This window comes from Pantherophis guttatus, chromosome 1 (genome assembly GCF_059756535.1).
Source record: "Pantherophis guttatus breed Tessera chromosome 1, ASM5975653v1, whole genome shotgun sequence".
Taxonomy (NCBI): domain Eukaryota; kingdom Metazoa; phylum Chordata; class Lepidosauria; order Squamata; family Colubridae; genus Pantherophis; species Pantherophis guttatus.
In genome coordinates this window covers 144,700,767-144,772,855 of record NC_142063.1, presented here as the reverse complement: position 1 = coordinate 144,772,855, position 72,089 = coordinate 144,700,767, and the positions used below count along the sequence as shown (strand labels likewise).

At 41.5% G+C, this 72,089-nt stretch overlaps 1 protein-coding gene across 2 annotated transcripts; it reads left to right on the top strand.

Moving 5' to 3' along the window:
- The first annotated feature begins 34,702 nt into the window (after positions 1-34,702).
- NR4A2 (nuclear receptor subfamily 4 group A member 2) lies at positions 34,703-45,863 on the top strand. Of its 2 annotated transcripts, none has more exons than XM_060687970.2 (8): positions 34,703-34,964; positions 36,725-36,846; positions 37,450-38,447; positions 40,022-40,151; positions 40,797-40,885; positions 42,223-42,425; positions 42,717-42,895; positions 43,957-45,863. In XM_060687970.2, the coding sequence occupies exons 3-8, from the start codon at positions 37,452-37,454 to the stop codon at positions 44,211-44,213; spliced, it is 1,854 nt and encodes a 617-aa protein (XP_060543953.1). In that variant the 5' UTR covers positions 34,703-34,964; positions 36,725-36,846; positions 37,450-37,451; the 3' UTR covers positions 44,214-45,863. The 2 variants fall into 2 exon arrangements, with proteins under 2 accessions (XP_060543953.1, XP_034281236.1); XM_034425345.3 differs by having other exon boundaries at positions 40,797-40,960.
- The last annotated feature ends 26,226 nt before the right edge of the window (positions 45,864-72,089 follow it).

Sequence of the window (72,089 nt, the reverse complement as noted above, 5' to 3'; positions counted from 1 at the left end):
CCCCACACACAAGCCTCAACAACAGCCTCCCAGCCAGCAGAGCCAGAAAAAAGAGATTGATCTTGAAAACTTAAAGGATTTTATTGTTCAGGCTTTGATGAGGCAAGATGAATATATGGATGAGAAGTTTAAAAAGTCTCAACAGGAAATTAAGCAGGAGATTAAAGAAATTAAAGAGGTGGTACAAGAAAAATATGACAAGGTGACCAAAAAATTAATGACAGTGGTGACTGGATTGTCAGATGCAGTTGTCCAAACTGATAAAAAAGTGGAGGAACTCAGATCAGAAGTGGATGTTAAAATGAAGGAGGCTGATTATAAAATTTTTAATGTTGACAATAAAATGCAAAGACTTGAAAATGAGATGACAATGATGCAATTCAGGTCTATGGAGTTTGCCATAAGGCTGAGAGGCTTAAAAGAGAATACTAGGGAAGACCTGAGAAGGATTTGCGCTGATGCTTTAGCTGTGATGTTAAAGATTAGTCCTGAAGAGATTTTTTGCAAAATGGATAAAGTGTACAGAGTGAATTCTTGGGTGGCCATAAAAAGACAACTGCCTAGAGATGTGGTGATATATTTTACAGATAGAAAAATAAGAAATGATATTTTGCAAAGGTTCTTTGTCTCTACTGTGCAAGTGGATGGAAAGGAAATTGGAGTTTATAAAGAGCTGCCACCTAAAATGTTAAAAGATAGGAAGGATTTTTGATTTTTAGTGAATGAATTAAAAAAACAACAAATTCCATTCAGGTGGGATGCTCCAACTGGCATAATATTGAGGTTCAAAGGAGAAATATACCGATTAAATACTGTTGAGAAGGCGGAAGAATTTTATTCTATTTTTTTCAAAACAAGTTCAACATCCCCACGTACATCCTCTGTGTTGGAGATAAAGGAGAGCGATAAGGAGAAGCAACTTGAGCAAGAGACTGAAGAGCAGTGTAAGCAGTTGGAACTGGAGGCAATGGAAATGCAGGGTGCCACAGGAGGATTTTTGGATGCGCCCCTGATAGATCTTCCTTTGGAAATTGTAACTGGACCACCTAAAAATACAAGAGAAGTGGCTTTGGACCTAGCTCGGATGTGTGAAGCCAAAGATTAGCGTATAACTCGAGCAGTTTCTAAGCAAATCAAAGAAAAACAGCAACAGGAAAGGACCAAGCCACAGCAACACAAGAAAGGAGTTAAGGGCAATACACAAGAATGTGAAGCCATGGGAGGAGCAAAGCCGAAGACTACCAACTTGGAAAGCCTTCAGCATATGTTCTTATCGCTTCGAGAAGATTCAGATGACAATTAAGTTTCTATCTTGGAATGTGAATGGATTAAACTCACCACAGAAAAGGAAGAAATTATTTAATTATTTGAGACAATTTAACAATGATATTATTTGTCTACAAGAAACTCATATCCGAACACAAGATCAAAAATACTTGATAAATTCAAGATTAGGAACACAATTTATAGCCTCGAATTTGGAAAAAAAGAATGGCATAGTGATTTACATAAATAAAAGACTGTCAGCTAAAATTATAGAAGCCGATGACTGTGGCAGGTTTATAGCAATTGAACTCTATACAGCAAATGGCCCAATTCTGGTGATTGGAATTTATGCTCCTAATCAACAAGAAAATTTTTATAAAACTTTGCATTCTAAAATATTGCAATGGGATTATAGATCTATTTTAATTATGGGAGATTGGAATGGAGTAATTGATCCTAAAATAGACAAAAAGAGTTTGGCAAAGTCAAGGATTAGATTACCACAGACTTTTTTTTGATATGAAAGAAGATTTGGAACTAAAAGATATTTGGAGAATACATAACCCAAAAGATTTGGATTTTACTTTTTTCTCAGATAGACACAGATCCTTCTCTAGGATTGATTTTATTTTACTATCATCTGATTTACTTGTAAAAACAAAAAGAACAAAGATTTTTCCAAGGATTTTAACTGACCATAGCCCGGTATGGATAGAAATTGAGATGGGAAAGAGTGAGAGAAGATCATGGAGAGTAAATGAAAATTTGTTTAGATATGAAAAGAATGTAACTGAACTTAAAAAGCAGATGAAAGATTTTTTTGAAATGAACCTGAACAAGGGTACCCCTATTGAAACTGTGTGGGATGTGAGTAAGGCATATATGAGAGGGGTACTCATTTATATGAATTCTAAACATAAATTAAACCGACAAAAGAAAAGATCTGAAATGGAAGCAGAAATAAAGAACAAAGAACAGTTACTTATAAAAAACCCAACAGATGAAAGAATACGAGGAGCCATAAAACTCCTGAAAGATCAATTTCATATGCTTATGGCGGAACAAACAGCAACAAATTTACAATTTGCGAAACATAATACATTTTGTAACGCTAATAAACTGGGCAGATGGTTGGCTTATACACTAAGGAAGCGGCAGAGTACATGGGTCATTGATAGTATTGAGAGTGGAGGGAAGGAAATTTCTCAACAAAAATTAATTAAAGAAGCTTTTTTAGATTATTATACCAAATTATATGCCAAAGATGATATACAGAATGGACTTATAGAGAAATATTTAGAAAAAAGAAGAGTTACAAAAATTTCTAGTGAACAAAAGGAGAGAATGAATCATCCTATAACAGCTGAGGAGATTATTGCCGCAATTAAACAATTGAAAACAGCTAAAGCCCAGGGACGGATGGTTTAACTGCGGTGTATTATAAAACTTTACAAGCAGAAATGATTGAACATCTTAAAGATCTATTTTGTAGTATACAACAAGGGGGCAAAATACCCCCTTCATGGAAAGCAGCTTATATTTCATTGATACCGAAAGAGCAAACAGGTCCTAAAAAACCTGAGAATTTTAGACCAATATCTCTTCTGAATAATGATTATAAAATATTTGCAAAAGTATTAGCCAACAGGTTAATGCCAGTTATTCAAGAGGTGATTCATTATGATCAAGCGGGATTTATAGAAGGCAGATATATGAAGGATAATGTAAGGCAAATTATAGATTTATTGGAATATCTTGAGAAGAATAAACAGATCCCTGCAGTGCTGGTGTTTTTGGATGCGGAGAAGGCCTTTGATAGAGTGGATTGGAACTTTTTACTAAAGACTTTAAGAAAAATGGACTTTGGGGATCAGTTTATACAGGCGGTTTTAGCAATTTATCAAGAACAAATGGCACAAATTATTATTAATGGAAGTTTGACTACAAATTTTAGTATTGAAAAAGGAACAAGACAAGGTTGTCCGTTATCCCCATTGTTATTTATTTTAACATTAAAAGTCTTGTTGAATACAATACGGGACTCAGATTCTTTAAATGACATAGTTATAAGGCATGAAGATTACAGGACTAGGGCATTTGCAGATGATCTGGTTGTTACCCTAACACAGCCGATGGAATCAATAATCCAGATGAAAGACATTATAGAAGAATATGGCATGGTATCAGGATTTAGACTGAACCAGGAAAAAACTAAGATGATAGTTAAAAATATGACACAAGATCGAAAGCAGGAACTTGAAAGAAAGGCAGGCTTTGAAATAGTATCAAAGGTTAAATATTTAGGAGTGCAAGTTGCAGATTCAAATATAAAATTGTTTCAAAATAATTATGAGGTGTTGTGGCGAGAGGTACAAAAAGACATGGAGACTTGGAAAAAGCTGCAGCTGTCTTTACTTGGAAGAATAGCAGCAGTTAAGATGAACGTTTTGCCAAGATTTCTTTTTTTGTTTCAAATGATTCTGGTGCTTAAAAGTGATAAACAACTGAGAGAATGACAAAGTGGAGTGAATAAGTTTGTATGGAATGAGAAAAAGCCGAGAGTTAAGCTGAAAATTATGCAAGATGTTCCAGAAAGGGGAGGCCTTAAACTTCCAAACCTACAATTATATTATGAAGCAGCAGCCTTGACGCAAGCAAGTGACTGGTTTGGAAGGATAAAGACTGGAATATTGAATATAGAAAGTTATGATCTTGAATTTGGTTGGCATGCATACTTATTTTATGAGAATAAAGTGGATAAAGTATTCAAAATCCACATACTTAGAAACTCTTTGATGAGAGTTTGGAAGAAGCACCGATTCAAATGGGATTATAAAATACCGTTATGGCTGGATCTTGGTCATATTATTATTATTATTATTTTATTATTATTTATTAAATTTCTATACCGCCCTTCTCCTGAAGGACTCAGGCCGGTGAACAGCCAGAAGATAAAACACAGGAAATACAAAATCTAAAATAAATTAAAACAAATTAAATAATTTAGGCTGAATTTTAAAATACCCCATAATTAAACAGATTAAAAATTTATGTTTAAAATTTAAATTTAAAAGAGGAGATGATTTAGGCCAGGCCAGCTTGATGAAATAAAAACATTTTAAGCGTGTGACGGAAGGTGCGAACATCCGGGATCCTCCATATCTCCGGGGGGAGCTCGTTCCAGATCGTAGGTGCCCCCACAGAGAAGGCTCTCCCCCTGGGGGCTGCCAGCTGACATTGTTTGGCCGACGGCACCCGGAGGAGTCCCTCTCTATGGGAGCGTACTGGCCGGTGGGAGGCTATTGGTGGTAGCAGGCGGTCCCGTAGATAACCAGGTCCTAAGCCATGGAACGCTTTAAAGGTAGTAACCAAAACCTTGAAGCGCACTCAGAAGACCACCGGGAGCCAGTGCAGCTCGCGCAGGAGAGGTGTTACATGGGAGCTCCATGTTGCTCCCATAACCACCCGCGTGGCCGCACTCTGCGCCAGTTGGAGCCTCCGAGTGCACCTCAAGGGGAGCCCCATGTAGAGAGCGTTACAATAGTCCAGACGAGAGGTGATGAGGGCATGAGTGACTGTGTGTAGGGAGTCCCGATCTAGAAAGGGACGCAACTGGCGGATCAGGCGAACCTGATGAAAAATCCTCCCGGTCACGGCCGTCAAGTGCTCTTCTAAAGACAGCCGTGAATCCAGGAGGACGCCCAAGTTGCGAGCCCTTTCCGTGGGGACCAATGATTCACCCCCAATAGTCAGCGATGGCACCAGCTGACTATATCGGGACGTCGGAAACCACAGCCACTCAGTCTTGGATGGGTTGAGCCTGAGCCTGTTCCTCCCCATCCAGATCCGTACGGCCTCCAGGCACCGGGACATCACTTCAAGGGCATCATTGGGGTGGTCCGGAGTGGAGATGTACAGCTGGGTGTCGTCAGCGTACTGGTGGTACTTCACCCCGAAACCACGGATGATCTCGCCCAGCAGCTTTACATAAATGTTGAACAAAAGGGGCGAGAGGACCGATCCCTGCGGCACCCCACATATGAGGGGCCTCGGGGTCGACCTCTGCCCCCCTGTCAACACAGACTGCGACCGGTCGGAGAGAAAGGAGGAGAACCACCGTAATACGGTGCCTCCCACCCCCAACTCTTCCAACCGGTGCAGCATGATACCATGGTCGATGGTATCAAAATATCATGTGGAATACAAATATAATGTCACTCGGGGGGTGGTGGTTATATAAAGAAGTTCTTTTTATGGATGGGGGCAGATGGCAACTAAAGATATTAGAAACACTGTTGGAAGAAGGGACTAATTTAACTTGGTTACAGTATAATCAACTTCAACTGAGATGGAAAGAGGACCAAAAAACTGGTATAATGATGCATGAAGAAGAATTGGTTAGACATATAAAAGAGAAAGGTCCAAAGCATATTAAGAGGGTTTATAATGTTTTGTTAGAAAGAGATTCGGAAAATGAATTGGTTAAAGATTGTATGATAAAGTGGGCGCAAAATTTTGCAGAGCCAGTGATGTTGGAAACATGGGAAAAAATATAGGTCCAGAATGTTAAATTTACACAGTCGCAGAATTTGAGGGAAAATTTTTATAAAATGTTTTATAGGTGGCATTTAGATCCTAAGAAATTGTCTTGCATGTATCCTAATGTTCAACCAAAATGTTGGAGATGTGATTGTTTAGATGCTACATATTATCATATATGGTGGACCTGCAAGAAAGTAAAGGCTTTTTGGATAAAAATTTGGTGGGTTATGCAAAATGTTTTGAAGAAAAAATTACAGTTTTCTCCACAATTGTTTTTATTGGGTATAGTTAAGAGTTTCACATTGGATGAAACAAAGTTGATATTGTATATGGTGACAGCAGCGAGATTAGTGATAGGTCAATATTGGAAAAATGATGTTATGCCTACTATTGAAGAATGGATTATGAAGGTGGTCAGTTTTGCAGAAATGGCGAAGATTTCAGCATATTTAAAAGATCGGACTCAAGAGACTTACGTATGGGAGTGGAAAAAGTGGATAGATTATGTGCAGAATAAATATCAAACTAGGAAATATCAGATAGCTTTTAACTGAATGTATTATATAGGGATAGAATAATTGAATTTTATGAAGATTTGAATAATATACAGGGGGTGGAGGGGTTCAAGTTTTATAAAATGTGATTTTGATTTGGATTATATTTTGAGGAAGTCATGGGGGGAGGGGAGTGTTAGGGAGGGTCAGGGAGGGTTTGGGGGGGGAAACTGGGGAGAAAATGTATTTGTAAAACTTTTTAAATAAATAATAATAATAATAAAAAAAGCCTGTGGCATCAGGGAAAAACTGAGCACCACTATTTTAAGACATAATTTTTAGTGCCATCGCTGCCTCTATATTGGAAGAAGATGGGGTTATCAGAGGTACTTTGCAAAGAGAATCATAAATGAGATGGATCTATTATTGGATGTAGTTTCTCTGAGCATGCTTGAACCCCTTCTATGACACATTAGTGGTCTCTGGCTACACTTGAGGAATTACTGCTATAAAGAGTGAAAAATTAAAAGGCTCACTGAAGATAACATTTTATTATTCTTTTATGGATTTTTTTTTAAAAGGGAAAAAGAATATCTCTGAAGGTTTTCCCATGAATAGAAACATGGCTGTAACAATCACATATAAAGAATCACTGTGATTGGGGTACTTATACAGATTTACATAGATTATAAAGCAGAGGTTTCTAGACAGTTAAATGATAATGTTTTTATAGCCTTTAATTTATAATCCCATGTGAGAAGGCAAAAACAGAACCTTACTTGGAAATCAACAATGTAGTCCAATTATAATAGATGATTAAACAGAATATTCCATATTTGATTGCAGATTGCTAAAATAAAATACACTGCTGTGCACTTTCTAAATAAAATATACAATTATTTATAGTGGGTTGGCATCATTTCTTAAACCATAAGCTCATTTTATTGAAGAACGAAATTACATATTATCTCCAGTACACCTTACAAAAATTAGTTCAGAGATGTGATGATTTGGGGAATGAAAACAAATCTTCACACAGTACTAAATAAATATGTATTAAATGTGCAAATGTTTAGTTACTATCTGAATTTAAATTAATATTTTCCTCTTGCTAACAGCCAGCCAATTTCTCCCCCAAATGTTTACAGTTTTACTAATTCAGCTACTTGATATTAATAGATTGGTATAAGGTAGTGGAGTAGATATTGAATATGAAGAGCAAAGTGGAGTTTTAATTAAGACAGAACTTTTGAAGAAAAGTTAATGCAAAATTAAGGGTAACACCTCTGTTGAACATCTTTTCAATCTTGGTTAGCTTCTATTTTTTACTCAGTGCAATTTCTTAAATTGTTAATTCTTAAATTAGTTCTGATTTTGTGACTTTTAACAGTACCTTCTTAACTGATGTTTCTTATTTTTTCAGCCAGCAAAAGTTACTTCTTTCATCTTCGCAACCTAATATCACTGCTACATTTTGTACAGGATTTAGTTGGCCACTGCAATTGATTTTTTAAAGGTTTCTATTTTGTTGCATTTGGACTGTTAGTTGAATTGCTGTCAGCATTTTTATCCTTGAGATCTGAGCCATTTGGAAACCATCATCACTCGACAGACCCTTGCAAAACAGTTTTCTCCTGGATCATTTCTTTTAGTTGTAGTTGTCACTCTATTTCCTTTATTTTATTTTTATTTTTTTTTTAAAAAAATTATTTTTTCCTTCTCTGGAGACTCAGGGCGGCTTACAATGCGTTAAGCAGGAAAATTGCATTTTTGTAACTTAACTTTGTATGTATTTTCTCTTATTGTTTTTAATATTTAATTATGGTTATTCTTGGTCCAAAGTTTGATTAAAACTATTTCATTTCTTCTTGTTGTTTTTTTCCAGAAACAACATATAAAAATTCTCTCTCTCTCCTTCTCCCCCTCCCATCTTTTGACAAACATTTATTCCTCATAACAGACTACACACAATCCACTAACTCACTACCCAAACTAAACACTATTCACTTGCACATCTTACAATTTCTTTATCTATTTCCCAACTAAATATCTAAATATGTCCATAGTAAACATTCAATCAATGTATACAAATTCTACTTACTGAGTAATGATTATTCAGGCTAGAATGCTGCTTCAATCACAAACAACTCTAATTTCTGCATATCCCAATTCAGCAAATGTATTAAACATTCAATAAGAAAATACAAATGTGAACACTATTTAAATCCTACTACACTAAGAAATAACATATCTAAGCCGGATAAAAATAACTTATTTCAGTAGGGATTCCCTACCACAAATCACTCTTTAAAGACTTCTTAAAATAGCTTAATGACTTTCCTCACTGATGGAAGACCTGAAGGGCCAGCCTGGGAACAGATCATCATGGTGAAGAACACTGTATGTGATTGCTAAGCATCAAGAGTGACTTGGCAGTACATAATCAATGACTTTCCTAAATACCAACAGGATCTAATCTCAGGAGAATGCCATTCCACAGAAAGGGAGCAGCTACATAAAAATCCTGTCTTCTTAGTTCTAAATAATATTCCTTTAGCTTTAGGACTCAAAGGGATCTCCCTTCTAGGTTTCATTGAATGGGCAGATATCATTAGAAAAAGGCAATTCTGATGATACCCAAGTCTTAACTATGTAGTGCTTTAAAGGTGACAATTAGCATCTTACACCCAGAAGCAAAAATACTGATGTCACATGGGTGAAACGGTACACTGTGTTTTCAGGGCAGCAAAGTTTTTCTAGGCTATAGCTACCACTTGATACTTAAGCAAGCACCTGTGAGTCCCAGAGGACACCCAAATGATAAACTAATGCAGTACAAAGTTCCCATAACCAAAAATGGAATATATCCTGCCTCAATTGTTTCCCAAATCAGAGCTATTCTTTGCTGGGATTGAGCCTGAGTCTGTTCCTTTCTGTCCAGACTGTCCCAGCCTCTGAGCAAGGGGATAGTATTTGACTGCATCTCCTGTTTGATTTGAAGGCCAGGTACACAACTGAATATATAAAAATGAATAGGGAAGGACTTGAAGGACCAGGTGAGAACAGATTCTCTTAGAGACAATCTATTCTTGTAGATGCTGACACCAACCTGATGGCACTCAATCAATCAATCAATCAAACAAACAAACAATCAATCAAACAAAAAAACACTTATCTTCTTCCCTTAGTAACAAGAGGCTCAGTTGAAGCCCTACCTGTTTAAATTAATATACATGAGAGAATGTGGGAGACTTTAAGCTAATTTGTTTTATACACAAATACAACAACCTAAAAGGCAATAATAGTAATTTATTAAATGCATATGCTGCCTGATTCCCAACAATTGTGGGTGGTTTACAAATTGTTTAAAAAAATAGCAAGAAACCAAGAAAACCCAGAACAAAAAAGGAGAAAGATGGCAGACATAACGAACCCTGATAGAAACAAAGAAGAAAAGGGGCCTTCAATTGTGTTTGCCAAAGGCCTGAGCAAGGAGCCAAGTTTTCATGCGCTTTTGAAACATGAGTAGAGTGAGACCTGTTCAAATCCCAGGGGGAACCATCATTCCAGAGGACAGAGGATTGCCTCAGAGAATGGGGGTTCAGATAAATGGTGTTGTTTAATCAAAGGAATATGGAATACCTAAGCACCCTGTTATTAAGACCAGCTGCCTGCAATTACTGCAGGTTCGAATCTCGCCAGGCTCAAGGTTGACTCAGCCTTCCATCCTTTCAAAGGTAGGTGAAATGAGGACCCAGATTGTGGGGGCAATAAACTGACTTTGTATAAATATACAAAAGGATGAAGGCTATTGCTTAACGCACTGTAAGCCGCCCTGAGTCTCCGGAGAAGGGCGGCATATAAATCAAATTAAAAAAACCAAACAAACCAGATTGGATCGGCTGGACAGATACTATGGGAATCCCTCAAGTAAGCAGCCCTATTCCCTATAAGTTGAAAGCACAATGCCAACCCTAAACAGAACATTCAAAAGAGCAAGGCTGATCCTATTCAGCAGATTCACACCTCTGACTCCTGGTTTTCTCTAATGTTCTACCAGAAACACATTAAGACAGATGTGAAGTTAATTGCACAAATTTAGTTAAGATCTCTAATTCCTAAAAGCTAAACAGCAACTGCACAGGATGTATATAGGGTTATTACCTCTATTTTCTCATGCTGCACTTCTAATGAAAATCCCACCTTTAAAGGTGATGTTCATTCCTCCAGTGCCTCTCTTGTACTTGATTTTTTTCTGTCTGGAGAATTTAGATGGCAGCATCTAGCTCCATGATGGTGAACCTTTGGCATGTGTGCCAGAGATGGCACACAGCGACCTCTCTGATGGCATGCAAGCCATCGCCCCAGTTCAGCTCTGCTGCGCATGCGCCTCCTGCCAGCCAGCTGGTTTTTGGGTCTCTGCCATGCATGCGTGGGGGGTGGGACACCTGCAGGGGGTACACGTGCATCCACAGGGGGCTGAGACGCATCTGTGGGGGGCCGCGTGTGCATGTGTGGGGGTGGAGCATGTGCAGGGGGCAGGGCACATGCAGGGGGCCAAGCGCGAATGTGTGGGGAGTGGGGCGCATGTACAGGGGCCGTGCACACATTGCATTTTGGGGGTTCTGGCACGCACACACATTTGTGCACACTCACTTTGGGCGCTCGGTCCGGAAAAGGTTAGCCATCACTGATCTAGCTGATCTTGGCTGATTTCAAAAGGACAGCAAGGTCAGACATGGTTAGTGCTTGGATGAGAAATCCCGGGGTTCTAGGCCAAACTGGGAAGTCAACAAATAAAGGCAGTAGCAAGCCACTTGTGTCTGTTGTCAAAGAAACCTACACGGTTATCTCCATAAAATCTCCAGGAATTGAGCTCTATCATTTTACTTACAAACAATAGCTGAGATTTCATGTACTCAGTGAACAGCACTTGCAAGAGCTGTGCAAACTTTCTGGAGGAAGCACTGAGGTGGCTGCTTCCTTCTAAAGGCTGGCATGACTGCAAGAGCCTTATAAAGCTGTCTGTGCGCATATATATTCCAGCAATCTTTTTTTTTCCTGCTGTGTCTTCATGATATTGTTTTTCCTTGATTCCAAGCCCACCCTAGAGGCAGCCTGAAATCATCCTTAACTTATGATTAAAAATTAGGTGTCCCCCCACCCCTTTATCCTGAATCATCACTTCTTTCTCTCCTGCTTCATGGCACAACACTCCCCATGCTTATCAACTTTAGTTTGGGCTGTTTTTGAATGTGGGTTTAGCTCTCTTCTGGAATAGAACAATTATCCGAAAAATTATCCACTGATATCAAAACTGTCAAAAACATACCTTTCTCCCATAATCCTAGCCATTTTATGGGGAAAGGTGGCTGGATGTTTTCCTGCTGGCTGATTAAAAGAAGGGAAATAAAACTGGATAAACCCAGCTATCCCTATCTTAAAATACCCCATACATTCTAAATATGGACAACACCATTTACAGGCATCTTTCCTTGGCAGGATCAAGATAACCAACCTTATACCATGCAGTACAGTTTTCCAATGACTCGAGAACTATTAAACAGCTCTTTAACCCAATCATGAGAAAGAACTCTATACTCATTAACAGCTCTTTTTGGTTTTGTACAATGGGAATCTATGTACAGTACTTCTAAAACTCTTTATTATCATGAACTTTAACTGGATGAAGTGGTACATCACATGGCAACAGTTTTTGAACCAAGGTACTTCAAATTGGACTTACATAACATGTCCAAAATATGGGGCCCATGATTCCTGAGGAAATGAAATTTGGGAAAGTTGTGGCTGCTTCGGTGCTACTAGCTGCTACTGCAGCGCTCACATGAACTTCATTTTCAGTGTTCCATGACAGTTTCCCAGCCAGTCTCACAATCCCTTGACTCTCTCCTCCACCTGGCAGCAGTCACTTACCTGCCTGCTAGCTTTGCTTGTAACTTTCTGCCAGCTTTCCACTGACTTTCTCCCTGAAATCTTCCCACAGGCAAAGTAAAGGGGAATGCAGCAGGAATTAGAGGGAGGGAGGGAGGGAGGGAAGGGACAGATAGGAGGAGGAAAAAAGAGAGGGAAGGACAGTAAGACAAGGGAAGGAAGAAAGGAAAGGGAAAGGAGGGAGTTTTCTGATGTTCCCTGCCAGCTTCCCACATGGAAATTTAATAGGGAAGCTGACAGGAACTTGGAATCTGCTCCTGCTCCCACTGCTTTTCTGCCCATCACCCATGGTCATTCTGTTTCTCTCTTTAGGTAAGGAAATATTGCTGAAACATTGACCCAATGGAGCACGGGTTGTCTATAGTTTTTAAATCTAAGTGCAAATCACACCAACCACCCTTGAACACTTTCTAATATGTTCAGAATTCAAGAGCAAAACACTCTTATAAGATCTGTGATGCTAGAAGATTAAATTTCAGTATGTCCAGTAAAAGAAGATGCCAAATCTCTGTAAGTAATGCAATTTTATTTTAACAGCAAATATTGTCACAAAGAGACAATTCTGATGACTGCAAGCATTAAACGATGTGTACAGCATTAAGCAAGAACTTCATTTTACATCTGCTATACTTCAGTTAAATGAGTTCTGGCTATTCAATATGAAGAAGCAGATGAATGATGATATGAAAATTGATTCTTATTTAATACTATTAGCAAAAACAAACATATTGCTCTTCAAACCAAAGAAGCTTAATAAATGAAAAAAATGAATGACACTAAATCAAAACTGAGTGTTATATTCATCAGTTAATTCGATAGAAGACCCAACAAAATTAGACTATATTGATACAATAAGCAAATGTGAACGCATTAGTTTCCTTATCGCAAAATTTCAATACTCAAGATCATTAGAAAGCAAAATCAAATCTCTTATTATTTTTACAATAACCAATTATAATTAGCCTATATTATTCAAACAAGAATCACATTATTTCTAATTAGGCTACTATTAACATACTGGAAGCTCAAACATGCTTACTAGTTTCATATCACATAATTTGGCACAGAAAGCAGAACAATCTCCAGATCAATATGATTTACATATTGCTAACTGATCCAAATCATAATCCACTCACAACTGGTATAGTTAGTGGTTGCTCTAGCAGACAATGATCTATAATACATCCCAGAATTATTTCTACATGATTGAGGATATGGGGCTCAATTGTTAATCAACACAAAATCCAACCAGGTTGAAAGTATCATGGTAGCAGCTCACATAAAAGAATGTGTCTGAAAACAGCAGCTTGTTTATATTATTTATACTTTTCCTGAAGCATTATGCTATTATTTACAATTTTCCTAAAGCATAGCCTTATTCACCTGTATAAAAAGCAAAGACAAGAAGATATCAAAAAGCGTGGTAGATTTGATTTCTTATAATAAGAGGCCGTAAGAATTAGTAAAGGATACAAGGAAGATTTAAAGTCCTAAATATGGGATAGATTTTTTTTTCATAGTATAAAGAGTAGATATTGAAAAATGGAAATGAATCGTGAGAAAAGTAGATATGGAAGCTGCAAGCAAATAGGAACAATATCAGAAAGGGCCTTAGAAGTCCTAAAATTAAAAACCTGGAAAAAAATTTCTGGCACCAAAAAAATAACCACCTGGTTGGGTTTCTTTAGGAAAATTATTCCATCAAATACGAGAGTTCCACTGGAAATTTCTTTTACTTAGCATCTGATTCTTATTATTTGCTGAAAGATCTCAAGAACAGTGCCAAAATGTGATCTTAGATGTGGATTTAAGAAAGTTGAGATCCTTAGATAATTCAATCTTAATGCATTTTGGCTCTTATCTGGTTAATACCAACATTTCACATTTGTTTCAGAATCTTCTTTTAGAAGATCATTTGACGGCCGTGGCCAGGGGTGCCTTTTATCAGGTTCGCCTGATCCGCCAGTTGCGTCCCTTTCTGGATCGGGACGCCTTGCGCACGGTCACTCATGCTCTAGTTACCTCCCGTATGGAGTACTGTAATGCTCTCTACATGGGGCTCCCCTTGAAAAGCACCCGGAGGCTCCAACTGGTCTAGAACATAGCCGCGCGGGTGATTATGGGCGCAGCTCATTATGCCCATGTAACACCTCTCCTACGCGAGCTGCACTGGCTCCTGGTGGTCTTCCGGGTGCGATTCAAGGTGTTAGTTATCACCTTTAAAGCGCTCCATGGCTTAGGACCTGGGGTACCTACGAGACCGTCTTTTGCCACCAATAGCCTCCCACCGACCAGTTCGTTCTCACAGGGAGGGACTACTCAGGGTACCGTCAGTCAAATTATGTCGACTGGCGACTCCCAGGGGGAGGGCCTTCTCTGTGGGGGCTCCAACCCTTTGGAATGAACTGCCCCCGGAGATACGGAATATCCCTGATCTCCGTGCTTTCCGCCGTGCCCTCAAGACCCTGATGTTCCAACAGGCAGGGCTAAACATACAAACATGCAAATGATTTTTTTAAATGTTATCTAATTCTGGGTTTTATTTAATTGACCAAACTAAGTAACAATTTTAATTAGCAATTTTATGATGTTTGTGTGTCTATATTTTTCTTGTCTGTACACCGCCTTGAGTCCTACGGGAGAAAGGCGGTATAGAAATATAATAAATAAATAAATAAATAAATAAATAAATAAATAAATAAATAAATAAATGGACAAGTCCATTTCCAGTGTCTTTGGAGCAACGACAAAGCTCTGTGATAATCATTGTATCAGCCAATCTAAATGAATATTATTTACATATGATATGGAGGGGAGATTCATATTAAATCTTTATGCTAAGAAATAGGGGCATCATTCCAATATATCACTTCTATACAGGCTGGCCACTCAATTAAAATTTTCTCCTCTAAATTTGAGTTCTAAATAGCAATGTTCATAGCCTCTCGCAATGTTTCACTGCAGAAAAACATTTTAATTGTTTAATTAAACATTTTAATTGAAACAACCCACCTTCTTGCTGACTATGACTTGTATCAGGGTGAGCAATCTGAATTCAATTTGTCTCTCTGACTACCGGTACTATTTCTGACACATGAAAGCAATAAAGATAAAGGTTCCCCTCGCACATATGTGCCAGTCGTTCCCGACTCTAGGGGGCGGTGCTCATCACCATTTCAAAGCCGAAGAGCTAGCACTGTCCGAAGACGTCTCTGTGGTCATGTGGCTGGCATGACTAAATGCCAAAGGCACACGGAACGCTGTTACCTTCCACCAAAGGTAGTCCCTATTTTTCTACCTGCATTTTTTACGTGCTTTCGAGCTGCTAGGTTGGCAGAAGCTGGGACAAGTAGCGGGAGTTCACCCCGTTACGCAGCACTAGGGATTCAAACCGCTGAACTGCCGACCTTTCAACTGACAATCTTAGCGTCTTTAGCCACTGAACCACCACGTCCCTGTATGAAAGCAATAGCTAAGTATTAATTTTAGATTAATTTTTGAAAATCTACAAAACTGAAAAAAAAACATACTGTATTTTTCGGAGTATAAGATGCACCTTTTTACCCCCCAAAAGGGGGTGAAAATTTAGGTGTGTCTTATACACCGAATGTAGCCCTGCCCACCCACTGGCCTCCACCTTTTGGCCTGTGCCTCGCAGCAGTTACCTCCTTGCAAGCAAACAGCAAGAAAAAACAGCTCCTTTCAGCTTCAGCATAGGATAATTACCACAAGTTGATTAGATCGGCCTCCCGACTCTCAGCTGATTTGCTCTCAGCTGTTTTGCCAGGGCTCTGCTGCTTGCTGCAAAGAGTGCTGGAGCAGATTTTTCCCCCTTGTGCTAAATCAAGCTATGCTGAAAAACGAAACTGAAAGTAAAGCAGGCTGTTTGCTGTAACGTGGCAAAATGAGGCAGAGGGAGATTTCTTTTTCTTTTTCCTCACCAAAAAGAGTAGGTGCAAACAATGGGAAATTTAGGGCAAAAGAGGAGAGTTCAAGATTTTAAAACACAAAAGAAAAAAGGCAAAAATAAAAATGGGAAAGGAGAAAAAGAAAAAGAAATGAAAGAGAAATTATGTTATACATATTTAGAATTGAAATATGAATAGTAGTAAGAAATAAATGGGAAATCATGATTGTAAAAATGAAATGAATAATAATTGGAATATTTTTCTATATGGGCAAAACTTTGGGTTATTGGGAGAGTTTAAGATGTGAAAATGAGTAACATAAGGGGAAAGCTCTAGGGAATTGTAATAATTGAGATACTATTAATTGTATATTGTGTTGAAAGCAGAAATGGGTAAGATGTGAAAATGAGTAACATAAGGGGAAAGCTCTATTTAACTAGGGAATTGTAATAATTGAGATACTATTAATTGTATATTGTGTTGAAAGCAGAAATGGGTAAGTTGTGGTTTGGAGGAATATATGGGGAAAATTATTTGGTTTATTATTATTGGTAAATATAATTAATTGTGTTGTAAGAAATTTGATTGCATGGAAATAATTGGAATATGTTCATATTAATATAAAAAAAGATAGTTATATAACTAATTGATTTATATAAAAATGTTGAATTTATATTAAACAATTGTAATATTACATAATTAACCAATGTGAGGCTGGATATAAAAATAGATGACAATGGGAAGGGGTATAATATAGAATAGAAGAGAAAAATTGAATTTGATTAAGATTAGAGATGAGAATCAAGGGCAATATTGGTTTTTTTAAAAAAATAGATGAGGAGTAAATATGGCAAAAAGGAAATATAGAAATTGTAAATGTAATTGAAATGACTAAACACTGTTTAAATTTGTGAACCAGCCAAATACTGTTCAAAGAAAATACATTGTATGTTTGTATGTGTGTTTGTCTAAAAAATAAAAAAAAACTTTAAAAAAACAACAACCAAAAAAGGTATTATTATTCTGTTGCTTTGCATGTACACTGATGTTGTGGCTCCGTTGCCTGAGCCTGGGCTATCGACAGATGCAGACTCTGAGAGTGAGGGGGAGGAGTTGGCAAGGCCTCCCTCTCCAGGACCCCCCTCTCTGGCAATGCCTCCGGAGGACACCGAAGGCCAAAAGATAGGCTCAGAGCCAAGCACGTCCCCGCAGCCACAGGTGGACAGCGACGAAGGAGATAAGTGCTGGCTGGACCCTCGGCAGAGGCGCAGGGAGAAGCGTGCGCAGCAGAGGGGAAGGCGTGCCAGAGATTAGCTGAGTCACTGGACCACACCCCACAGGGTATAAATGTGGGTGTGGTGGCCGGTTCAGTTTGTGACGAGCAAAAACTAGAAATAATCCATGATCTCTGCGTTACTGGACTTTGCCTGCTTTATCGGACTGCCTTTGGATTAATCCTTGTATTGTTGAAAACTCTGCCTGTTTTATCGGAATGCTGGCAGTCTAATCTTTGTTTTGTGTGAGTAAAGTCTGAATTGGCAGCTAGCCACTGGGTTGCTGCCAGCTTTATTTTCAAAGAATTTTGTCGTGTGGCTTATTAACTCCGGGCCGTCTGTGGGGGTGTGTGAGTGGAACGGGGACAGAACAACTGAAAGCTTCTGCACCGGAGACAAATTCCTTGTGTATCTAATCACACTGAGCCAAATAAAATATTCAATTCAGTTTAGTTCAATGCAATGCAATTTTAAAGCTGAGAATGAGAATAGAAGGTATGCGGAAGACAATCGACTACTATTCCCACTCTAAAACCCCCAAAACCTCTCAAAATAATTTAAAAGCACACTTTATTGACTTTATTGTGGCTGGCTATTAATTTCAGTAAATAAATGTTCTCTAAAATTTAACCATTTTAATCACTGAATATTGATGGGGCAATCTCAGGATGCTATTGGTTTGCTGATCTGTGAATTAACAAAACAGGAAGGCTAATCCTTTTGAAGATGAACAGGTTATCTGGAAATTGACTAATGTATAGCCACAGAAGTATTGAGGTGGCTGCATTTTATCCAGTAGCAAAGGAAAATATATTTAGTATCTGAGCATCAGGGATGGAATTCATTCACCTTCGCTACCAGTTTGCAAATGTGGGTGTGCACGCCTCCTCCATGCATGCGCAGAGCCTTCTGCACATGCGCAGAGGATAAAAAACAGGACATGACGACATCTGGATGGGTGGGCAGAGCTCCCGCCGCCACAGCTACGGGATCGTGCGATCCGGATAGAACCAACTGAATTTCACCACTGCTGAGCATGTATGTTATATTGTACATGTGATTTTATCTGATCAAGCCAGAAGACAAGCAAGCAATCGTCCTTGCAATGGCGTTGCTATTGCATGGAGCAGATATTATTATTATTATTATTATTATTATTATTATTATTATTATTTATTGAATTTGTATATCGCCCTACTCCCGAAGGACTCAGGGCGGTGAACAGCCAGATAAAATACATATAATACAAATGTTAAAAAGCATTAAAATACAATTAAATAATTTGGCCCGGAAAACGAAATTTAAAACACCCCCAATTCTTAAGACAAATTTAAAATTTAAAGAATTTTAAAAGTTTAAAAGTTTAAAAGAGAGGTTAGGCCAGGCCGGCCTGCTGGAAAAGAAATGTTTTGACGGCATGGCGAAAAGCGCGCATGTTATATATTTTTTTTACTACTACATAAAAAGTCTGTTTTAGAGAAGTATCACATGCGTTCCTCTTAAATAGGTTGTGTGGGATCACTTAATCTCTTTTCTGAGTAGCTAGGCAGTTTTCCAACAAAGCACAAAGCTGCAACTAGTCACTATTTTGTTATTTAGATACAGATTCTAATTACTACATTAGAAGGTACCAGTATTAACCTTTCGTGTTACTAAAGCTCAATATTTTGATGGTGATCTTAAATTATAGAATGAGGGTTTTTTGGCAATTTCTTTATATATTTTATAAATTGAGCTGTGTCTAGTCAAAAGGGCATGACAAAATATTATGATTACTAGTTTTTCTTTTAATTAAAACGAGGTAGATGCTGTTATACTTGCTTAAAGTGCAATGTAGTAGCAGCCAACAATTAGCAGGAGTCTCCTGGATTACAGAAAGCTAAGATACAGGTGGTCTTCCTTTATTTCTTGGAACAAGCTTGGATAGGGGAGAAAAAATGACAGCAAAATGTGACAAGGCTGAAATAACTATCTGGGTGGAGCAAAAGAGAAGAATAAAAATCGCCAGTCATTGTACTGTAGAAAGTCAACACCTACCCTCCAGAAGAATGAAATATTTTGGGAAATATTAAAAAGGCAGAATATATTTCCCTAAAGGAGAAATGGAGAAACATGCTCTTAAAGACAGAAAGCAGACTCAGTCTTTCTTAATAGCGCCCCCTCCCCAGCCAGATATTTTGTGCCCATTAAGAAAGATTGGGCCAACCTATTCAGAAACCAGCCCGTTTCCCTGCCCCAAGCAGAAACTGAGGAATGCAGATTTGGTAATCCATTTAGAAAGGCTGAGTCAAGACAGAAACTCAGATAAGCAACAAGCAAAATGTTGACAAAATTAGCTCAAACACTAAGATTTGCATTTCCTCTTTTGCCTATAGAGCCAGCTATGACCCCTACATAACCCCTACATGACATCACCCCCCCCTAGGAATCTGACAATGTGACATGTTTTTACACAGGAACAGGAAACTCAAATACAAAGCCCAAAGAAGGTATAAAAACCCACCCACTTTCAACTCCATTTTATCAGCTGCCCAGAATCACATGTGGTTCTGCTTCATCAATTAAACCCCTTTCCGATCAGCCTCCATGTTTCCAGTGTCTTTCTTCCAGCTTGGAACTGAACCAGTTGGATTTTCCTCCCAACAGTAGTAAATCTCAGATGAAGAAGAAAAAGAGGACATGCAGTGATAGAGAACAAAATGTATCAACTTTTTATTGAGTCTGCTATTTCTGAAAATTATTTTATCTTGGATATTTTGTTTTTATAGTCACTGGATAATTCAGCATCCCTTGAAATCTTACTGCTTACCTCAGTCTCAGAGCATGGGAGGATCCAACAATTGCTAAAATATTATACCACATCTGCCATATGCAAATTTAGGTAGAAATAAACTCCAGTCATTTCTCAAATAAGAAAAGAGGAATGATTCTGACATAACTTGCATGTATTTAAACTACAGTATAATATTGGTTAAGTAATACAGGTAGTCTTTGATTTACGACCATAACTGAACTCGTTGGGCGAGATCATCCGTGGTTTCGGGGTGGAGTACCATCAGTACGCTGACGACACCCAGCTGTACATCTCCACCCCGGATCACCCCAACGATGCCCTTGAAGTGATGTCCCGGTGCCTGGAGGCCGTGCGGATCTGGATGGGGAGGAACAGGCTCAGGCTCAACCCATCCAAGACCGAGTGGCTGTGGTTTCCGATGTCCCGATATAATCAGTTGACGCCATCACTGACTATTGGGGGCGAATCATTGGCCCCCACGGAGAGGGTTCGCAACTTGCGCGTCCTCCTGGATTCACGGCTGTCTTTAGAAGAGCACTTGACAGCCGTGACCGGGAGGATTTTTCATCAGGTTCGCCTGATTTGCCAGTTGCATCCCTTTCTGGATCAGGACTCGTTATGCACGGTCACTCATGCCCTTGTCACCTCCCGCCTGGACTATTGCAACGCTCTCTACATGGGGCTCCCCTTGAGGAGCACCCGGAGGCTCCAACTGGTGCAGAGTGCGGCTGCGCGGGTGGTAATGGGAGCGACATGGCATTCCCATGTAACACCCCTTCTGCGCGAGCTGCACTGGTTCCTGGTGGTCTTCCGGGTGCGCTTCAAGGTTTTGGTTACCACCTTTAAAGCGCTCCATGGCTTAGGACCTGGGTACTTGCGGGACCGCCTACTACCACCAATAGCCTCCCACCGGCCGGTACGCTCCCATAGAGAGGGGCTCCTCCGGGTGCCATCAGCCAAACAATGCCGACTGGCGGCCCCCAGGGGGAGAGCCTTCTCTGTGGGGGCACCTACTATCTGGAATGAGCTCCCCCCAGAGATACGGAGGATCCCGGATCTGCGCACCTTCCGCCGCGCTTTAAAGACCTTACTATTTCACCAGGCGGGCCTGGCCTAATTTTCTCCCTCTTTTATAAAAGATTTTTAATTTTTAAATATCTTTTAGTATTTTAAACATTCAATTTTAAATTGGTTTTAAAAGTTTGGGGTTTCAAATTTGTCGGGGCCAAAATTATTTAATTTGATTTTATTCTACTTTTAAATTTTGTATGTATGTGTTTTACTGTTTGGCTGTGCACCGCCCTGAGTCCTTCGGGAGTAGGGCGGTATAGAAATCAAATCAAATAAATAAATAAATAATAAAATAAACTCAAAATTTCTGTTGGTAAGTAAGACAGTTGTAGAATGAGTTTTGTCCCATTTTATGACATTTCTTGCCACAGTTGTTAAGTGAATAACTGCAGTTAAGTTAGCAACACAATTGTTAAGCAAATCTGACTTCCATTGACTTGTCAGGTAACAAAAAGTTATCACTTGACTCCAGAACACTGCAACCGTCCTAAATAGGAACCAGTTGCCAAGCGTCCAAATTTTCACCATTTGAACAAAGCATCCCTTTGACCACAGGAATGTTGCAGCAATCATAAGTATGAAAAACAGTCATAAGCCACTTTTTTCAGTGCCATTGTAACGTTGAATGGTCACTAAGCGAAGGATTGTAAGTTGAGGACTATCTCTTTTGGCTAGATCACCATCAACTGTTGTTGTTAGTTGCAAAGTCATGTCCAACCCATCACAACCCTATGGACAACGTCCCTCCAGGCCTTCCTGCCCTCTACCATCCTCTGGAGTCCATTTAAGCTCATGCCTACTGCTTCATTCTCTGTCGTCCCATTCTTCTTTTGCCCTCAATCGTTCCCAGCATTAGGCTCTTCTCCAGTGAGTCCTTCCTTCTTATTAGGTGGCCAAAGTATTTGAGTTTCATCTTCAGGATCTGGCCTTCTAAAGAGCAGTCAGAGTTGACCTCTTCTAGGGCTGACCAGTTTGATTACCTTGCAGTCCAAGGGACTCGCAGGAGTCTTCTCCAGCACCATAGTTCAAAGGCCTCAATTCTTTGACACTCAGCCTTTCTTATGGTCCAACTTTCACAGCCATACATTGCAACTGGGAAAACCATAGCCTTGACTTTTGTTATACACTTTTGTTGGCAGGGTGATGTCTCTGCTTTTTAGTATGCTGTCTAGATTTGCCATAGCTTTCCTCCCCAGGAGCAAGCGTCTTTTAATTTCTTGGCTGCAGTCCCCATCTGCAGTAATCTTGGAGCCCAGGAAAATAAAATCTGTCACTACCTCAATTTCTTCCCCATCTATTTGCCAGGAATTGAGAGGGCCAGATGCCATGATCTTAGTTTTCTTAATGTTGAGTTTCAAGCCAACTTTTGCACTCTCCTCCTTCACCCGCATCAGAAGGCTCTTTATTTCCTCTTCACTTTCTGCCATTTTGAGTGGTATCATCTGCATATTTGAGGTTGTTCATATATTTTTTTAAATTTGATTTATATGCCGCCCTTCTCCGGAGACTCAGGGCGGCTTACAATGCGTTAAGCAATAGCCTTCATACTTTTGTATATATATATACAAAGTCAGCTTATTGCCCCCACAAACTGGGTCCTCATTTTATCTATCTTAGAAAGGATGGAAGGCTGGGTCAACCTTGAGCCTGGTGAGATTCGAACTTACAGTAATTGCAGACAGCTGGTGTTAATCATGCTTTGTCTGCTGAGCCACCAGCAACCTTGATTGTGACAAAATGGCACTTGTTGCTTGTTAAATTTAGTTTTCTAGAATCTCAGTAAAAGCCAGTTTAATGTGTATGGTTAAAGGCATCTGGCTAGAAACCTAAAGACTCTTGCGTTCTACTCAAGTTTTGAGTATAAAACCAACTGGAAGATTTTAGGCCAGTCATTCTCTCTCAGCCTAGGAAGCGAGGGCAAATCACTTCTGCAAACGTCGCCAGGAATAAAGGCTGATTTTGACGACGCGGCCGCACACACAAAAGAAGCCCGAACCCGGTCACAATCATTAGCAGTTGCAAGTTTGCAGTCCCAGAATCTTTCTGTAAGCAAGGATTTTCTGAAAGGTATAAATCTAAACCGCGGAGCGATCGATTATTATTATTATTTTTTTAATAAGATGTCGTCTGGGAGACCGTCTAAGAAGCTGAGGCGGCGATAAGGAAAACAGTACAAAGATAGCGCCTGGGAGAAAGAAAAATAAGAACGGCATTTCTGGCGGGAAAGCCACAACGGGGAAACCCTCGCGACGACCGAGCTGGCGCAGAGCCAGGCGCCGTCCCCGGGTGGCGCGCGCGGCTGGCTTAGCCCGGTGCGAGTAAGGAGATGCGCGCGCGCGCGCGCGCTCCTGCCCCAAAGCTATTGTTTCCATTCCTGGCGGCCTCAATGGAAATTCCACCCCATCCCCTCCTCCCTTCTGTTGCCCGGGCTGGGCCGGGCTATTTATACAGCTTGGCGCTGCCGTCACGGAGAGCCGTTTCGCTGACGAGGGATTGACGCTCTTGGCTGCCGGAGCCGCGCTTGCGGTTACAATGGGCGCTTTGTGTGAAGCGACTCGGGGGCTTGGAAGAAGAAACGGCGGGGAAGGAAGGAAAGAAAGAAAGACCGTCGCCCTTTTGGCCGCCCCGTTTGCAAACCCCGAAATCTTCCTCCGAAGAGGCGCCCGCGGCGGAGAGCCACCCCCACCCCCACGGGAGGTGTAGCCGCTTAGCCTCTGAGCCGAAAAGGTTGCGCCCTGCAAAGGAAGAGTTTGAGCGACTGGTTTAGAAGAAAGAAAAGGGGCGAGGGAAGCGGGAATTTGGCAGAAAAGCCCGGGCTTCTGGCGGAGCCCAAGGAAAAGGTAACTATTACTATTCTCATCCGTTCGCAACAATGTGAAGTAGCAACTGCCCAGTTCTTGTAGCGGCTACTAGCTTTTCATGAGCGCACCGAATCCTTCCCAAGATGCTAGGATACCGTAATGGAGCGGCGTAGCGTATGTGGGGCTATTATTATTATTAGTGTGTGGGCGGAGGCGGGAAGGCGCACCATTGACCCAAGCTGCAGGAAGCCCACGCTTCCGGAAAAGTAAGTTCTTCGTTTGAATCAAGGGGGGGGGGAGAGGGGAGGAGCTTCTCACCTTTGTCCCCACCCCCTAAATGAACCCGCTGTTTCTAGCTCGACAAGACCTTAAGGGGCGGGGAGAAGCTCTTTCTACGCCTTTGGAAGCTTCCGGGGTGGAAAAAAAAAAAAAAGAGCCTTTAGGAACTGCAGTGTCGTGGTGGAAGCTTTGCAGATCTTTTCTTTCGATCCGTTTGCTCGCTCATCCGTGCTTTTTTTTTTTTTTTTTTAAAAAATCGTACAGCACATTTTTTGTAAAAAAAAAAAACACACACACAACTCGCCTGATATCACCCATCCTCCCCTCCCTTTTAATCCACTCGTTTATGCCTTTGCAGACGAGAGAAAAACGGGTCTATATTATGCTGACTAGTGAAAAATCTCTTTTTCTTCGTTTAATTGACAATAAGCTTTCAGCGCAGCTGGATTTCCGCTAGGTGCAGATGTTGCTAATGGCAGTTTAAAGCATGGATGGGCAGATAACATATGGAATGCAACATGTTGCCATATGGTCCCCCTTTAGCCTTTCACCTCCCAAGAATATCAATCAAATATGTTCTGGGGGTGGGGGCGGGATTTAATGACTCTGAACAAGAAGATGAATTGCTTTGGACAATTTATATTCCTTGACCCGAGATTTTCAAAACCAGTAAGGTGGTAATCCTATGCAGGGCACAACCTTTATCCTCAGAGGCAAGCAAGCGGCTACCTTCCCTGGGAAGGAAATGCGATGGCACTGAATGGGGATGACTTGTGGAGAAATATGTATGGTATTGAACAGAGTGGATTTTGCAGTGTGCCTAGTAAGAATGAGAACAAAATGCAGAAGGACTTCAAATGCTGCAAACACCTATTTGTCAGCTAGGATCCTGGAAACTGTCAAATATATTATATGGCCTAGTCCTCTTAATATAACCTGACAGACAAAGAAGAATTACATGTATTTAAAATTACAATATCTTATTAAAATATTGTTAATATCACATTCTATTTGTGTGTGTTTCTACTCTCCCATTTCTTTCTGTTCCAGAAAATGAACTAAATGTTAGTAAATTAAAGCTGAAGGAAGCTAATAATTTGTATTTTGTTGTCTTTTAAGGTTACATTTTCACATGGTTTTTTTTAAAGCATATTTATCTCAATTACTTACCTAATCAGGCTCCATAACAATTATAGAAAAGGCTTAGTTATCCTCTTTTGAATTATATGTATATTTTAGTAATTCATATTTATTTGTTAGCGGAGACACCATTATGTAAAATATTAACAACCTTATACACAATATTTTCTTAGGGGTTGGTTTCGGATTCTTGTTAATGGGTTAAATTCCAAAAGTAATAGAATACATTCACTGAAATCAGTGAAACAACATGACAAAGTCCCATTGGTTTAATAAGGCTGATTTTAACTGAGAAATTTGAAATCAATCTAATGGGTGTAGAGTAACATTCTTTAAGTTTTAAACATGCATCTCTAGGGGGAAATTCTGTTGAATTCTACAGAGTGGACTTCAGAATAAACATGCATAGTCCTTAAAATTGTATTCTTAAGGGATTTGTCTTTATTATTTTTGCCTGCCTCAGGTTCTGCATTGTGAACTACATTAGAAAAATGCTCTTTTTGGATAAAGGCTTTACAGAGCTCTGGTTTAATGGAAAGTACTTCTATGTGTTTTAGATTTTGAACATTGCTTCTAAACACTGTAGTTTTCCATAATTTCTGATTCTGACATTAAAGAGGTAGAAAATATTTCAATAAATTTTTACCCTATATTGTTGCCCATTTTTTATTTATCATTTCAAAGCATATGCTTCTCCCTTATATCTAATTATTGTTTACAAACTATGGATGCAAACCAATCTAATGATTTATTAAGGATAGATTTAATAAGAAAGAAAAAAGGTTTCGCCTTTGAATCCTATTACAGTATTTTATTTCTGCAACAGTCTGGATAAAGCTATCCTAGGCTGCAACTTCTAAGATTTAATCAGTTCTTTTTCCTGAGTTGTCTAGCATTTGATTTTTTTTGGAGACTAGCATATAACCATTCCAAATCTCTACCATTTATATAATAAACTATTGAAAGAATGGTTTAAAATCCATAAATATAAAAATGGGGGTAGTTTTGCCTACAGAAGCCCAATTTAAAATAGCCTAAAACTGCCTATATGCATATGCGCATGTAAGTCAGCATCTCTAGACAAAATACTTCCAGAGCCAACTTTAAATGCAACCATGTGTAATCTTAGTCCAATATTCCCCCAGCCCAGCCCACCTGCTCCTTGCAATTACAAAAGGGTGGGGGGAGAAGCATGCTGTGGTCAGTTGGAACTTAAAAACCTTTCCTTCTCAACTTCTGCCAGTATAAAATACCCTTCCAGAACATTTGCTACAGAGAAGAAACCCTTAAACGCTATTATTACCTATACCAGTCATGTGTAATGTGTAGTTTAGGTAAGTGAATGTTATTAAGTTTTCTATGAATTGAGAAAGCACTTTCACTATCCTTCTGAACCACAATTCAATATAGGCCTTTTAAGAAGCTTTGATTCATTTTCTGCTGTTAGAAGTAAATATTCTGCATACAAGACATATTTCCCATAAAAGCTCTAATTACCTTTCTGTTCTTATATTGGATTTTATTATAAGGGGCCGACATGGAAAGTATTTTGTTAATTTGAAGATGTCTCTTATTCACTAAATAAGACTAATTTTGGAAACATTAAAGGGTAGAAACTAGTTGGGAACATCCAAGAAAACAATGCCCTCAGTGTGATATATTTTAATATGGATCTTCTAAAATGTGGCTTCCAGTGGCTGAGAAGTATTCATCATTCACCTTTTTGTGTGCTCAATTGCCACTATATAGTATTGCTGATAACACAATGACATATGCCTTTCATTACAAAGGCAACATACAATAAATACTTTATGCTGTGGACTCTAATATTTTCTTGTAAATATTACTCTGGCTTTATTGCAGTTGCTGTCTTCTTGATTAATATTTTGACACTCTTTTTGTTGTTACATATTCCTAATCAGAGGTGACCCTTATGTTTTTAAGAACAGAAAATTGAAGAGCTTTTCCTCAAAACAATCCACTAGATTAACATTATTTTTAATCTCCCAAGTTAATTTGTTCTGAAATATACTTTGCTGAGATACAGTTAGGTTACAAGAGTGGTTCTCAACCTACAATGGCATTTGGGTCTAAAATTGTACTTGGCAACCAGAATTCCAGACGCTGTCAGTTTGGAGATGGAGATGTTTTTTTTGCAGGAATTCTACAAAATGTCAAATTGCTTTTCCTTTAAAACTCTAGTGCAAGAGTGAACCTCTTGCACTGAATTCTCTGTATAGGTATTTAGGTATCAAAAGGCATGATTTTGTTACATCTATAAAAACTGTTTGCATTCATTTAACGTAGACTTCTTTTTGAAGCATGGAGCCATGGATGTTTGTTCTCTCTCTTCTTTTTTTCACATCATTACTCTGATACTGCTTGATTAGCTCCCTCCCCAGTCATGATTGGTAATTAAAATAGGCATTAAAATTAGTCACTTAGCAATTTTGCTGTTCAATTGGCAATTAAATTACTTAATTGCAATTAAAGTCCTAATTTTAATTGGCAAAATGATAGATGTAGATTTAAGATAATATGTATAAATACTTTAATAAGTGTCTATATAAGGATTACTTAATTACTCAACTTGAAGTTTATGTTGTTAACTTCAAAACTTTAAAATGAGCAATGAAATTTTATATTACATGGATTCTAAAGTTATGTTAATTAAATATGTACCTAACAATATAAGGGCTCAACTATGTTACTTCTATAATGTTGCAAATATAGCATGGGAAACCCTTTATGATAATCAGCAAAGCAAAGCATATTGCTTATTTTAAAAGCATCATTTAAATCAAATCATACTCAAAAGTAAATATGTCTTGGGGGTATTATGCAAATAACAATGTAAAAGGGTGTTACTAAAACATGAGGGAAGTATTACTTTTGTCAAGAACTGTAACTGAAATAATATTGATGCAAACAGAGATTGTTGCTTCTTTGTAATTAACATTCATTCTACACTGAGATATTGGCATCAGCAGAAATTGCAGCTAATATTTAAAACTAAATCCTATAGTATTGTATCTTTGGGTGAATGGATTAGAAAAACTTCTTGCATCTTTGATTAACTGCCTTAAACAGGGCATTCTGGCAGATTTGTCATGGTATTTGAGGAGAGGGTAAAAAAAAGCACATACCGGTAGTTAAATTCTTTCTTCAATAGTCCAAGAACATTTTTTCCATTTCCCTCTGTACACCTAACCTCCTTTGAAAGCATACTTTATCTATGTTAGTTTTCAGTTCTCATAAATATGGTTTTCAAAAAAAAAAAAAAAAAGATGGAGGAAAATTACTCAAATGTAGGTTAAAATACAGTCACGTGTTTTCTAAAAACTAAAATTATTTGTTATTGCCAACACAAACATGTACGGTAATTTTTCTTTTTATAGGCCATTATCACAGTCTTTCCAGTTTGGCTTTGTTATCTTTCCTGAAATTATGTTCATTCAAGTTCCTGGGGGAAAGCTCATAATTTGGAACACATCTTAAACTGGCAATCAGTATTCTCAGCTCTAATATGGGTAAAGATACCTATGCTGTTTCTTCCACATGAAACAACATTTGAAGACTCTGCTTTCATTTTTAAACACTTAGAATCAGTTTGCATTAAATTAAGAGAAATTGTTTATTTTGAATGTTATAAACAAAATAATTCTTACATATAACAAGCTACATCATCCATACTTTCATTTATTCTTGGTATATAAATTATCTAGATCGGTGTGAGAAGTAGCATCTTATTCATTTTGATATATTCCTAATCACAGTATTTCCCATGTACTAGAAATAATATCTGTGCCTCAAGCCTGTACTCATTTTCTTCTTGGAATAACACAGACAAATAAATGCACGCAGACCTTCAATATAAGAAATTAATTTGTTATTCATGTTGTAAGTAAATGTGTTCACATTCAAGATTCAATCTTAATTACAGAAGTATCATTAAATTATGAGCACTGTGTTCTTATATAATACTTTTCATTTAGACTTCCCGTATAGCCACTTACATGAAAGTTGTTGAACTTAATATGATAAGCATACACACAGTGTAGTGCTTTTTATATATTTTATCACATTCCCTTTTATAAGCTGCAGATTTTATCATATGAAGCTTTGTAATATTACAAGAGAGCCAATGTGGTATAGTGGTTAAGGCATCCGGCTAGAAACTGAAGGTGGTGAGTTCTAATTCTGCCTTAAGCAAAAGCCAATTGAATGACCTTGGACCACTCACACTCTTAGCCCTAGGAAAGAAACAATAGCAAACCACTTTTGAAAAACCTAAGAAAACTGCAGGGACCTTCTCCAGGCAGCCTCTGAGAGATAGACATGATTGAACAGAAGGAAAAAAAAAATGATGCTATGCAGTGTTTTAAATTATGCAGGGCACCATCTGGTATTTGACAGAAAATCTGACCACAGAATCCCCCTCTGATTTTTTTTTAAAGGAAGATTGTAATTTAAAAACAACCCTTACGATATCAGGAACATACTTCCCACCTAGTGATCTTCTGCAAGTAAACATGCAAGTAACTGAGATGTCAGTTGAAGTATAAATTCAGCAACCAGTATAAAATAATTTTCTTATCCTCTTAACCTTGTTTAAATATGACATAAACACAGAGGGATCACTTTTATACTTTTGTGAATCCACCTTGAATATTAATATTTTTTACCTGTAATTAATTTCCTAGTTTAAAAATGCATGTGTATGTTTGTGTGTATATACATATAGTCATAAAATGAGTTTTTCATTCTTCATTTCCCACAAATTGTAGAAGTTTATGTTTCAGTATAGCTCTCCTCCTCATCCACTGCTTCAGTTATGAAAATAACTTCATCGTATGATGTATTACCAAGGCATACATGAAAGTTTCTGAATACCTACATCAAAATCAGTTCTAGAACAGTACTTTTCAAACAAAATGTCACAGTCTGATTTTGTAAAAATGGTTTTGTGGCAGTGAAGTTAAGATGCCTGCATAAATCTATACATTCTAAATTCCACAGCCATACTAATTCTTATGTGTGTCGCATCCCTAAGGATTTAGAAAAAAATATAAAGAAATTAAAGAGCCATAATGTCTTATCGCTAGCATTCATGATGTAATATAGAAAAATAACATTATTTCAAATGCTTTTGTAGAAAAGATTTTTAATAGGATGCCACTTCCTTGAAATAAATGGAAACAGCCGGCCCTCTTAAAGAATACAACTATTTTGGGGCAAGTTATACAATACATTATATTGCACATTCAAATTAAATTGTGGTTAATGGCAAAGGAAATGTCTGTTGACTCGAGAGATCAACCTTGAATTTTGAAGTTAGGGGACTTTACACATCTCAGCTGCATTCAACAAATTATTGGAAGTGATTACGCATTTATCTTAGAAAATACATCCAAGTTTTACCAATGTTACTTCAAACGTTCTTGGTTATGTTGACTGCAGAGTCCAGCCCCCTATTGACTTGATCAGAAAAATACTAAATTACTCTATTTGGGCAACTTCGGAAGAGCTTTAGACCAATATGAGCTGTTTGGTTTTCATTTTTTTATAGTCCATGCTGTCCAAATTAAAATACTGCATTTTTGAGCAAAAATATTTAAAGCCTCAGAAAGAAAAAGAAAATACACTTCATTTGGGCAATTATCAGAACAGGAGACACATTAGGAATGGCCTTGATCCATGTGTGGAAGTTATTTGGGCCTCAGGCCAACCTCTCAGCTCCGCAACAGAAAACCAGATGACCATAAGATGGCATCAAACACTGAAAGTCTAATTGCTGCCCCCTAGTGCTCCTCCCAATATCGATATTTGCAGGTAGGCAGAGAGGAACAGCAAATCGGCTGAAGCTTGCCAGCTGATGCTGGATGTCGGTATAAGCAGAGTCCCTGGCTTTTTCTTCACCCCTCCCATGTGTTTTTGGTTTATGGGGTGTGGGCTGCTTAAAATCCGTGCCAAAGTCGATGGGCTGACATCTAGTGGTCGCCCGTAGTTTTGCAGCCCAGATGTAGTGGCCTTATCCCGCCACGATCCGGAAGTTTCAAGGCGCGGGTGGCAAGGGGTCACCTGGGGGTCACCTTGCCTGCGGACGCCAAGGTATCTGCTTTCCTTGCCTTTCCTCTCCATCGCTGCAGAGAATCATTTATTCCAGCCTGACTTCCCTTTGCAAAAAGTGACGGTTCAAGCGAGAGAAAAAAGTTATTTGCCAGCTCCTCTTTTGTCTCACACCCACGCTTATTAAATATGATCCCTATTACACGTTACTCTAAACAGAACTGCAATCCTTTTCTTACACGGGCTTGACAGCATTAGCAAAGGAGAAGGGAGTTAGCGCTACCCGTTGGTAGCCCAACCCTTCTCTTTGGAGCAACTTCAGTCCTAGAGCTAGCGAGAGAAAAGGAAGTTTTCAATCTCGAAACGCAGCGCCCAGGAAAAAGGTTTAAAAATAAACCCTCTTGGCTGCTTTCGAGTTTCCGACTCGCAGAGCCTTAAAATAGCCCGGCCCACTCTCAGGCTGTTGCTTCCCCGTCTTCTCAGCGCAATGGAGCAGGCACCACCGGGGCAAGCTGGGCGCTTGCGATTGCTATTTTCGGAGCATCCCAAGCCTGTTGCGTCAATGGCACCGTCCCCTTGCGTCACGCGCCACCCCGCCCCTCTCCCCCTCCCCCTTTCCCTCCTCCCAACTCTCACTTTTTCCTTTTCGTGCGCTTCAGCCCACGGGCGGCGGCGGCGGCGGCGGCGGCTGACGCGGCTGCGCTCATGCTAATGAGCTCGAGCTTTCCTCCTCCCAGCCCTCTGGCAGCCTCGCGCCAGGGCCAGCAGCCGGAGGAGGAGGAGGAAGAGGAGGAGGAGGAGGAGGACTTAAGGTGGCTGCTCAGGGTTCTTCCCGCCTTCGTTGCCAATCTTTATGCCTTAAACACACACACACACACACACACACACACACACACCCGCCCCTTTATTTATAGGGTTCCTAAAAATAGCCCGGGGAGGTGGGGGGGGGAAGAGAAGCTTCCCGTCTGGGAGGGAATCCCATTGACTCAAGCGTTCTTCGAAAGTTCAGGGACATTTTTAGGAAGAGGCGGAAATCCGAATGGATTGGCCAACTTGCAAAGAGAAGCAACTCCGGAAGGGGAGCTAAGGAAAGCCAGAGAGGCCTGCCCCCCCCACCCCCCCCCCAAATAAACTCGGAGATAAAAGCCTCTCTTTAAGTCTGGAAACAAAGTCTTACTTGGAAACAAGCCCTGTGGAGATCGCCGGGGTCTGCTTTCAAATCAACCTGCACAGGATCTACCTTCACGGAATCACTATGGGAAGGGGGGAAGGGGGTGGTGGTAGCAGTGCCATTCCTAGACCTATGGCGTGCGTTCCCCATTAACCCCAATGACAGATAAAGGTGTATGGAGATTCTCAGTCTTCCAGGTCATGGTTGTCCCAAAGGTGCTTTTTCAAAAGGCAACCCTTCCATTCACCACCATCCAGTCAGAGCTGAAGAAGCTTCTAGGATGAGAAGCGAAAGGTCTTCAAAGAAAAACCAGAAAGTCTGGTTGCCCTTGAAAAAGCACCTTTGGGACCTAATAACAGCTCTGACTTGAAAGGAGACGTCCATAAGGTTGCTGTACATCTACTCACCTTCTTAAATTACCTTCCGTGTCCTCAGTTAATCCTTTTGTCCCTTTACCTGCAAGATCTCAAATCGGCGGCCAAAGCAAGTTCAGTTGGGGGGAGGGCACATTTTCTCCGCTTAACACGCTGAGGGTGGACACGCGGGGGGGGGGATTTGCAGGCAAGAGAATAGCAAATGCGCGCCTGCCTAAAGCCCCCTAACCCGCAGCCTGTGGGGAAGGGTCGCGGGAACACGCACCCCCGTTCCTTACCTCCAACGTTCGTCGAATACCTGCGTGGGTTGCAACGTCCACGCTATTTTCTGGCAAACACGCGGGGAACAGAACATAAACAGGCATTCCAGCCACGTTTCCCACCGAGATAGCAAAGGATCCTTGGAGCTTCGCTGCCCATCTACACGGAAGTAACTCCCACTGGTTCCGTTGAGGGTTCACCCCCCACCCCCCAGATCAGAACGCTCGGAGTAGAAGCACTACTTCCCTGTAAGCGATTCCTTCTGGGTGGCAGTGATTGTAACCCACGTGCACGCCGTGGACTTTGACCATTAACTTGTTTCCTACTCAGCTGCAAAAACGGGACTGTATTCAATTTGGTTATATGCCTATAAAATATCAAAATACTAATATTTAGAATCTAATTTATATATTTGTCTTGAGGGCACGCGCGCCTGCAAACACACACACACATATTTTCCCCCTCCAAATATAATAGCATCCGTGGGCGGTTTTTTTTTAAGCAGTTGAAGCGCAACTGGGGGAGAGGGGGGGGAAGCGAGAGAAGTATGTTTCAGGACGTAAATCGGTCTGGGAACGATTGTGCAACTTGTTGAATGCGTTGTCTCTGCTTTAAAAGGATGGACTGGGTGCGTCAATACATTCCTGTCTTTTTACCTGTAAAGTGCCTTCTCTAGAGAATACCGCCGAGATAAGGTGGTACTTGGGAGGGACGGGTAAGAAGTCGCCGTTCTAGACAGATCAAAGGTAGGTGGACATCCCACGTAAATTGCTGTAACATTCGCTGTGGAAAGCGAACATACCTGGAAAACACACACCTGTTCCGCTTGGTGAGAAAGTTTAATGTGGAAAAAAGACACTCGGGGCCGTGAGAGGGAGGTAGAGCGCGCGATGGATTGACAGCGCCTAGAGATCCTTGGACCAATTTATGACAACGGGGGGGGGGAGGCGGGGAGAGAAAGGGAGTATTCAGTCTTTGTTTACGGTCTCGGATCTCCGGATGCACCAGCCCCAGACCAGGGAAAGGGGAAGGAAAAGGGTCGAGGATCTGTCCCTAATTTTGCAAAAGCTGCGCCAAGGTGAAGGCAAAGCAGCGAGAGCCGTTTCCCACCTTAAAAGCGCCACTCTTGGTGATGTCACGTCGGAAATTTACCAAAGCAAGATCTAGCCAACTGTACCGAGAGATCCAGCCCCTTGACTGGCTGATTGGGCAAGGCGGCACTGACGTGCACTGACGTTTGAAGACTTGGGATGCATTTGGCTGTGCAATACAGAGCCCACATAAACAAAGGCACATTGGAGGGAAGGGCCAGTCTGTCCTGCTTGCTCGCCCCGCGCTTCGCTCGTACTGTACTTCCCTAAGGAGCGAAGGGAAGAGTGTGTGTCCGCGCGCTGGCAGAGGCGAGTGAAGGCGAAAGGAAAGCGAGGACGAAGCGATCGGCGGCGAGGAGCGCCTCTCTGCTTCCTTCCTTTCGCCCGCCCGCCCGCCCGCTCGCTCGCCCTGGGAATCCGAACTGCCAACAGTTGAATGAATGAATGAATGAATGAAAGAGACACGCCACCTAACAAGTAAGTGGACTGCGACGGAGAATATATTCTGTCTTTTGGCTGGATGGTGCAACGTTTTTTTCCCTTACAGGCAAAGAAAAGTAGCCAGGAGATGGGATGGAGTGGGTGGGGTGAGATGGGGGGTGGGTGGGATTGGGACCGGGGAAGATCGCGGTTGCCAGATATAAAATATTAACCCCACCCACCCCCCGCCCCGTGCAGGCTTATCCAAAAAGTACCTCTTAAAAGGGCCTCGCCTATCGGCCTTCAGATCCGGAGACCTTCTCGCAGCCCACCTCGCAACTTCCAATCCCCCCAAAAGTGTGGATTTTCGGATAGAAAGCCGGAAGAGGAAACTTTGAGCGCAACCCCTGAGCTTGGTTTTCGGGGTTCAGGACCGCGGCATTCCATCCTCGGAGGGACTTCAAACGCAGGAAGGAAGGGGAAAAAAAGTTGTTGGGCGGAGGATTTGGGTTACTTGGGAACACTTTGATCTCCGTCAGCGACAAGGCTGAGCGCAGGGAGGACCAGCGCTCGGTCCTGGAGCAATACGCTGCCTTTCAGGTTGATTGCCGCCGGAGGTGGGCAGACTGCAATAAATTACTCCAGAGCACGTCGCCTAATAGCGAGGCCGGTCGGCCTCCTTGCCTGATGTAGGTGGGAGGCAGGGAAGAAGGAAAATCGCCCCCAGCCTTAGCTGAAACGGCCTAGATAGCAGGTTGTGCCAGAGTGAGAGGGGTTGTCGGCTTCGAACGGAGTTTTGAATTAAGGGCACAAGACTCCGGAATAGAAGCAAAGCGGAGTCGCCAAGAGAGGCTAGCTGAGCAGTCCAAGTATGAAACTTCCCAGGGTTTGCTACTTGTACGCGTGGGAAGCTGTTCGGGGGGGGGGCGATATCGGAGGATGCAATCATTGGAAAAGCCCCCGGAAAAAAACGATTTGCGTCAGTTCCGAAGGGGATCCGGAAGAGATGGCAGAGGTATTCCCGTCTCCCGTTCAATTCGGCTGCCTCGCTTGGCCGCGCGCATCCTTCGGACCCTCCAGCTCTCCCGGCGCGCAACTCCGGCGGCTCGGGTTGCTGCTTTCTTTGGCCTTTTAATTGCTTGCGCCTTTGTGCGCGCGCGTGCGAGCCAGCGGAGCGGCTGCGTGCTCTAATTAAATGCCGCCTCTGCCGCTCTGCCCCCCTTTGAAGGTTTGGAAGCCGGAGAGTGGCGGAATGTCGAGGGGAAAGGGGAGCGTGGGCCCCTCTTCTTCTTCTTCCTCCTCCCCCCGTCCTCCCGTCGCGCTTCTCCTTCTTATCACACGCCGCTGACGCCCCGCTGGAGAGAAGTTAGCCCAATGGGATGGCAAACACGCGTTCTGGAGGCTTGCGGGAGCTGTCAAGTGTAAGAGTTTGCGTGAGCGCGCATCTCTGCGGGCAGATGCGTGTCGACAAGCTATTAGGGATCGGGGGTGGGAGGAATAACTTGAGTGTCTGAATACTTTTGTTGCACAATGAGGGAATCAAATAGCGCGACGGCAACCAGAAAAGCCTCACAGGCAAAAAAAAGAAAAGAAAAAAGGTTTTCTTCTTTTCCAGCCAGCGGAAGAGACGCTCTCTGTCTATAGCGGCTTTTGGGAGGCTGTATTCCCAGCTCCACTAGCCACCTCAGGGCCTGGCAGAAGCAGGAATTTTGTGGCGCCCGCTAGTCCTCGTTGCCTCGTTGCCGGTCCAGGTGGGTGAGGCTGCAAAAGTAACGTCGTCTCCTTCTCCGCACCTTGCCCGTCTTTTTTTTTTTCAGGGAGCAACCGGACAGACTGGAGTCACCAGCGCTTCGCTCAAGTCTCGGCAACTTGTCTCTCCCTTGACTTCCGACGCTGTCTGCCTTCAATTCTCCCGAAAACGCCACTCACGCGGCTGAAGGTGGGTGACGCGGGTTGACCCTTTCCTCACCTCCCCCACCCCCACTCCGCCCCGCCAACCAGGAAGTCAAAATTCTCTTAAACCCGGAGAAAGCGGCCTCGGCCTTTTAGCCGGAGTTGGGCTGGCGGAACTCAGGCGAGAGAGAGGGACCGCGTCCATACATGTGCGTGCGGGTGGAGAAGAGAGGAGAGGAGGGGGCGTGCTGGGCTCCACTCTCAGCAGCTCCAGCGCGGGCAGCTCAGCATCCCATCTAGCCTCCCTTGTACTTGGCAGCGGGGGCATTGCTTTCTACTTACACCCCCGTCTCCTCCCCCACCGACGTTTAGCAAAGACCTCGCTGCTCTCTCTCTCTCTCTCTCCCCTCTCTCTATAGCAAGCCCTCCTGCTCGCCCATTTCCTCACTTCCCTACGGTTCGCGTTTTACCTCCCTTTCTGCCGCCGCTTGTCCTTTCTTGTCTTCCCTGGCACCTTCCTCCCCTCCTGGCTTGGCCTCTTTGTGGGAAGGGTGGGCGGGTGGGTGGGGTGGGGAGGGGAGGGCGAGGAATGGGATTGTTGCCCAGGAAAGCTGAGCCATGCTCTTGTTGTGCCGTGTTTCGTTTGCAGCCATGCCCTGCGTCCAGGCTCAGTACGGGTCCTCGCCGCAAGGAGCCAGCCCGGCCACGCAGAGCTACTCGTACCACCACTCGGCGGCTGCCGGGGAATACAGCTCGGACTTCTTAACGCCCGAGTTTGTCAAGTTTAGCATGGACCTGACCAACACTGAAATCACTGCCACCACTTCTCTCCCCAGCTTCAGTACCTTTATGGACAACTACGGCGCCGCTGCCGCCGCCGCTGCGGGTTACGACGTCAAGCCGCCCTGCCTCTACCAAATGCCGTCGCAGCCCCCGCCACCCCCGCCACCGGCGCCCTCCATCAAGGTCGAGGAGCTGCCCCTGCACGGCCACGGCTACCCGCCGCCGCCGCAGCCCCCCGCTGCCGGCGGGCCCCAGGCGCCTGATGAGCTGGCCGTCTACTACAAACCCTGCGCCTCGCCGCCCACCCCGGCCGCTGGTTTCGCGCCGGGTCAGAGCGTTTGGGACGAGGCCGGGCCGCTGCACGGCTTCCATCACCACCACCACCATCACCACCAAGCTTACGGTGGGGCGGCAGGAGGAGCGGCTGGCGGCGGCGGCGTGCATAAGGCAGCCCCGACGGCGGTGCCGCGTCTCTCGCTTTTCTCCTTCAAGCAATCGCCGCCCGGCATGCCGGTGGGCAGCTGCCAGATGCGTTTTGACGGGCCCCTGCATGCCCTACCGCTCAATGGGGAGCCCTCGGGCCACGGGCCTGGCGCCCACCACCACCACCATCACCATCACCACCATCACGACGGGCAGCCTTTCGCTCTGCCCAACCCTATCCGCAAGCAGGCCAGTGCCGCCGCCGTCGGGTTCCCCGGACTGCAGATCGGGCATGCCTCCCAGCTCCTGGATGCCCAGGTGCCTTCGCCGCCTTCGCGGGGCTCCCCCTCCAACGAGGGGCTGTGCGCCGTCTGCGGAGACAACGCTGCCTGCCAGCACTACGGCGTGCGCACCTGCGAGGGCTGCAAAGGCTTCTTTAAGGTGAGCTGATGCTCAGGCTGCCTCCTGGGGAGGCGGGGGGGGGGAGGGAAACGGCGGGAATCTCGTGTGTGTGCCTGTCTCCCCGATGCCAAGTACTATGCCGCTGATCTCCCATCCCTCCGTCCATCTCCTTCACCGTTTCCCTTTATCTTCAAGTTCCTGCCTCTGCTGAGTAGAAACTAACTCGCTTTAGACTCCAGCCGCTGTCAGTCTTGAGACTGGGCATCTAGAAGAAAAGAACAGGATCTCTATTTGAGGATCTAGTCTTAGCCCCCTTCCTGTCTCCAGATGTTAGCTGAGTTCAGAATGATAAAGGCGTCTTAGATCAAAATCCACATTTACTTACTAGGTTTTTAGTTCATAGGGAAAGAGAAAAAGCTCAGGAAGAGGGAAGCTAGTGGGGTTAGAACCTTATTAAACAGCATATATTCACTGCCCGTTTATTAGGCTGTTTGCCATCTAATCTCTAAAATAGTTCGGGCTCCTTGTACTTGGGCCACATCTATCTACACTAGATGTAAATATGCCGCTCACCACAGGAAAAAAACACCCTCAATTTTATTGTCCTGATACAGATTTGAGGCCTAGCTTTCTTGCTTTATTAAAAATAACATTTCATTCCTATGACACCTCCCCCCCAAATGACGCAGCCCTTTATTTTACCACGTTCTCCCTTGCCCTAGATTTTGATGGAGATAGTGCAAGCAGAAGAGGAACTGGCCGCTTTTAGCGGATGAATTCCTCTGCATCCTTTTCCTAGCCAGGGGGAAAGAAAGAACGTTTGAAAGAATCGGGAATGGCTTAAATTTAATCGGAGCTGTGAAGCTCGGAAGGGAACGTGCCACAATGCCCCGATTCTCTTTCTCTTCCTTTCTCCCTCATACCCAATCCACGGTCCAAGAGGCTTTTAAAATGCGCTGATTTATACAAGGCCTATTCCCAAGCTATAATCTACAAAAACGACCTGCAGTGGAGAACGAGTTGTTGGGAGTGTTCAACGCCTGTTGCCCTCTCCTAATCTCTCCACCTTTTCCTCCGTCAGTTCCAGTCCCACCTGGGGTGTGTGTGTGGGGTCTGTGTGGGGGCTCTTGTCCTGTCTGTGTAGGAGCTGAGCCGCGCGAGGGGGGGAGGGGGCTTTTTTGCAATTCATTTGCCTTAGGACTGGTTAGAAGAGAGAACCCCGTCTTAGCTAACTAAGTAGATCCGCAATCCCGATGGTCGAATTAAATTGTGTCCCCCCCCCACCCCGTAACTTCTTAACTGAATAACCGCATCCTTGAAAAGAAAAGAAAAGGAATTAAAAAAAAAAAAAACTCATAGGAATGCCTCGGGTTTGGGTTAATCGTTCAGTTTATAGCAGGCTCTCCAGACGGTACTCGGAGAACCCGCTCCCCAATTTTTTGTTAGAGGACCTGGAAAAGGAGAAACCGCTAGAGCGAGAGAGGAAGAAGAAGGGATCTTCTCAGCCCATGAAGCGCCTCAAACTCGGACCGCCTTCCGGGGATCCGCTCCGCTCTGTTCAGCTCCTCACCTCTCCTTTTCCCCCACCTCCCCTCTCTCCCCTGTCTCCACAGCGCACCGTCCAGAAAAACGCCAAATACGTTTGCTTAGCGAATAAGAACTGCCCCGTGGACAAACGCCGTCGGAATCGGTGCCAATACTGTCGTTTTCAGAAGTGCCTTGGGGTCGGCATGGTCAAAGAAGGTAGAGCCTGCCGTGGGCGGGCGCCTGGGGTGGCCAGAAGCACAGGCGGAGCAGCCGCGTCCCCAGCAGCGGCGAGAGGAGGCGCGGCGAAGCTCCAGCTGAGCTTCCGCGGGCGGCTTCTTCTGACCCTTGGGAGGCCCAGGGCTCCCCCCCCCACACCCAGGTCCTTCGGGACCATCTTCAGAGCATAAACCCTCGGGGTAATGGCAGGAGGCGAAGGCCTCTGAAAACCCGGACTAGACCTAAGATAACCTTTCCTGGGACAAGGCGCTTGCGGAATGCCTTAGTTTTAACCTTAAAGGGATTCCAGGGTCAGGGCAGATTGGGGTTTATGCGAAGAAACGTCAGGAGGGTTTGTAATCTCTTACATGTTTTTCCTAAACTCGTTTCTAAAAAAGTCAGCCTCATGTTTGGAAACTGAGCTCCGTAGGAGCCAAAGGAAGTCCGGAAAATATGACAACAGCCCCAATTCCTCTTTGGAAACTTTTTCTCTGGGCTGATATATTCAGCCACGAAGTTTTGACCCCAGTAGAAAAACAGGACATTAGATGGGTGGGTGGGTGGTTGTGTTGTCTTTTCTTTTTCTCTGCCTGGCCGGGCGACCTGAGGCATGATCTCTGAGTGGAGGCATCTTGTCTTTTTCAGTAGTTCGCACAGACAGCTTAAAAGGCCGAAGGGGTCGTTTGCCCTCGAAACCGAAGAGCCCCCAGGAGCCTTCTCCCCCTTCGCCCCCGGTGAGTCTGATCAGTGCCCTGGTGAGAGCTCATGTCGACTCCAACCCGGCTATGACCAGCCTGGACTATTCCAGGGTAAGCTGGAGACAATATTTGCCTACGGGGGTCCCCCCTCTCGGGCCACCAAATGAAATCCGCCTAGTCCCCAGTAAGGTCATTCTCCCTTCCACCACCCATTTGATGTGATTGTGCAGACACCTCCAAGGTGTTGGTGTCTCAGAGGGCTTGGAGATGTCTGGGCAAGAATTTGGTGTGTATGTGTGTGTATGTGTGCCTGCTGAAGGGGGAAGGGGAACTTCAAGCAGATGCAGATTGCATCTCTCTCTCTCTCTCTCTCTCTCTCTCTCTCTCTCTCTCTCTCTCTCTCTCTCTATATATATATATATATATATATATATATATATATATATACACACACACACACACACACACACACACACACTTGTCGGACTGTGGGCTGCTTTTGCAAATAGTGTTTACTGCTAGTTAAATGTATATAGGATTGTTTTGTTCCATACTAGAAGTTATTTCCCCCTGCCAGTAATTGAAGCAATGCTTTAGTTTGAAAAGGAGATGTTCCCCATTCAGACATCCTTAGGAAATGAAAGCCATTAAGAAAGATTAAACTCTGGTCAGGACACTCCCAAAGGAGATGACCAGAGCACCTGCCTCCTGGAAACTAACCTTCAGCTCCTTACTATGAGGATGTTGGTTTGTTTTTTCTCTTCTGCCTTATGGGACACGCGGTTTGAATTAAGTAAGGAGAGAAAAGTCACCTCTTTTTCAAGGCGTGATCAGTTGCTCCCTTCTCACAGTAGAACCACAAGCGAAGGAACATTTTTTTTAATGCATAAGAAATGAAATGTGATAGAGAGCCATAGGCGTTTGTGCTGAATGCATGTCACATGTTTGTATTGTGTGTATGGATTGATGGGTAGATTTCCCTTCCCCTTATTACTTCATTAGCACAACCGCTCATTCCCCCCCCCCAAACGCTTTCCAGAAGCTAAGCCAAACCCTGGAATTTTTGCTTCAGGGTGTCTTTCCAGAGTGTTTAAAGTTGACCCTTCCTCCTGGCCACAGCCATTTCCCCTCTTCGAGTGGCCATCCCTCCTAGTGCCACCCCTAATTGAATTAATTGCCATGGGACATCTAATTTCTTCACTGGCCAGAGCGAGGTTTAATTGTTATAAAAACTTGGCTCCCCTCCTCTAAATGGGGTTAGCAATTTCACGGGCTATAGATTTCAGAGAGCCTCATTAAATTGCTGGGGTCTTTCTCTTACTTCCCTCCCCCTTCCCTCTCTCTCCCCCATCTTCCTTGCCATGGAATCCCAGTTCCAAGCAAATCCAGATTATCAGATGAGCGGTGATGACACACAGCACATCCAGCAGTTTTATGATCTCTTAACTGGTTCCATGGATATTATCCGGGGCTGGGCAGAAAAGATCCCGGGCTTCACTGACCTTCCCAAACAAGACCAAGATCTGCTGTTTGAATCTGCCTTCCTGGAGCTTTTCGTCCTGCGGCTAGCCTACAGGTAAGTAGGAAGTGCTCTCTCCAAGTTGAAGGTCACCTGCAAATGTATACGTGGATGTGCAGGGCCTGTGGGATACATGTGCACACCCAGACACATCCCTTGCGATCCTTGTGATGAGCAAACCTGCGCTGTTCAAGGTCCGCTGAGCTGCGTTTTTATTAACTCCTCAGTAATTAGGTCCCTCTTAAGCCTTCCATTTATTGCTTGGCGAATAATTAGTTGTTTGCCTTTCTCTATTTCCCCCTCCCCTTTTCTGGCCGCCCTGTAAACCCCCTTCCCCCCCCCCCGCAGGTCAAACCCCGTGGAAGGGAAGCTCATCTTTTGTAATGGTGTGGTCCTGCACCGGCTGCAATGTGTCCGTGGGTTTGGGGAATGGATCGATTCCATTGTGGAGTTCTCTTCCAGCCTGCAGAATATGAACGTTGATATCTCTGCCTTTTCCTGCATCGCTGCCCTAGCCATGGTGACAGGTGAGACCCAGCTTCTGGCTCTTCCTCTTTATTCTGATCACCCAGGGATGTTTTATTTCAGATGAAGTGATCTGGAATAAGTAACCAGTTTCTCCATTTTAGTGATGAGTATAGATTAATTTTTTAAAAGGAATTTTAGTCTTTCTGGGCAAGCTGAAAATCTCTGCCCCATGCCCTGTTTCAACTTGTCAGGGCAGAGGAGAATTCTCAGTTAGAAAAGATCCACATTCTTCCAATATAGAGTTAAAACCCACAACAGGTCACACTCCTTGCCCTTGTTTTATTTTAGAAGTTCTAAACTGCATATTGGGTTTTCTTCTCACTTCTTTTCCCACAAACTCCAGGTTTTTATTCTGGATTACGTAAACCTATTCCTTTAACCTTCCTATGCTCCTACTTAAAGTAAACTAGAGTTTATCATTATGTCCCGGATGAATATGAAGTAATCCAAAGTAATTGCCCTTTTATACAATCACCATTGGCAATAGGGAATAGAATTCACAAATCAAGATATATGCACGAAGACATGTTTATGTTCACAAAGTAGCCAATCACAAAGTAGCCAATCATATTTTATGTTAATATGGTGGACATCCAACCCCTGTGATTAATTTAAGGTTCAGCATGCCTGCCAATCCAGAGTATTGGGTTAATTGATCAAACCATGAAGGGGCTCTTATGAACAGAGGCTTTATGAGAGAACCTTTATGTTTGAATTGTTATAATACCCGATAGTTCTGTAGCACACTGGACGTTCAAGAGTACTGACTCAAATGGAGGAGTCGCAACTGCAACTGACCCACAACTACAATTTCACAATGCTGTCTAATTTGCAGCCGCATGAAAGAAAGTCCCCTGAGTTCAGAAACTTCAGTTTATTCCAAACTATGTAGTTTAGCATTGGGACTTTAAGGAGTAAGGGGTAGTTAAAGCAGGGGTAGGGTCTCCCAATGCGTAATTTGTAGTCTCCTAACAAGGCCTGTTGAAGTGCCCATCCCTCAGCCACCCCCTTAGATTTGTCCAGAGCTGGGTCTAAATCAGCAATTTCTTGTCCTTTGCAGAGAGGCACGGCTTGAAGGAGCCCAAACGGGTGGAAGAACTACAGAACAAGATTGTCAATTGTCTCAAGGACCATGTGACTTTCAACAACGGCGGCCTGAACCGGCCAAATTACTTGTCGAAACTCCTGGGCAAGCTCCCGGAACTGCGCACCCTCTGCACGCAAGGCCTGCAGCGTATTTTCTACCTGAAACTGGAAGATTTGGTGCCTCCACCAGCAATAATTGACAAACTTTTCTTGGACACTTTACCTTTTTAAAAACAAAGACCTAGAGAGGGAGAGAGAAAGTGTAAGGGGAGGGGGGGAAATCTAGAAAGAAAGACTATGCTGCTGTGCCCTCAAAGTTGGAGAACTTTCAAAGCCTCGGAGGTGGGGGGGAATGCAAGCAAGCAAGGAGATGGAAGCCCCAGGAGAAAAGCGAGAGCCCCCCTCCCCACCCCCATAAGGAAGGAGCACCTCCGGCTGTCGCATGCTCCCACCCCTCCAAACTGTGGCTTAGCTTGTCCTGCAGAACAGTGACTGAAAACTGGGGGCTGTGGCCATGCTGAATTCCGTTCCTTGGACTACACACAGATTCCCATGGTACAAGCTTTTTATTCTTGCCTAAACAAACAAAACAAAAAGCAAAAAGCAAAAGTCTCTTTCGCTCCCATCCACTCCCTTTTCCCCAAAGCAAAAAGGACACACAGATTTTTTTTTTTTAAAGTTCATTACTATGATTGTGAGGATGGCTGTGACCAAGGACTATAAGTTAGGAAGCTGAGTCTTGCTTGGGCTTTAGCTGCTGCTGCTGCTGGCAAGAGTATTAAGAGGATCCTCTCAATCTTCCCCTCCCCCTTTCATAAAACTTTTAAAGTGTTTTCTGCTGTAAAGGGAAAGCTGTAATATATAGAAGATGAAATTAAGGGTGGGGGAGGGAGAGGGGTGCAGCATGAATCGACAGAAGGCAAAGGATTGTACACTTATCAGATGCAGTTTGGCTTTTTCTTTCTAAAAAAAACAAAGTAAAACTATTCTGTGCCTATTTATGAATAAGCTATTCAAACCATTATAAAATTAGAGAGAGAGAGAGAGAAAAAGAGACTAAATCAAAGGGATTTGAACAAAAAGATGTGATTATTTAAGATTTAAATCAAAAGAAAGTCTGATGATTCTAGGAAGACAATGTTATTATAGGCACTTGCTATTTCAGTAAGGTCTATATTCTATAAATAGTTATTTCAGACACTATGTAGTCTGCTAGATTTTATAAAGATTGGTAGTTCTCTAAGAAGCTTCAAACGTTTTTTCTCAGTTGTAAAATAGGTGGGCACAGGTGTTACACGAATCCAACAGACTCCCCACCCACATCCATTTCTGGAAAATCTTCCGAAAGGGACCCATATTCCCGTGTTTGTAAACACCGTTTGGCATTCCTTGTTTGTAAGTGTCGTATGTATTGTTGATGCTGATTAAAAAGAAAACAGTTTATATCTTGATCATTTTGTTGTCTGAGGAGAAACCAGTCTTGCATGCACAAGCTTTTTTGACTATTTCCAGAGTGTTTATCTCATATATAGATCTCCCTGGAAATTATTGAGCACTTTGTCTTTTTATTTCAAGTTTCTTTTGTTGAGGGAGGGAGTTGTTTTTTTAATGCCTAAAATTGTTAATATATTATTTTACGTATCAATACAATGTTTTTTAATGCCATATTCTGTAGTATATCTATTTTTCTTTGTATATTTCCAGTATGGCATATTTTAAAACCACTGCCTCTTCCCTTTCCTCTCTCCCACTCTACCCACCCCACAATTTCTCCATGTGGTGTATATGACAGTTAGAAGCTGACACTTTCTCCCTAAACTCTTTCTTGGAGAAAGATAATTTTAATGTTTACAGCAAATAAATCCATGTCAACGAACAGAATCCCGTCTTTTTTCTCTTTAGGAAAAAAAAAGTCCCAGAAGCCTCCCATGATAGATAGTTACTCGGATGATGAGGATGGTGAGGATGATTCATAGCACTGAAACAGCAGGTTAAAGAAATGCTATATGTATGATGGCTTATCTGACCTGGGAAAAGGAATTTGCTGTTTTAAGTGGCAAAAGGAGGCAAAGCTAAGATGTATAGTTTACTTTCTTTTTCTAACTTTAAGACCATGTAGTGTTTGTTGTTTCTACCATTTTAGCCTTCCTTTGAAACCTCTGGGAACCTAAGTTAAATACATAAATATTTGCCTTATCTAGCTCTAAAAAATTAAATAGGTCCTACTTAGTGCAATCCATTCTAGTGGAATTAGCTTTTGTGAGTAATCTGTGCCTCAGTCTCTGATTCTGAATGTTCTACACCAAATGGAGTAGGCAAGGTGTAGCAAAAAAGAAATGGGGTAGAAACAGGCTGGAATAAGTTAAGGTATTTGGAACTGGAGCATTCATGTCCAATGCTGAAATTTAAATAGGCTAAATTGAATGAAATTGATTTTAACGGGCAGTATGCATGCATGTGTGTGGACGCCATATACTTGTGGCATGTTTAGTGAAAAGCAAGTTCCATAGAGTTTAAAGAATCTGAGGATCTCCTAACTGCAGAAGGCTGCAGCCTTACTCTATTTACCTTGAAATGCTAAGGATACAACCCAAACACATTCCTGTATCACAGGAAGAGTCACAGGACTCTTTTTCTAGAGAAGCATGTGTTTACATTCCTAAATCGTTTACTAATGTAAATGTAATTTGAATTCAGTGCGATTTTTACAGAATAGGCAGAATTAGGATTGGGCTGTTAAGGTTTGGACAGGAAATTAATGCTTCTGTACTTCAGGTGGAAGAAAATTTGTTTAATTCAATGGATTTTTCTGCAGACTAGGTATATTTAGGTTTGGGCTGATGGAAATCCATGGAGCGTTGAACCTTCCCCAATAAGGTTTAGGAAGTGGAAGTCAAGCAATCCTATTTGTTAAGGCTGCACATGCTGTAGATTCATCTGGGAGTCTATCTTATTGTAGTTGAATACAATACCTTCATTCCTTTTTAAAGGATTTATGGATTTTATTAGCATAGTAGGATTTTTAATATATATCTGAAAAAAACAGCAACATTAAACGCATAAGCAAGGAAACGGTATCTTTGGAGATCCCTCCGATTCATTAAACTTCAAACTCAATTTATTTGAAACCAAAATATATAGCCAGGTGAGGGACACAGCTAAGAAACTTGATAGGAGGATCCGTGTTTTAGATACAAACACATTTGCGAGAAGGCTTTTTTTTAAAAAAAAATGTTTTCGGGTGGGGGTAGCAATGCTTACATCCCCATTATTATTATTATTATTTTTAATGAGGGGGGGATTTCTCATATTCACACAACTACCGTATTTGGCTGTCTGTTTTGAATTGGCGGTCAGAAGTAGCTAGTTTTACGTTTTCTCTCCGTTCTCCTGTGCTTACCAGCATCAAGCGGCTTGGGAAGGCGGGGGGGGGGGGTTGTGAGGGGGCGGCTAAAACGAGACACCTGATCGTTGGAATCAAGGAAAGATGACATTCAAGATAAATAATGATGATAATAACCGTAACCATAACAATACTTGTCCAAGGAGGGAATCCAACGGATCCCTAGCTTTAGATTGATGCACCGCACGCAGGAGCCAGGTCGAGGGAAACAGCTGGTTTTCCAGGGAAAGGTTCCTAAGTTTGAGCAGCCGGCGCGAGACTGGCCGGGCGTGGGCCCGGGGGATTTGAGCGGGGCTTATTCTTACGAAAGGGGGAGAAGGAGCGCGCCGCCTGCCACGCTCGAGCAGTCCTCAGAGCCAGCGCCCTTCTTCTTTCCAGATTGGCTCTTTCGGCGGGCCCTGACGCGACCGTCGCGAAGGTGAGGCCTCTTTCCCGGCATAACTCGAGCTCAGAAACGATGCGGGACTAGGAGACGGCCCACCTGTAGGGCTGGCAGCAAGGGGCATCTCACTCAGCCTTGAGTTGACATCGCGCTTTTTTTTTTTTTATTGGCGAGGTTCCCCAGAGATTTCAATTCTCCCTAGCCCCCCACCCCCCCACCCCGTCGAGCCCACAGCCGGAGCTTGTGGCTCTACAAAGGGTCGCGGCGTGCCGTTTGTCTTTCGGACCGTCCCGGTTCTCATGTTATTTTTCGAGGCAACGCAATTATACAAGTTGTAGGAAAGAGGTAGCGAAGGTGGTTCCAAGGGCTCTCCGGAAGACCCTTTAAGACTAGAAGTGAGAAATCTCTTCGGGGAGAGAAGCCTGAGGGAATTCGGGAGACAAGCCCCCCCCTCCCTCGTGTGTGTGTGTGTGTGTGTGAGTGAAAATTTCCCGCCCGAAAAGTAGCGGTTCCTTCACAGAAAGCGCTCCCAGCGTTTAAGGCACCTCGACGCTGCGCTCTCTTTTCCCGCCCATTTGCAGGCAGGAGGCTCAGGCGCAACGGCTGCTTCAGGCAGGACGGACGCCGCCACCCACCCCCTTCTCCTTGCCCCTCCGCCAGCCTAGCCCGGCTGTTCTAACGGGAGCGGAAAGGGGGAGGTTGTCCCCCCCCCCGCTTTTCTCGAAGCTTTTCTGTTGTGTGTGTGTGTGTTTTCGCCTGTGTGTGAATTCCAGCGACGCCTCGCTGATAATTGTGGGGAGGGAGCGGGCGAGCGGTGGCTCCGCTGGATGGGCGACTGCGGGGCGCGCCGCGGAGAAAGCATGCGATGGAATGTGCGTTCCTACGCGGCTGAATTTTTCTAGACATTACTTTTCAGCGGAGATGGAGGTTTTTTTTTCATCTGGCGAGGGGGAGTTTAACCAGAAATAAAGCCGCCTCTCCGGTGAGAGAACTAAAGAGAGGGGCGAGGGGGGCGGTGAGGACGAGCGGAGAGGCGGCTTTTTCCTCAGTCGCCTCGCCATTGGGGCGCTTCCATTCCTCTCAACCTTCCCGCCTCCGAGAGCTCTTGGGGCGCTTAGGAAGGCTTTTCCTGCGCCGCCTTTTGAGGGGAAAAGCCTCTGCGGAGTGAAAACGTTTCCCTTGGTACTGTACAAAGTAATTTTGTTTCGGGTCGGCCCGAAGCTGGGGACGCAGCGAGGCGGGAGCTCGGCTTGTATTGATGGACGCGGTTTAAAAGCGCGTTTGAGCGCAAAGCAAGAACTCTCAGCGGCTGGAAATAAACAGGGCGTCCTCGCCTTCGCGGCCGTCCCTGCTTAGCGCCTTCTTGAGCGAAGGGACAACGGGGGAAGAAGTGGCGAAGCAGGGGAGGTGGAGTCTGTTGGCTCAGCGGCCGCGAGACTCCTCGGTTGACGTCGAAATAGCCCCGAATGCGGAGCTTAACCCGGGAGGAAGCGACTCCCGGAGAGGGAATGAGAGGTTCGAATGCGATGCCTTCGGGGAAACGTAGGCGGGGTTGACGCCCAATAACTTGAATGGGGCTACCTCGGGGAAAGGAAACCGTCGACTCTCGAACTTGAGCAAGAATATTTGGGGAGAAGGTGACTGGAGTGGCCTGTAGCTGGCGCATCGCTGATATCTCGGGTATATCTCAATAGGAGACAAAGCGACGTGCTGTGGTCAGTTCCTTCCTGAGTCACTTGCCCTTGGCCATCACTTTCCTCCCCCCTCCGCTCCCCACCCCCCCAAGCAAGCAACAGGGAAGTTCCTGTTGACGGCAGGGAGTGAAAGGAGGTTTGGAGGGAACTTTGTTCCTTTCGAGGGATGCCCAGTGTTGCAACTGGCAGCCTAGGTTGCCCTACCTGTTGCGCTACTTTAGCGTTGCCCAACCCTTCTTTGCAGTTCCCGAGCGGGGACTCTCCACCCCCTAGGAACCTGTGGGGTGATCCGTCACATCCCAAGTGGGCTGATCGGCAAGATGTGGCGGCCATCCTTGCAAGACGCTGGGCCGGACCTAACTCCCTCCGCCTCTTTCTTCCACCGTGAAGAAAGACACGCCCCGGGGGTTCTGCGAAAGGACCGGGTGCATCTTAAATATCATGATCCCGTAGGCTAAGTCCGTTTCCTCCACTTGCCTCCTTAGGCTTTTTGCAAAATGCGATTCGACGTCAGGGTTTTTCTGATTTGAAAATTATTTCAACCCGCGAAATCCTGGGCCGATTTCCGCCTCCTCCGTTGGGCTTCTCTACCTGCCGCCTTCCGTTCATAGCACCTGTTCTACATTTTGTAGGCTTAGCCCATCCGTTGCTCCATGTCCCTTCTTTCGTGAAGGTTACCGCATCGCTGGGGGAATTCAGCTTGATTGCATGATATGAAGGCTACAAATCCTATGCCCATTTTAACTATGCTTGTGTTGAATTCAATGGGATTGATTTCGGGAGTGATGGTGGTAATTCATAGGTTTGTAAGGTAAACTAATCAGTGCCGGTGCCTTTCTGGGTATCTGCTCAAATGTAAATCATCTGGTTTCACTGGCAGACATTCTCAGATAAGGGAGAATAGCTCTGCAACCTGAAAACCGACCGTTTCAACTGCAAGGATACCCCAAACGCTGCCATTCTCGACAGATTTTTCTTCATCTTTCCATCTCTTCTACGCAGACAAATATCCCCTCCCCCGCTTCCAATTTGGTACATCGACCTAAAATCTTGAGGCTAGGTTTGTCTTAGCTGCTGCAATCAGGAATAAAATATATTGATAATAATTTGCTTCAGCGTTCCTTCGCATTATTTTATGTTTCGCAAATCACCACCAGGCTACTGCAAGAGCGCAAAGGCAGCGATTTCCAGAAGATGGTCCACAATGAGTTTCAAAACCGCTGAACTGAAAGTCCACTCTGCAACCTCCCAGCCCTTCAAGTTCATGTCGAAGATATTTATTTGCAAGCCAAGCTCAACAACTCGAAGCTTTTCATCAATCCAGACAGACCTATCCCATTAAAAAGCAAAAACAAAAAAGACAAACAAGAAGAAATCCTAATACTTGATTACCAACTGAAAAAACTAATTTCAATTGCCGGCATCTTTTCCTCCACTGCACAACTGCCTTCTAATTGACGCCTACTTCGCTACTATTTTCCAGGCATTTGATAGAGAAGAATCAAGCTCTTTTCGAACAGAAATTAAGTTGAGACCCTTCAGGAAGATCTCACCTCAGTTTTCGCACTAATCAGGGTTTAGGTTCTAAAAGTCTCGCCAACTCTTGGGTCTCTTTAATCAAAGATTGTTGAAGAAATCACAGCTGATTGACAAACCTTCGTTCGCAAATCACAGTAACAAGATCCAAACGTTCCCTAAGACAAATCCGAACAAGTCCCAATATGGGTTTGCTGCAACCGCTATATGTGAAGTATCTCTCACTTCCTTTGTCCTCAGAGATCCGATTGGATGAAGACCGAGATTACCAACATGGAGCGCATAAGAACTCAAGAGTCATAACTGCGGGTGGGGTGGGGTGGGGGAAACAAGTAAACAAATGCTTTTAATTCTTCCCCATAATAAATGAAACACAAGAAGTTTGTCTTTGGTGGGATTTTTATTCTATACATACTGGGGCGTTAGATATTAGGAGGCCTTCCATCTTCCACTCCGCCAGGAATGGGATGGCACTGGAAGGGGGCTGTTGAACTGGCTATTACTATACCTGCTCCGTTTTTGTGCCAGCTGCTCTGTCTTAGAAGGAGACTCCACTGGTCCCAGACAAGCCCACTGCAGGCGCCTTGCCTCTCGTGACCGAAAGGTCTTAGCCAGCGAATAACTTTCAGGCTGTATTCCCCCAACGGGGCAGAGTTGAAACAGAGTTGACTTGTGCCAATTCTCTAAATTGGTATCACGCATGGAGTCTTAAACCAATTACCGCACAACATACTAAGATAAAATGTAGTTGACCACTTCGTGGCGCAACGCAGGACTAGCGATGTTGAGTTTCAAATCCTACAATAGAGTGGCACTGCAATCCCAAGGACAAGGGACTCTCGGATTAAGCTAAGGCACGGATTTCTTAATTGTGGTTTCTTGAATAAGTCTTCATTGGTTGGGTTCTGCAACAGGTTAAGCCCTGCCCTGCCTTGCCCTTGCTTTCAGAACTGAAACAAGATTTCAGCCCGATTTCGAAAATACAAGCGTCTGCTTGCCCGGCTTCCTAACAAAAAAGCGAGGAAAATCAGTTTGAAAATCGTGAAGTGCACTAAACTCATGTGGGGGTTCAGTCCTGTTCTTCGACAGATGGAGACTTATTGCTTGGTAAGATCTGCAGCTGTTGCTTCAGTGTTTAGGAGCTCCAAGCAAAGTCTGTAGCCTCTCTCTGCCCAACAATCAAAAAAGCAACCAACGTTGTCAAGCGCGCCCGAGAGGATGCATTTCCCACCGACTTGTATAGACGGCTAACTTAATCATAATTCGCTCAAGTTACCAGCCTGCTGGGATTCCTAGTAGAGTTCGGCTATAGGCTGGTTTTGTACAATATGCTGGGGCAAAAGATGGCCGCTGAAATTGTGATTCGGTGTGTCCTGCGAATTTGCTTAGAACTGAATTTGCGCAAACAGGAGGCTCACTCTCCTCGGTTCAGTCTCCAAAAACTTTTGGCCATTGCTTCCTTTCAGCTGCAACCCACCGCCGCAGAGAAAACATATTGTAAACATATTGTAAGCTTAGTGCTAGCAGGACCAACACTGCAGACTGCAACGATGAAAGTCCAGATTGACCTACAGCTGAGAGCTGTCTGCCTACTCTGATTTTCTGCTAGGGCTTCAGAGACCTTGGAAAACCTAAGGAAATGCAGAAGAAAACTTAACTATCCTGGGCTTCTGATCCTACCATCCCTTCCCCCCTCCCATCTTAAAACTCACACCAACAATGAGTGATATGATATGGCTACTGAATGATACAGTAAGCTTCTGTTTCAAAGGTGCTTTTTCAAAAGGCAGCTGGACTTTCTTTGTTTTTGCTTGAAGATGTTTTGCTTCTCATCCAAGAAGCTTCTTCAGTTCATATAGACACTTCTGTTTTAAAGCCCCACTGAGAGGGGATTGGATTCCTAGGATCCAGCATAGGATCATACCAGAGAAGCACAGCCAGTGGCTCTCCTTGGTTAGAAGTTCCATGATAGACAGGGTCTAAAGGCAAAGAAGTCAATCTCTTGTGCAACTTCATTCTTTAGGATAGGGTTTACCCTGGGATTCTTTCTGGATTTGGCTCCATAAAGTGGCAGTTGAATAAGAACAGCTACCAAGTTCCTGTGGAGGAGTACATCTTGAAATTTGTGTCACGTCTACTAAACAAAAGCAGCATACTTCTTAGAGTAGAGAGTGGTGGTCCTAGATCTGAGATGCTCACACTTCTTACCTAGATATAAGTTCTACTGGAGAACACACACAAAAAGTGGAGCTTATTTCTAAGCAAATGTGCTTCCTGATGTACTTCTCAAGACTGAAAAAAAATCAGAGAGATCTGTTGGCGCTAGCCCTAACTCACTCATTCACTCTTCCCAACAGGAGTCTTTCAGATAAGGATGGGTTCCAGTACCCCTTATTCCCACACAACATGGCCAATGGAGGTAAATGAAAGGACAGACACAGGACCAGTGGTAGGATTCAAGTAATTTAACAACCGGTTCTCTGCCCTAATGATTTCTTCCAACAACCAGTTTGCCAGACTGCTCACAAAGTTAACAACCGGTTCTCCCGAAGTGGTGCGAACTGGCTGAATCCCACCACTGCACAGGACTGGAGGGGAGGGAATTAGGTTTACTGGTACTTTCTACTCAATAACTATAGTTAGTTGGCGTGCTTTTCCTGAACTTTTCTGACTGATGAATCAGAAGAGCATCTTTTCTGAAGAAAAAAAGGAAGTAGATTGAATTAGAGATGTCAACATCTATGCATGCTTCACTCCAATATAAATTCACTATGCTCAGCTGACGTTTGCTACCAAATCAAGCTTTTCTGGGGACTGCAATTAGAGCCTAAATGTACATTTTCAAGTAAATAAATAAATAAATAAATAATAAACCCATATGGATTTCATCGATTTCTGAATATACCTCCATGAGGTTGTGTGCTAGAAAGCACATTTAACTGATGTTTATGCATACATAGATTGGGACTTTAAACCTTTAGATATTAATAGTTCAATTGCTTTGAAATTAGGGGAACCTAAAAAACCGTTTTACAGAAGTCAGTCTACTGGTCCATATAGCTCAATACTGTTTATTCAGACCAGTGATCGGTCTCTAGAGATCCAGCCATGCATGGGATTGTATGTAAAGTAGATGATCTACACTGTATTACAGTATCACTGAGTGATATCAGTAGGTTTGCAGAGGCTGTGGCATTTGGATTGGGATCCTACACAGCTTTAATTGATGTGGATTCCTCTTTTGACTCTATGATTTTGTTCAACTCTCCCTGCCGCCTACACAGAACATGAACTATTGTTTGCCTAAATTTACCACTGGCTAAGCTTTCAATAAGCCACGAAACAGTAATATTACATTTTCGTTTACTGAACATATATAGTGCAAACCCAGCTTGGGCACAGCCTTGTTTAGTCCAGTAGAAACCTCCCTGAGATTGAAGAGGAACACTTACATAGCAACAGTTACATCTGGAAATGAACTGATAATTAGCAGACAGTGCAGGCACATTTCTTAATCTGGGAGGCTTCCTATTTAGGACTGGTGTTACTCTTCAAACAAAGCAATTCTAAAATGTGCTTGCAGCATAAATGAACTACAATCCCTGCAAGCTTTTTAACTAAAATTCAAAATAATGCAAGAGAGAGCTTCCATGCAGGCTGCCATGCAGCTTTTAGGAATAGTGAGACATATTCCTTCTGGATTAACAAGCTGCTCAATAGTGGGCATAAATTTTTAGAAAAAAGGCTTCTGTGTTGTTTCAGGCAGGGTCCCTCTTGCTGTAACAGTTACATGTCAGCATGGAATTCAGTGGATGTGCTCACTCCACCAAAGAGCCGTGATCAGGGGGAAAGATGGATCTTTTGAATTTTTGCATATCCTGTGCCTATTAAAAATGCATGGATCTAACGGTAAGGCTGTGATAAAACAGGAGTGCAGGGACACTTCTGACCGGTAGAGCATTTGCTATGTTATAGGAGTTCTACCTTATTTTTATGGAAATATATTCTGATACTAGCCCCGGGTTGAACAAAGCAGGTAGATCTGAGGTGGTCTTGATGGAACTAAGATCATAGCAGAATGATAGCCATTTCTCTTTCTATTATTTGACAGTGATTAATTTCTTCTTGCAGTGTTTCAAACGTACACCAGAGGCTAGGTTATCATGTCTGATCTCCAGAAATATGCAAGGTTGGGCCTGGTTCTTGGATGAGAGAATATCAAGAAATTCTAGGACTAGATTGGGAAGTAAAAAAAAAAAAATCCTTGGCAAATCATTTCTCTACTGTTGTCAAGAAAATCATATGGAGATGGCTGCTTGGCCAAAAGGAATCAAGCTTGGCTCAAGGGACACTTTAGCTTTTAACACTGTCCAGATAGATCAAAGAGCAAGGCCAGTAGTATATAGTAAGACAAAGAAGAAACTACCATAATATATGAATAGACCAAAATGGAATGGGCAAAGCAAATTTTTACTACTGAAAACGTTTCCTCCCTTTTATCCTAGTTTACAAAGAAAGAAGAAAGAGAGAAAAGTAAGCGCTTACTAAAGCAAGAAGAATAAAATATAATAATATAATAAAAACAATAAAAATTGTATAATAATACAAATTTTCTTTTCTTTAAATATGTAAGACAACAACAAAGAATAATTATTTTTGAGTGTGTGCTGAGCATCTGATCTTTTGTGCTAATGTCCTCAAAGGTATCACTTTGAGATTAGCATAACAGATTTGTTTCAATCCCATATTTTTTTTTTTAGGTAAGAGGACTTTATCCCTGGAGAAAGTGCCATTGTAATTGTAGACTGTGATTCCATGACACACCTTACTTAGCATTTTCCCCCATGGTTATGCCTGAATGTTTATTTGAAGTTTGCTACTTATTATGGCATCTAGATCAGCAATAGGGGCTGTCTCAAGGATATGAAGCTAGTCTCTATAAGGTCTGACAAATCCTAGTTTCAAAATTTGGTATTTGGACCTCCAAGTTTGTTTCAGATGATTTAATCAATTACCAGTTGATGCTTCACATGATAAGTATTATGGGCATGCTTGCCATACAAAGTTGGTAGTTTTTAGCATGGGTGACCATAACTATTGTTATGTTTATAATTTGGTATCAAAACCTAAAATTTCCACTCTTGGACATAGCTTCCAAGCCTGTTGTCATTACAGACAGTTCATGGGCTAGAGAGGGAGGTACCAAACCTATGTTGCTATGTGTCATTGATATGAATTCTAACAAAATCTGCCAGTCAGAACTAAACAACCAATTAATGACTAGGTTTACATATTGTACTAAGTCACAATTAAATTTAGCCATAGTTTGTTGAACATTGTTCCGATAAAATAATAAATGTATTTATAAACTTAAACTGTTGAATTCAATCACTAAGTCCAAATAATAACAAAACAAAATATTTTGGCACAGTGACATAAAACAGAACCCAAACCTACCCAAATTATTAGAAAATTTAATAATAAATCACTGGGTTTTGGTATTGGGGATTTTTTTGCTCATTTTATATAAAAAAAAATGTTGAAATAAGCATTTGAAATCTCTAATGGCTTAATTTTAATCATACAAATAAATGAACATTTCAGCTTTTTACCCCTCCATTGTTGCATCATCTATCTATCACCTTCCAAGGGGGAAGGGAGGGGAAGGGAAGGGGAGGGAAGGAAAAGAAAGGAAATATCTGTAGTAAGATGGCCAGTCCCTAACTTAACTCAATGTTGAACCCAGATACAGGGAGTCCTCAACCTACGACCAAAATTGAGCCCAGCATTTTTGTTGTTAAGAAAGAAATTTATTAAATGAGGTTTGCCCCATTTTATGACTTTTCTTGCCACATTGGTTAAGTGAATCACTGCAGTTGTTAAATTAGTACGGTAATGTAGTTGTTAAATGAATCTGGCTTCCCCATTGACTTTGCTTGTCAGAATATGATCCTGGAACACTGCAATCTTCATAAATATGAGTCAGTTGCCAAGCATCCGAATTTTAGTCACCTGACCATGGTGATGCTACAACAGTCAAAATTGTGAAAAATGGTCATGTCACTTTTTCAGTGCCTTTGTAACTTCAAACAGTCACTAAACGAACTGTTGTAAGGCAAGGACTACTAGTATTCTGCCAGGCAAATTGCTTTTCTAGTGGCATTCTCTGAATAGCAGACAATTCCTCTAATGTAATGAACAGAGTAGGTGACATCTCCCCATCTCCCCCAATCTTGAAAGGTAGATCTGGATATGAAAACAACACTAGAAGTAGATAGTGTAACCGAGAATGTAATCTTCAATCTAGAGGCTATGCTTCTTAAAATTAAATCTGTTGAAGGCAGTGAGATTTATTTCTGACTAGATATGCACAATATTATGATGATAAAGAGATATTTAAGCTCTCAAAACCTAAAAGCAGCAGCAGTGGATTTGCAACTCTGGAACTATTTTGTTTTTCTTAATGTATGTATTTGTGGCTACTCCCTAAAATTATACGTAGAACATCATAAACATTTACTGACTTTTCTTTGGTGGTTTTTTTCCCCCCTGCTTAGGGAAGTCAGGAGTGTGTAGATAAATTATTTTCTAATGAGTATTTTAGTGCTTTATGTGCTAAATTTGTTTTTTTAATCCGTTTATCCTTTTCAGCATCTACTTCAGCATCCACTGCCTTTTGAAGAAGGTTGCTAATATTCTGTTTCCTTTTTTCCAGTCTGTTTTTTCAGATATAGAAATAGATGTTTGGACACACAGAAATATTACATAAGATACTATAGGTTTCCCTGAAACCTTGTTTGAAAGGGGAGTAATATCTGCTCAAAACTTCATTAAGTATCTGAATATTATACTTAGTGAACTGAAGGCGAGAAAGATCTTAAATGAATGTGGAAGTGTTTTGGGTAAAAGAATGCAAAGCTTCTGGCAGATATATTGCAACAATTCTGCAAGCCATAAACTTGTCTTCCTAAAATAATTTTTGAAAACAAGCTTAATAGAACCCAATGAAACTTTGAATAAGTAGGTGTAGCAAGGATGGGGGAACAGCAGCATTATGGATATTTCCGAATGTTTGTTCCCATTATTTTTTATTTTTTCCATGACAAGTGGGTTACTGGGAGTTATGGTGCAGTAATATCTGAAATGCTACCAGTTTTCCAATCCTGATTTATATTGCATGTGCTATACTTTCATTTATATCTCTGGACTACCTTAAAATCTGTTTTTGGTTGTAAATTATAAAGGAAGTTTGCATTGTCAGAAGGAGAAACAAAAGATAAACTACATGTTTACAGATGTGCAGAAAAAGCATTACTCTTCTACAATTATTGAAGCTGTCTATATTGTCTGGAGAGATTGGCTAAAACAATGGACTTTGTCCATTTGGGTTAAATCAATTTTAGAGAATGATGGAGTAGACATTTTAGAGATTTGTAAGAAAATGATAGTGATATGTTGAAGATTAGTACAGAAACAAATGCTATAAAAGTTAATGTCCAGGGGAAAGAACTGATGAAAACTAGATCATAAATACTGTAAGAATGTTGAAAAATGGTAAAACTATAGGTATGTATAGTGTTACCAGATAAATGACAAAATATATTAGCAGTTTGTTTATGGAGTGAAGATTTAACATGTATGAAAATTATAAGTCTGATTTAAAGGCTAAAAGAGGTGACAGAAAGCAAAATTTGGGAAGTGCAGTGTGACTTTGTGCAAGGAAGGAGATGTGGAAATCCTACAGAAGCTCATTGAAAAATATATGAATGAGAGAAAGTTGAACTTTAATTGATTTAGAGAAAGTCTATGATAAATGAATAGACTTGAATGATGAAATATGTGTGGATTTGGAGTTGAAGATTAGTTTTGAACTATGCTGACACATTTTGAAAGTAAAACATGGTGAAAATAAATGGAATGCTTGATTCAATATTAAGCAGGGAGAAAAATAGCAATGTGCCTTGTCTATTTGGATGTTTAATGTTTAATATATTTATGGATGAAAGCTTAAGGATTGCTTGTAATGACATTAGTGGTATGTTGGTTGGAGATGTCAACATGCATGCACTTTGTTTGCAGGCCATGTCAGGATGTGGGCTGAGAAATAGAATGATTTCCAGTGAATGTTAGATGGAGAATAATTTTTGATGTACAGGAATGATGGAAATGAAATCAATGACTGAAAATTATATATAAATTGGGAGAAACTAAAGCAAGTAGATGAATTTTTGTGAAGTATAGTAGCACATTTACTAAAAATGGGGAAGTGGGTGAGTAAATTTTAAGATATACAAGTGCTGGAAAAAAAGGTAATGGTAGCATGCAGTCTGTTGGAACGAATGAATGCTATAGAGAAGTTCCCTGAAGATGGGCTCCAACAAAGCTCGGAAGACAAAACCTCTGGTCCCAGTGACCGACCCAGATTGGATCCTGCAACATTATCCAGGGACACATATATTTGCCTTCATGAATGTTTGTCAAAAGATGCAAAAAAAGTGCAAAATGCAGGTAGTCCCTGACTTACAACCACAATTGAACCCAAAATTTCTGTTGCTAAGTGAGATGTTTGTTAAGTGAGTTTTGCCCCATTTTACGATCTTTCTTGACACAGTTGTTAAGTGAATCACCCAGAGGTAAAGTGCACTTACCTTCGCTACCAGATAGTAAATGTGAGTGTGAACTCACTACACTCATGTGCACCTCCTCCACACATGCGCAGAGGGTCAAAAACAGGATGTGATTATGTCCAGGGTGTTGGCGGAGCCTCCTGCCTCCGGCCCTACCGGATTGTGCGAGCCGGATAGATCCAGCTGAATTTCACCACTGGAATCATCGCAGATGATAAGTTAGTAACCCAGTTGTTAAGTGAATCTGGCTTCCCCATTGACTTTGCTTTTCAGAAGGTTGAAAAAGGGGATTACAAGACCTTGGGACACAGTAATGGTCATATATATGAACCAGTTGCCAAGAAGCTGAAGTTTGATTACATGACCATCGGGATGCTGCAAAGGTTGTAACTGTGAAAAACGGTCATAAGTCAGATTTTTAGAACTGTTGTAACTTTGAACGGTCACTAAACGAACTGTTGTCAGTTGAGGACTACCTGTATAAGAGCGTCTGGCTGCATATTTTATTTTATGGGAATGAGATTTGGCTGTGGTAGGAGAAACAGAAAAATAGTTGTATGCAATGGGAGTGGATGCTCAGGAAATATGGGCTAAAGTGAGAAGTGATATTGTCAGGAACCAATGAGTTCTGAATTAGTACTCATTGTCCTAATTCAGTGAGTTACTTAGGAAAGAAGTACTTAGAAGTGGTTTGCTTCTTTTGAGAGAATGAATGAAGATTGAATTGTAAAACAAATATATGAAGAATGAGTGAATTGGCAGGGAGGGAGGGGAACAAAGGCCGAAAAAAAATGTGATTGGATAGAGTTGATGAGATTCTGAAAAGCAGAATAGTGAAAATTTTAAATAAATACAATATATGAAGTGATGTAAAGAGGTAATAGAAGCAAATTGGATTGCAGGGATGGAAAAGTATGGAGAGGTATAGTGAATGGGATTGCAGTTAAGTTAATAGATATAGTTAAGACTTGCTTTCCTCTTTATCTGCTGGCTTCTTTTGCTCAGGACTCCTCACTGTGTATTTTCTGTAAGATTGCTCTTAGCAGAAGAACATAGAGATGACCTTGGAGAAGAAATGCATAGATTGTTAGCAAAACAACTAATTCAAGTTATTAGCAAATTTGAGCTTAGTCCAACCCACCCCACCCCCCCAAAAAATAGCATGGGAAAAAAAAAGAGTTATCCCATTTTGACCCTTTTAGCTGTAAGAGGGAGGGAAGGGAAAGGTTTTCAAGATTCCCTTATTATAGCTTATATCAGTAACAGTATTTCTTGTGGTGTCGATGTTGTGACTTGACCTACCTCAAAGAGTTCATCCTCACTCACAAGGAGTGTGACTGACTGTAAGGAGGAGAAATTGGTGAAATGTGTGTTGCAATACTGCAATGCAGATTCTACCCTTTACATATGCCTGCAACATTGCAATGCAAGTATAAAATGATGCAGCTTGTAGTGTTAATACCACAGTGTATGTTTTGATGACATAGCATGCTTAGGAAGAGATGCTTATGTCTGTCTGTCTGTCTGTCTGTCTGTCTGTCTGTCTGTCTGTCTGTCTGTCTGTCTATCTATCTATCTATCTATCTATCTATCTATCTATCTCTTGATATATCTTTGAGTGCATCGTATGTGTGATTTGACTGGAAATATTAACTGAAACATCTTCTTAATTTTGTACTAATCTAATTAGAGCTCTTTTGATGTAGTAATTAAGATGTTGGACCAGAAACTGGGAGACTGTGGGTCAGCGGTATGGCTTTGAGCAAGTCTCCCTCTCTCAGTTCAGCCCTCATAGGATTGTTTTTGTGAGAAACAAAAGGACCCAGTTTGTGGGGGCAATAAGCTGACTTTGTATAAAACATACAAAAGAATGAAGGCTATTGCTTAACGCATTGTAAGCCGCCCTGAGTCTCCGGAGAAGGGTGGCATATAAATCAAATTTTAAAAAAAGAAAAAGAAAAAAGAAAATTAGGAGGTGTATACCACTTTGAGTTTTACAAAGTAGAGGCATTACATAAATAAATAATAACATTTTTTTTGTCTAATCTGCCTTGTAGGATTTTTGTAAAAATAAAGAATGCCATGTATTCTGCCTGTAACTCTTTAAAGAAAAGATCACTGTGACATATAAAATTAATGGATGGATTTACACACCTTACTATATCACCACTGAGTGATTTTGAACAGTGGTTGAAGCCTTAAACTGTTGCCAGGGTGTCTTCCACTCATTCTCAAGGGACTATTGGCTTTTTCTTCACATGAAGGAGAGGTGATGCCCTTTCTATATAGTGTATCAAAATCTGTCAGAGTTTATCATAGTTTAATGCATAATATGAATGGATCACATGGAGAGCAATCTTATTTATGTCTATTGAAGAGTAAATCTTGTCAAATTCATTGCCACTAACTTCTAGTTAAATGAATAGAACTGAACAGTCTCAATCTAGTTCTTAAATACAGCTCTCTAATCCAAATCTTACTGTGTTGTTAAATTTATATATACAAATCACACTGTATAATTTTTCCTTTAAAAGTTTATTGTAGAATAAAATAGAATGAAAATAAAGATTTAAAAAATGGTCAAGGAGTGCAGGATGAAAAAAAAGAGAGAAGAAAATAGGTGTTAATTTCCCACTCTTTCCAACACAGCAAAATACTAATACATTCATGACCTCAACTTTTTACATTACCTATAATTATTATAAGCCAGTTCTATAATTGCACAACTATTACATCTTCAAACTAAATTCTGAATTTCATTTTTTTCTATTTCAAGCATAAAAACCAGAAGCAATATCCCAACAGAAACAAGACTAAATAAAATACACACACACATACATACACACATACATACTTTAGGAATGACTTAATATATATAAACAATCCATTTTCAAATTCATTTTATAAAAATAAAACAATGCATTGGCAGTTTCTTTCAATAATGTATGTCAAACCAACAGACAATCCATCCTAACTCCAATTAACTTATTAAATTTAAGTCACTCTCTCCAGCTTGTCCTCATAAAATACAATCTTTTTTTCCTTTGGAATGTCTATTAAATAAACTGCTTTTTCTCAAGAGATTCTCCAATTGATGATTTTTAAAACAATTATGTCAACATTGTCAATTTCCATTTCGATTTTGAAGTGGAGATTTCAGACTTGTTCTCTTGAGGATTGTAGATTTGCTTGCAATTTTTCTTTCAGTTGAATGGGGAACCATCTGTAATGAAACCATCTTCAAAGTAGGTACTATTGGTGTGAGATTTATATTCCAAAATTAGGGATTTGATAACTTTCTGCACTTGGTTGTATCTCTGGATTATTTAACTTTCTTCCAATTACAGAGTAATTTGTTCCTCTTACTTCTTTTCATGACATACTTGGAACATAGTTGATCTATAAAGTGAATTGATTTAACTCCTCCTCCTAAATAATTTTTGTAATCTCCATCTGGGTTAGATGCCTTCTATGTTTCTTCAGCTTCTTTTGTTTTTTAACTCCCTCTTGTGGTCAAAGAATAAATCTTTTTTTAAAATGCTTTTTTGTAGATCAGCTGGTATCTTCTGGCCAATCAGAAACCATTAAAACCAGAAGATTTCAGCCTGCCACAACAAACAATTCAAAATGCAAATTATAATTCTCAACATCAAATAAAGGGGGCGATTTCATGAAAATGAAAAATAAAATCACAAGTTTTAAAATCCTTATGATTCTCCATCATAATAAGAAAGAAAAAAGTACTTACTGGTACTGGTACCAGTACTGGTACTGGTACTTTTTTTAGCTTACCTCTGGCAACCCTCCTCCTTGTTGTTCAACAATAACCATGTCCCCCAAATGGCACAGATCTTCAAAAAGGAATAAAAGGCTGTGACTGAAAAGTGTCTTTTTTATCTTAGCAAAGATAATAAAGTATTTAACAAGTGAAAGGCATAACTTATTGAAAAATAAATTTCAAAACAGCTACCTTTTCAACAATGAAGTGATTGTAGCCCCACATCTCAACTTATATATGACTCACCCAGCTACTTTGGAATACTACTTCAGAGTCTCCTTGCAAACTGCCACTGTATGAAGATCTTGTGGGGTGATTTTGGGACTCTTCCTAACACCGCAGAGTCATATAAACTCAGTTCCCTTGTTTGTAAATTGAAAAGTTTCAGTCCAGAAAGAGCTTTCCAAGCCGAAACTTTTCAATTTACAAACAAGAGGACTGAGTTTATATGACTCAGATATGAACAGATATGTTTATATATCTGTTTCCTCAAAAAAGAATTTGAAAACAAAAGGAAATGAAAGACATGTTTTCTTATTAGCGAAAATCACTGGATTTTGTTTAGAGATGGGTGGCTTATATTTATACTGACTGGACTTCCAGTAAAGATGGATGACTGACCAGTCCAGAAAGAGCAACTGGTATAAATATAAACCACCCATCTCTAAACAAAATCCAGTGATCTTAGCTAATAAGAAAAGATCTCTTTCATTTCCTTTTGTTTTCAAATTCTTTTGAGAAAACAGATAAATCTTGTGCTGTGCCTTAAAGATCAACACAGTATTAGAATATTCTATATCAAAAATGTATACAATTAAGTGTCTTTAATTCATATGACTGAGACGGGTGGGTTCTACTTACCTTTAACTACTGGTTCGCAATGGGGTTGCGTGCGCGTGTGAGCAAAGCAAGCACATGTGTGCTCTTCTGCACATGTGCAGAAGTGTTCTGATGTCGTCGGGGTCAGTGGTTGGAACCTACCGCCGGTTTTACTACCGGTTCTAGAACCGGTGCGAACTGGGGGCAACCCACCACTGGACTGAGAGTATCTGAAACACATGGAGCTCATGCATAACTATCATGAGACAGTATGATACCTTCAGACTGTTCTTTCTTGAGAACCAAGGCTGACAGCATGTAGAATCTGCCTACACTGAGAATTAACAGTTCCATTACATAAAATCACTTTCTTGTTTATCCTTTTCCTGCAGTGATGAAGCAAATGAGGTGGAGAAAGCAGAGTTGTCTTACTTCAGGGTGATTAACATTTCAATGGAGGGGTCCACCATTTTTGCAGCCAGATATTGTGGTTTAAGATGAAAGTGAGGAATGGATATACACCTGTCTTGTTTTCATTATGTCCCAGGCCCCATTTCAACTTTCGCTTGCTGCTTCCCAGATGTGTTGGGACATTGTTCCCCAGATGATTGTAAATTATGAGACATCTTGAGGAGATCGGGTTGGAGAAGACTGCTTTACCCTGTAAATCTATAATCACGTATGAACACAAAACAGTTTTTGATTGTAATGAAAGCTCTAAGTGCAGAAGTAGAAAAAATGGCATTTCATCAGTTGTCTCTTGAGCGTTTTAAAATAAAGGTGTGAACTGGAAGATGGATACAGGTACTCCACGACTTACAACAGTTCACTTAGTGACCATTCAAAGTTACAATGGTGCTGAAAAAAGCGACTTATGACCGTTTTTTCACTGTTACAACCTTTGCAGCATCCCCATGATCATGTGATCAAAATTCAGACAACTGTTTGGCATCTGTTTCATATGAATATGACAGTAGCTGTGTCCCAAGGTCATCTAATCACCTTTTGCGACCTTCTGACAAGCAAAGACAACGGGGAAGCCAGATTCACTTAACAATTGTGTTACTAATTTATCAACTGCAGTGATTCACTTAATAACTATGGCAAGAAAGGTCGTAAAATTGGGCAAAACTCAATTAACAAATTTCTTGCTTAACAACAGAAATGTTGGGCTCAATTGTGGTCGTAAGTCAAGGACTATTTGTACCTAATACATTACTTTGATGATCAGAAATAGAAATTTATAATGAGAAATATCTTTTTTGTCAGAGTTGCTAATATAGCATATTTTTCTTTCATTAAAATATTTAATAAAATTTCCCACTGACACTACCATAAAACATATTACTGTATTAAGTGGTTGCATCACAGGTGGAACAACTATATCTAGCCAAAGGTTCATTCATTGCTCATTGTCAATACATATGAGAATCTATGTTGACTGATGCTGTTCTACATGTTTATGAACAATCTGAATAAAAATACAAGAGGATGCTTTCTCTTTTGCTGAGATTCTCTACTAACTAAAGGGTTACAGTGATATTCCCTCACATATATTGAAATTTGTCCATGACAGACGGACAGACTGCAAATTTTCTGTCTGCTAGAACTTCTAGCCAGCCTTGGCAAAAACTCCTTGCCAGGGCTGATGTACTTCTATTATATTTATTTCTTTTAACCCTGATATTACTAATTCTCTGGGGTCATTTTAAATGTTATTCTCTTTAAGCAACATTCCAAGCCATGTAGGGTTTGACATTACTTTGTCCTAGATATTTTGTCTGTTCTTATTTCTCTGCCTTTGTTGTAAGCTGCCACCATAACTCCTTACTTCCAGGTGGAGAGAATGTTGTGTGTTTTTCTTTGGCAGTGATTTCAAGATTGTTTTGCTTCATGGGGGTTCCATAATCATTTTTGCCTGCACTCCCTCCCCAGATCTGAGCATAACATTGTTATGATGTGCTTAATGTTAGTGTCCCGAACTAATAGAAATGCACAGTTGTCTACGGAATGTATTATCTTTGAATTTTATAGGTAGGTAATGTAATGAATCTTTCACAATAATTTGAAACATAAAAAGACCTGTACTTAGTTAATAGCTTCAGTATCTGTAGTAATCAAAATATGTCTTCTACAAATGCTTCCAAGACTGCCTTACCCTAGATATGAAATTTTTATCATATTGTTCATCTTCTACCAGGAACGTTAATATTTTCACCCATTAATTCCTCTTATTTTCTCTTATCCCCAAAATCCCATTATGAGGGAACCATGGCATGAGGGTGGGTATTTGAAGGACTGCCACACCCTGATCACATTTACAATTGGCTCCTTAATTTTCAGCCAATTGAAGCTTCTGGACAGTCTTCAAGGGAAACCTATGTAGAGCTCATTTCAATAGTACAAATGGGAGGTGACCAGAATATGGGCCCTGTGGCAGTGATGGGTTTCAAAATTTTTAACTACCGGTTCTATGGGTGTGGCTTGGTGGGCATGGCTTGGTGGGTATGGCAGGGGAAGGATACTGTAAAATCTCCATTCTGTCCCCAGTCCAGAGGAAGGATACTGCAAAATCCCCATTTCCTCCCGATCAGCTGGGACTTGGGAGGCAGAGAATAGATGGGGGCAGGACCAGTTAGAATTTTTACTACCAGTTCTCCGAACTACGCAAAATTTCCACTACTGGTTCCCCAGAACTGGTCGGAACCTGCTGAAACCCACCTCTGCCCTGTGGGAAAGGGTCTATTGGTCCAGAAATGAGCGTAATTGTACAAAGGCCCTCCTGACTAATCATAACTATCATCTGCCATTTGCTCCTTGAACAGGAGTTGTGAGTCCAGGAGAATCCTAAGATTATGGAACCAGGTCTGTCTGAGGCAGTGCAACCCCATCCATATTTAAAGATGGTAATTATCCAAGAGCCAGGAGCCCTCCGCTTCATTTGAAGGAATCCTAAAACTGTAATCTTATGTCTGGGATTTATCTTGGATTGCGTTTCTCTGGCATTTACATTTCTGAAGGTGACTGCAGGATTGTATTGTAAGGCCTATTGTGCCTTCTTGCAGGATTAACAGTGCATATGCTCTTCGTCCTTCTCTCCTCCATCTCCAGCCCATTTTGTTCATTTCAGTTTATAATATATGTATGGTCTAATGGAAAAGTTTAGCAGAATGAAATCAAATTTAAAAACTTCAAATGAAAAGTAATAGGTGATAATCCAAATAATAAATCCAAAAGTAATAGTAGAGTAATTACCTCTATTGGATCCAACTTAAATGTCACAAAGTAGAGAACAGAATTCTTAATTAATTTGAATATTAAGCAAAAAAAAAATTAAAGAGATGGAGAAAAACCTGGGCTCTAATGGGTAACATGCCCATTGTCTTCTCTCCTCTTTTTGCTTAATATGTCCTGATGAAGAATTTGGAAAGAACTCAGGCTTGTTGACATCTATTAGTCTGCTACATTTGTTTTTTTCCTAATGACTACTATAAGTACTTATAATTTCTCCTGCATCATAAATGATTTTTGTCAAATAAGAATTTAAAAAAACCTTCAATATAAAAATCAGTAATATTTCAGGGAATAAAGCAGGGGTGAAATTCAGCCAGTTCTATCCAGCTCGGGCAAACCAGTAGCAGCGGCTGCGGGAGGTTCTGCCCACCAGCGCGGACATCGTGACATCACTTTTTAGTGACATTTTAAGCCTCTGCACATGCGCAGAAGGCTTTGTGCATGTGCAGACGATGGTGCACGTGTGTGGACATTGGCGAACCGGTAGGGAAGGTAAGTGAATTTCATTCCTGGAATAAAGTATGAATATATGACAAGTTAGTTCTTCGCAGATGTATTATTGTGATGGAATATAATGGACTGGATTCCCAGGAGGGAGAAGGTGCATTCCAGAGAAGTAAGAGGCAACTCAGTTCAGATAGTTTGTGTAAGAGAAAGAGGATGAAGACAGCTCCTTTCTAATAGTTCCCAGAGTATATGCTTGATGTAGGCAGTAGGCTGTTTCACGTTGGCAAGATTGATGTCAGGCCCCCAAAACCAAAAAAGAATCATGGATATTCTTCCAAGCAGGTCTCTTTATTGACAGTATTGACAAAATCTTGCCAACTGAAGTGGCTTACTACCTACATAGAGCCTCTTCATCTTCTGTTTCTTATTTGTAGCCATTCTACAGATCCCTGATTATTCCTTCTTGAACAGTTCTTAGAATTTACAACAAATTATATGCATGCTAAGAGTGACTTAAGCTACGTTTAATTTTTTAACAGGTAGGTACTGGCAGAGTTGTAAATAGACATTGAAATTTAGATAGCACTCAAGTAAAGGTAATGTCCTTAATAGAGGGAAACAGCTGTTTCTTTGGTCATTAGAAGTAAAATTTCAAAGGATAATGACAATTCTACACATATTTGGGACAAGGTGTCTTATCAATCATGATTCTTTTCCTTGTAAAGCCCAATATCAAATTTTCATGTGCCCTATTGAACTTTAATTAATACAAAATTATTGTTTATTTTTTGACATAATACATAATGGAGATTGATTCTGTTTCTAATGTCATCACAAAATTAGTGATACTTCTTATAGATAAATGTCTGATAATGTGAGGTTACATATTGAGTGAGGTTTCTGGCTTGCAACAAATACATGCTTTACTTAGGAAATCTATAGGACTTTCAAGACATAAGAACAATGTTGAGACTCTTAGAAGTCTACAACAGGGACCGGGATTATCTTTTTTTAACATTAATATTTATAAAAGATCTACAAGTAATGGTGCATGAAGCAGAGTTTAGAGATTAGGGATCCACGAGAAATAATAACAAAATGGTTCTTGTGATGGATATTAAAGAAATTTAACATTTTGAACTAAGCATCATAAACTATGGATATCATCCAATCACAGTTAACTTATAGAGCAGTTAGCATACTATTAAGTTATTACGGTAATCCTTGGTTTATATTTATTTATATAAATTTATGTAGTCTTATGAAAATGTGACCCTGGATGGTGTACACTGATAAAAACAAAATTACGATGTCCCCAATAGCAAAAATGGCTACAAAGGAAAAACAAAATCAAAACAGACATGACGAATAGTACATCTCCCAGGACGAGCTCATCTAACATTTTAGCGCCAGTACCTGAGGAACAGCCATCTTATAAAAGCCTTCCTGAAGGCTAACGGGGTCAGGACTAGTTGAATCTCCAGGAAAGGGGGAAAGATTGTTTCACAGGGTAGACAGAACCCAGAAAAGGTAAGCATCCTACGTCCCATCAGATGACATTGCTCAAAAACAAACAAACAAAAAGGAATTAAAGCACACCTGTTTGTTGGAGCATGAGGGATGGGCAGAGTCTACTGAAGTTGGGCAGCCCATAATTGTAAACAAACAAATAAAATAAAAAAAACCCCAGGAAACAACCAGTTTGCTGAATAAGCCATATTGGCTGTTTTGTATTGTACATTAAGTTATGAATTATGGTTTACACATTACAGTGGCTGTCACATGTACACAGCCTGTTTAGCTTACGAATAAAAAAATTATCCCATGCTAAGAATGTTGGGAGCATCTGACTTTGTTCACAAGTCTTCTGATGTCTCTTGCTTTTTTTCTTTCTGTTTTTCAGTACTTGCTTTGTCCCTTGAACTATTCTGCCTTAAATTTGGCATGTCTTAGATTCCCGGGTTTTTAAGGATAGCATTTCAATTATTTACATTGCCCCCCCTCCTTTTAAAATAATATATTCATTTACCAGTTGGCTGGGATTATTTCTTTTCAACAGTGCAAGACTATGGCCTTTTGTTGCTGACAAGTTTTTTCTCCTTCTTTGCCACCAAAACAGTTTAGTCAAGGGACACTCTCACACACACACCCCGCCCCCAATTAGGGTTGCATTCTCCAGGAAGAGTCTATGGACAAAACTGGCTATAATTGTCAGGTACGTGGCTGAACCAACCATGTGAGAAGCTGATTCACACCAGATCAGATTACAATATTTTCCCACTCAAGCCAAAGTACTGTGTCCTCTGACTGGCTGTTGCAATGTAATAAAAAAGTGCCCCCATTTCATCCTCACCCTTTCTGCCATTCAAGCCTCACAAACAAGGCACAAAATATTTGGCTCACCTACATCCCGTGATGTTACCAGAACTCCTTGTATGGTCCACCAGGTTGTCAATCAGCCCACCATACCCATCCTATTTTAATTGCTAACGTCAAACATAACATTATTCAATAAGTTCCGTGCTTTGCTTTCAACCCAAGTTTAATGTGTATCCCAGCCTCCTGTGGAAAGGGCAGCACTATCTTCAGTTCTAAATGTTCTAAATGTCTAGTAGTATCCAAGACTGAATGTAATAAGTATTGTGTAAGGGAAAGTATGATAGAGAATGATTGTTCATGTCTGGTAAGTGTAAGTTAGCAGCACAGTTGGGTGAAACGCTGTTGTTTTTATTGTTTCCTTTTAGTTTCCTTATTATTTTTTTTCTTGGAAATGTTATTAATATTGGAGTCTCTAGTTTGGCCCGATGCAACTTGGCTTTTGTTAAAGTTACACAGTCCAACTACAGATTGTGTTTTGGCCCTTCCTCATTCCAGATGGTTGCTCCAATGCTTGCTTCAGATGCTGCATAACTGTGTGTGGCTCCAGGACAATTGAAAATTTTGTGCTGTGTTCTCCTGGAAATGAGCTTCTGGTTTAACTTCCAGTATAAACATTTTGCCACACTGTGGGATGGGATGGATGTCCTACGCCCTTAAGGCTGCATGTGGCCCCTAATCAAATTAAAGAGACCAGCAAGCAAGCAAGCAGTTCAGAACTCTGGGCGAAGTAAAAAAGGAGAAGAAAAAGGAGAAGGGATAGTCCTGTACATTTTAGATCTTTCCTCACTCATCCCAGGTTTTGGACCAGCCCATTATCACCACTATATAATCCACACAAGATTTCTATTGAGAAAATGCTGTCCCCAAAAGAAAGTAACATTGTCTATCGTTGTTTTTAGAGGATAAGATAGCGGCTAGGTTACACATTCCACTCTAGGCTTGTGGGACTGGAGTAGAAGAATCCTTTCCAATACTATGATTATTCCTTTGGAATGAAACTGTATCACATATGGAGAGTTTCTTGTGTGCATGTTAATGTAGGAACCCAAATATGCTAGGTGAGAAGGAATATACATGTGCTTCTGTCAATGCATATGTAGCTTTATCAGGCAAGCACTTTCTACTTGCAAAATTAGGCAGAGGGGTGTTTATTATTTATGCATCCTGTTCCTTACCTGCCCATCTCCCTCAGAGAAGGATTCTGAGAATATACATTATGTTGGTGGTTGCATTTGGTCCGAAGGCTTCATGTTGCCTACTACAGTTTAATAACAGATAAATTAATGATATCTATTTTGTCAGAGCATGGCATTATTGTTAGGCAGTTTTAAAACTTTCCATAAGAACCTCAGGACCAGAGGGAAAATAATGGATTTGCATTATTGGCCAGGAATTGTGAGATTACATTAAGACGCTCTAATATAAGTGCAGAACCAAGTAGAAACTCCTTTCCATCCACCCCTATCCCCCTGCCAAGTTCTACTAATAACCAAAGTAGCCAGAATGAGGGAGTGACATGAATCAGATCTCCCACAGTTGTAAGAAATGTTAATAGCGGCTCCTGGGCTTATCATTTAGGTCTTGTGAAAATATCCTTGTCCTGTTTCCTGAGCTGAATAATTATCCTCCAGCACAATTTTATGTATGTTTACTTGGAAGTAAGACCTGCTGAGTTCAGTGGGTCTTACCTCCAGCTAAGTGTAAACAGCTCCACGATTTTCATACTTGCTCATCTATGTAAGGGGAAG

What these genes read in the sequence shown, in the direction of transcription:
- NR4A2 (XM_034425345.3), top strand. Translation starts at nt 37,452, where the DNA reads ATGCCCTGCGTCCAGGCTCAGTACGGGTCCTCGCCGCAAGGAGCCAGC. An exon ending in GGTCGGCATGGTCAAAGAAG is followed by an intron (nt 40,152 to 40,796) that starts GTAGAGCCTGCC and finishes TGTCTTTTTCAG; the next exon opens with TAGTTCGCACAGACAGCTTA. An exon ending in CCAGCCTGGACTATTCCAGG is followed by an intron (nt 40,961 to 42,222) that starts GTAAGCTGGAGA and finishes ATGGAATCCCAG; the next exon opens with TTCCAAGCAAATCCAGATTA.